Source organism: Larus michahellis, chromosome 2 (genome assembly GCF_964199755.1).
Source record: "Larus michahellis chromosome 2, bLarMic1.1, whole genome shotgun sequence".
Classification (NCBI taxonomy): domain Eukaryota; kingdom Metazoa; phylum Chordata; class Aves; order Charadriiformes; family Laridae; genus Larus; species Larus michahellis.
The window spans coordinates 28,946,666-29,009,785 of NC_133897.1; the positions used below are offsets into that span (position 1 = coordinate 28,946,666).

At 41.9% G+C, this 63,120-nt stretch overlaps 2 protein-coding genes across 5 annotated transcripts; one reads left to right on the top strand and one right to left on the bottom strand.

The window, feature by feature from the left end:
- Positions 1–4,462: 4,462 nt before the first annotated feature.
- On the bottom strand, positions 4,463–23,962 carry ASNS (asparagine synthetase (glutamine-hydrolyzing)). Of its 2 annotated transcripts, none has more exons than XM_074574732.1 (12): positions 23,800–23,962; positions 20,607–20,889; positions 17,555–17,792; positions 15,887–16,072; positions 15,468–15,569; positions 13,173–13,300; positions 12,264–12,390; positions 10,774–10,880; positions 10,333–10,433; positions 7,754–7,835; positions 7,339–7,494; positions 4,463–5,964 (listed from the first exon to the last, which is right to left on the bottom strand). In XM_074574732.1, exons 2-12 carry the CDS (start codon positions 20,853–20,855, stop codon positions 5,755–5,757), a joined length of 1,686 nt encoding a protein of 561 aa, XP_074430833.1. In that variant the 5' UTR covers positions 20,856–20,889; positions 23,800–23,962; the 3' UTR covers positions 4,463–5,754. The 2 variants fall into 2 exon arrangements, with proteins under 2 accessions (XP_074430833.1, XP_074430832.1); XM_074574731.1 differs by having other exon boundaries at positions 20,607–20,874; positions 23,800–23,858.
- A 10,527-nt stretch (positions 23,963–34,489) lies between these two features.
- C1GALT1 (core 1 synthase, glycoprotein-N-acetylgalactosamine 3-beta-galactosyltransferase 1) lies at positions 34,490–51,765 on the top strand. Of its 3 annotated transcripts, none has more exons than XM_074574735.1 (4): positions 34,490–35,227; positions 42,148–42,387; positions 44,114–44,781; positions 47,232–51,765. In XM_074574735.1, exons 2-4 carry the CDS (start codon positions 42,165–42,167, stop codon positions 47,439–47,441), a joined length of 1,101 nt encoding a protein of 366 aa, XP_074430836.1. In that variant the 5' UTR covers positions 34,490–35,227; positions 42,148–42,164; the 3' UTR covers positions 47,442–51,765. The 3 variants fall into 3 exon arrangements, with proteins under 3 accessions (XP_074430836.1, XP_074430837.1, XP_074430835.1); XM_074574736.1 differs by lacking the exon at positions 34,490–35,227 and adding an exon at positions 35,865–36,007; XM_074574734.1 differs by lacking the exon at positions 34,490–35,227 and adding an exon at positions 35,873–36,471.
- Positions 51,766–63,120: the final 11,355 nt, after the last annotated feature.

Genomic DNA, 63,120 nt, shown 5'->3' on the forward strand with positions numbered 1-63,120 from the left:
AATTTGGTGACACCCACATGCAACCAGGCATCAAACATCATTCAGTAGGGACACAGATATTGAGCAGCACCTTCTGACAGACAGCAAAGCACGGGCTCACTCAATTTACATGGTCAGCCACAAAGTCACACTCAAGAGAGATGGGAAGCCCATCGCATTGTCCCTAAACTCCATGTTTAACCCCTAGATCCCTGTGGTTTTTTTCCTGCCAGGGAGAAGAAAGTCCACCTTCCCACCTAAAACTCCAAGATGAGATTATTTCATCAGTAGTTGGGAGATCTTCCATAAAAACTGGCCAGCACAAAAGCAGCCAAGTAGGAAGCCTTGCTAGAGAGTGGCAGATACAACCCTCCAGGACTGCATGTGAAGGAGAGCGCAAAGGAGACCACACGCCACCAAGAATGAAAACTGTCTGAACTCTCCTGGTCATTCCTCAATTTACCTTCACATCATCCTTCTGAGAGTGGGAAATAGCTGCACTGGAAAGGGCAGAGAGGCTTAAGTGCTTTCCTCTTGCTCATTAAGGAAGCTTTCATTAGAGCGAGGGGTTGACCCCAAGTTTTCTGTCCTCTTAGAAAATTGAAGATGGCTCAAGAGCTGTGCTGAGAGTGGCATTTCACTGTGCCTCACAAAATGATGTGTTATTTCAGAAAACAGAGCTGGTGTTACAGTACACGTACGCATATTCCCATTCCTAATGACCTTTCAGTTGTTAAAGCATCTTTTCCATGAATAAGTTACCCACTGCAAAGAGCAGGCTGTCACGCCAGGTGTCACGCACACCATGCTGGAGCGGGGTGGCTGCAATGGGCAAGGGGGTGTATGACATGATGACAGACACAGCAGAGAAGCATGTGAGTCTAGACAGGGAGTTTGAGGATATACATGGATGTCCCATACCTTATCCTTGACCTCAGTACAATTCCTAACCCTGGCATCATTGCCACTTTTTCTGTGGAAAAGGAGGCAGGACAGATTTTCCAGGGTGGGGAACCACAGACAGCAGAAGCTCCCGGTTGCTAAGAAAATAAAAATCCCAGCAAGTGAGTGATTAACAGAGATATAACAGCCTGTCATCCAGGAGAGCGTGGCAGGGGTGTCACAACAGATGTCTCACCTTAACCTAGGAGGCCGTCTCTTGTGTTTTGAAAGTAATGGATGACACCCACCATATGGACCTCTCAGCTACGCAACATGAGTGCTGCCAAGGGACAGCAATCCTCTGACGGGCACCTCCGCTGTCTCCTATGCTGGCTTCTGCATGAAAAATTTGTACTGACTTAGCATCCATAAAACTGGAAATTCCCAGACACTGCTCCACGTAGACTCACCCTTCAATGCAGACATGTTGGCTAGAGGCAGTGAAAATTTTTTAAATTTGGTGAATTTTAAGGCAGCAAATTTTTATAATTCACAACAGACATCATAGCTTTTGTGAGACCTCTGCATTTGCAGCTTGGATTCCCGTAGCGCCAACTCAGCCCGGGCAAAGCCTGCGCCATGTGGGTATGAACAGGACCAGCCCCAGGCACCAGCAAACTCACCAATATCCTACGTGAGCAGAAGATGGCACTTCAGAACATATTCTTGAAAGGCAACATAACGAACTCTGATGTCCGCAGATGGCAACCTGTTTATCCACGGCACATCTTCCCCATGCTTCCTTACCAACCCCATTTCAGCTGGAGGAAACAATCAGACCCTCCTGCCCTGCCCTCCCAGGCTGCCAAAGGAGTTCCAATTAGTGTCAATTGGGATAATAGCTCTATTTGCATTTTTAAGCTATTATTAGCAAGTTGTCAGTCAGCCAGTAATTTGTATCAGTTTGGAATAATGAGTATTTAAATATTTAAAAAGAGAACGTTCCTTTCTACCACCCCCTTCCTTTTTGTGCTAAAATAATAATGGTTTTAATCAAAAGTAATTTGTATTCATATACATTTTGCCCCAGGTGTTAAGAGCAGTCTTCAAGAGCAGTGGTGAGAGATGTTAAGTAATACAGTTTATTAATATAGACAACTACTTCCATCCTCAATAGCAGTAGAAACGGAGGCTGCTTTTGCAACCAGATCATTCTGAGTCTCCTCTTGGCCTCTGCAAGATGATTATGGTGTAAGAATTGAAGTAGGTTCCCATAATTTTATGTACCTGAGATTAAAATTCTCTAAAGAACTATTTTGGACTCAATTACTCTATCTTGTCCTTAGTGAAAATTCCTCAAATAAGCACCCTGTACTACAAAAAAAACCCAAAACCCACAAAAAAAACCCAAAACCCAAAAGAAAACACACACACACAAAAAAACCTCCAACCCAACCCCAAAAAAAGGCAGAAGACCTCTCTCCAGAGTGAGCCTGGAGCAGGTGAAAGGTTGTGTTTGTCAAATCAGACAATTATACCACCAGTGGTCGCTGGGGGATGTTGTTTCCTGACGGGGCTCAAGTCTAGATGCCCAGGTACATGCAGTCTGCAGCTGTTCTTCACCACAGGGAGCTCATAAAACAACTGGATGGGCCCTTTACATAAATAAGAAATCTTTCCAAATTTAGATGATGTACTGCATTTTATAATGCGTGTATATATATATATATATGTGTTGGGGTTTCTTTAAATCATTCTTTTGTGAAAAAAGGCAGAGGTATGGCCCCAAGTCTTTCTGATGTGCATCTGTAAAACCTCCTATTAGGACTCATGGTGTTCTCCGGTATGACTATCTGAAATCCTGTGATCCATGTTAATCATGACAAAAATAGGAAAAAAACCCCAATCCCTAACAACTTCAGTGGACTTAACAATCCTCATTCCCCAGCAGGGTGTTATCTTCCATCTTCCCTAGAACTGGCATTTTATATCTGTTCTAATTTCTAATTTTTAATATCATAACTGGTTTTTAATTACTTTCAAATTGAATACTGAATGCCTTCAATACTAATGCATTTAGCTCGTGGCTGCCTGCTCACCTGCAGCACCAGTATGAGAAGCTCTGCACAGTATCTTGTGAGCAAGATCAATTTAACAACATTTTTATCTTCTGCTTGGTTTTATCCATATTCTAATTTAGTACTTATTAAACTCCTTTCCACGAAGCTCACACACAAATCCCACCGACAAGCGTGTCTGAAGAAACAGGCTAAAAGCACAAGGAGAGCAGATGGAGAGCAGTCTTCCCAGGCGATGAAGAGCTCATCTCCGTGGACACCCTAACACCGGCTGCCATCTGCTGGTGAGAAAAATAAAATTAAAAAAATCAGCCCTCAAACTTCTTGATCCAAATTCAAACTTTGACATACTCTTCCTTCCCCGCTGAAGGAAACGTGTCTGCCTGCTGCCTTCCTCAGACACAGCCCCGACCCGCTCGCATGGGAGAAATGGGAGTGTTGGGTGGACTCTACCGTGGGCACCATCGACATCTTCTGTTGTAGCTCATAGCTTGAAAGATCCAAACCTAAGCATACAGCGCAGGAAAAACCTGCCACCCAGCTAGCCTTCTCTTACTGGAAGAATTTCCAGGCAACTAAAAGATGGAAAGTGGCACTACAGAGAGGGGTGGATGAAATACCACGAACAGATCTTGGGGAAGCAGCACGCACAAACCCTGATCAGGTATCACCTCCCCCAGCTGCTGCCCCGACCGACTTGCAAGATACCACGGCAGCATAAGCCACCTCTGCTTCATCCTCCTCAGTCCCTTCTCTCCTTCCTCAAGCTTTGTAAATAAAAAATAAAAATTACTAATTTTTATTTAAGTTAATTAAATTAAAATCATTAAATTTAAGTAAAAACAAATAAAAATTTTGTGCGTTACCTGCACCCAGAGGCAGGCTCATTCGAAACTTTCTAACAACTTTCCTAATCACAGCCTTTGTATCGACTACAATGTCTATGTTTATGCTTATTTCTCCTTCCTTAAAAGAGGGAAAGATCGCAGTGAAAATATCAATAATTTAATCAATCCAAAGCAAAAAAAAATCAAATCACTTAAAAAAAACCACCCCACACTATTTTATTCACTTTGCGAGAACCCTACAGGTTCTCCTCCAGCCCTCAGCAGTCTAAAAATGTGTTGAGCCTATTTTTACTTCAGGCAAATGCCATTTTCTTATCATCTCAGCCTTAGGAAGTTTACAGTGAGTAGTAAATCTTATCTTTACATCTCAGTACCTAGTCAGTATACTCTATACTCCTCTCCCAAGTCAAAACATGCTTTGCTGCTTCAAGGAAATCCAAAGGGACAAGCACATGGCTCTTAAGTAAAGGAGGCTATAGGAACGTATACCTCACTCATCATATATTCATAAATGACTAGTATGTGCAAGTATGTCAAAATATGGCCACTACTGGCCATAGCTAGACAGTCCATGGGCTCCGTGACACCACCAAGAAGTTCAGTAAGGTTTCTGGAATGGAGATTCAAACGCAGAGTGGCGCAGGGGAGAGTAATAAATAGACAATCAGTCATTTTATGAAGATTTTAAACCAGAATTGCTTATATTTTCTCTTTTAAATAACAATCGGCTTTGGTTTCCTAGCCAGGAGGGACAATCAGCTAGACTTCTGTTGTCATAAAGAGCACGACGCTAATCAAGTCAATCTGCAGCACACATGTATGTTTTGACCACCCTTATATTTCAGTTACCTTAAAAAAAAGCAGCCCCCATGCCTAAGTAGTTAATAAAAAGTTGTCCTAGGTAAAAAATCATGTGTTTCTCAGTAGGGTACTAGAAGTTCTTGAGGCTTCTGAAGAAGCTTTTTCCCCCCTTTTTCCAAGCAAGGTGTCTGATCCCATTGTCTTCAGTGATGCTTTGTCCAACTAAAATCTATGGTTAACAGGGTTGGTTCACCACACAGTTGGCCACATGCAGTTGAGCAGCAACACGGTCTGCCTTTTCATCATACAGGTGGAAAAACTTTCACAACAAGTGAAAAATTTCTTAGAATACTTAGTCATGCAACTTCCATCAGACTGATACAAATCACCCGGTGAACACTCTATTTCCAAGAATAATAAATACATTTAAAAACTGAAGCCCTTGAGTTAGAAACAAAGATACAACTCAGCTTCTCTCATCTGTTCTGCTCTTTAAGAGTCACAATATCTTTAGACTGCTTGTATATTTACAAGATTCAAAACAGCAAACTGGTGGCTTTACAGGAACAAGTAAGATTCCCATTCATTTAATTAAGTAACACTCAGCACCACCACTATTATAAACTGTAATAAGCATCTCTGCATAGCTATGAATATCTAAATACCTTTTGTAAATCAGACCAAGGTTCTCAGGAATGCTTAGAAAGACATTCAGAACAGAATAAAATAGACAGACTATCCAAATCCCACAGCCAGGAACACACATCACTAAATAGCTACCGTCAAACTCCCCTCTGCTCAGAGGGCCTGCAGCAGTTTGCATTGCTTAGCCTTAATTCAAGTCCTCAAAACAGAGCTCACATTAAAATATATTAAATGACTGCAAGGCAAACGAATACAATCGAGGTCACATAAGGAACAGAGCTGCCAAATAAGGTAGTTCCCTGTCCATAAAGTATTTTCCCATTAATTACAAAGTTTTGGTACAGCAGGGTGAATTTTTAGTAGTATACTAACCACAGAAAGCTCTTGTTTCCAATAGCATTGTCAAAATGCATCTTAAAGACCATCTAAGCCTTAGGCTTGCATAATTTGTTTAGTTTTTTTAAAGCAGAGTGCATGCAAATTGCTTGCAGCACTTCTATTTGGGGGATTAATTCCACAGCCTATTCTTGGGTAGCCGACTTGTAATGTTTCAATGTGCGAGCAGAAGGATCAGTGGCTTTAACCCATCTTGGCATCCAGTAGTGGGGCAGCCAGTTGCTTCGCCCTGGGTAGTGCTTTTCAAAGATCTGGCGGTAGTAATAACTTTCTTTTGTTTTAGGAGGATTGAAAGGATATTTCTCCGCTGCCTTTTCCAGCAGAAGGTCATCAACCTATAGACATAAGCAAAACTCAAGTTAAGCTGCAAATACATTTAACTTTTACAAGTCAATTTGCTGCGTGTTATAGACATACAAGGATCCACCAACCACTGAAGAGGCCCAAAGGTTTTTAAAAAAAAAAAAAAAAAGAAAAAAAAAAAGAAAAGAAGTCCATTCTAGAGGCAGAGGTTTGTGACAGGTGAATTTTCCTCATAGGGTCCCTTGATCTTTATGAATACATAACTGTATTTCCAGTGCTGTCAATATTTCTCTCTGTGTTATGTGAAGCCCATTTCTCTTTGGGTTACAACCACCTTTGTTAGTAAAGCTCACAAAAACTTCTTTCCTATCCTTCTCTTTGCTGTGCATCAACTAGAACAATGTAAAGCAGTCTTTTTGCCATGTAAGTGGCTTCCTAGTTTTTATTTTCAGCTCACAGAGAGCTGTTGACTCTGCTTGTATAGCCAAGCTCTTAGCAGCACAGACCTGGGATGCACTGGCAGACACCTGCAGTTGCTAATTTGCCTAAGAAAGGGAGGATGAATAGTTGCACCAGTTGAGGCAATTTATAAAGCAGCCAGTTTCCACTGCCAACATGCTGTCTACCTCCTCACCACCATGAAATAAATTTGCCCCTACTACACTAATCCAGGCTCAGTATAGTCAGCACGACACTGTTGCCTGGCTCAACTACTTTCCTGCCTGTGGATATGGAGAAAGAAAATGGGAAACCAGCAGTTGGTGGTAGGACAAGCACTGATCCACAGGCCTGACCACACATATTTCTGTATAAAAGAGCTCTGGTGTAAATTGGGTATTATTCCTTCCTCTTGATTGTTAAACCACCCGTGTACACCAGAGATGATTATCCTTTCTCCAAATCCAAAATGCTGTAAGTCTTCATTGGTTAGCAATGCAAGCAGAGGCTTTAAAAAGCAAAAGGGCTTAGCTAGGCATGGCTGGGAAAAAGGAATGACATAAACAAGAAAGGACATTATAAAGTCACTGTGCTGTTACCCAGCTGCAGAGTAAATTCATGCAAGTGCCTTCAGCTGAAGCATCTGCTTTGCGTGTAACCCAGAAATTGTGTTTGCCAACATACAATCTAATTTGCAATCCAGATACTTAAATGATGCTCATTTCCTTACACAGCCGTTTCTGTCAGGGCCTAGCATTTCTTTCTGTTTAGGATTTCAAATGCCTTTGACCAACTCAGAGAGCTAGAACACCGTTGATTAAAGTTTATCTTGCTACTCCACCATGAAGCTCAAGTTACTGTCATACCCAAATTTATTCTCCCAACTAAGCATGTGAGCTGCCTCCCCTTGGCAGCCATATCCAACACACCTGAATGTGAAAGACAAAAAAAAAAAAGTGGTATTGTACCTGTTGATCAATATAGTCCTGAAGAATAGAAAACCAGGATTTCTTTACTGATGCTATACCATCACTGAAAGCTTCTTTGGGTCTCCAGAGGATTTCTTTGGGAAGCAAGTTGGAATCTTCAAAGGACTGTCTTAAAAGGTATTTTTCAATTCCATTCTGTTTGGAGAACAGCAAACAATGTCGTGAGTCTCAGGAACTGCAGTACGAAGGTCTGGCTTTAAAAACTTGTAAGAAATGTGTTCCTTTCAGAAGGTCTGCTGGAAAAAGGGTTCCCAGTAGCCCAACTACCCAGTGCAATATTTAAAAGCATGCTTGACTTTGGGTAGAGGACTTAAACATTGAATTCAGTAATTTGGTCATGCTTAGAACATGTATTCGTAAGCTTACACTTGAGTCCAACTCTAGTTTTACATACCTTTGGGATTCGCAGTTCTGCTGGTAGAGATAAATAATAGGAAGTAAACCGATGATCCAAAAATGGGACTCTCAGTTCAAGACTAAACAGAGGAAATAAATATAAAAAAAATACTGCATCAACTGGACAATACCATCTACTTATGAATTCCATGACAGTGAAGCTTTCCCTGTCTTTCACATAAACACAAGCTTTTCTGCTTTTACTTAGAAGAAATTTCAGTTGCATACTCATGATTATCTGCATTTAATTCATCAATTTGGAAAGTTTAAGTATATGGTCTGCACAGATTAAATAAAGATCTCGATGATTTATGATGCCATCTGCTGGACAGCTTCTAGTACAATGAATTTAAAGACTACAGTCAGGCAGGATTTGCAACAACTGTTGTTCCATGTAAGCAAAAACACATTGAAAAAAAAAATCCTGTTGCCCCCAGGGAACTACCAACTTGCTCACTGGGATTTGCATCAGCATTTGTAAAGACGTCACAGAAATAAGTAGGGATTTTTCCACATTTCTTTGTGTTTTCAAGGAACAATGAGAAGGAGCCCGCATGGACACCATTAAGCTATTGGCTACCAATCCTGCAGCATTCACACAAGTTCTCTCCTATACCAGTGGCAGATATACACGTACCAAGCTGTCCTCCGTACATTCTCCTATGCATACCATGGCTTCTAAGGACACCGAAGGCAACATATAAAATTACAGTAACTGTGTATTTGGTAGGAAGAACCCCTCTCAGTGTGCTTCCTCAAGAGACATTATGCTGCCCAGCTTCAAGTCAAATGGGGATGTTATACTGCATTCTAGTAATTTCATTGTCTCTGTAACTTCCCCTCTGATAAAAAAGCTTCAACTATTTCAAGTAATACCCACCTTACCAAAAAAACCCTACAAACCAGTATCATCATTCAGCAATCAAGTACTGACGCTCAGTTTCCACATATACTGACAAGATTTGCATAAGATTTGCATTGTAAGTCTTTCCCTACCTTTTTTTTTTTTCCTAACCAACAAAGGTACTTTCATGATTTCCTCTTTACTCTTTATTCCTTTCACTTTTCTCCATAAATCTGAACACCTTAAATTCAGTTTTAATTTGTTAATATAAGGGTTCTTTCTTCCTAGAAGTGCTGTGAAGCTGACCCCAGCTTCTCTTCAGGAAATGGCAACTTTTCATAGAAGAGAAGCCAGAGTGTGATATTGAACAGCTTTGAACACGTCGCCAAACTTTTCAGCACAAAACAAGTTATGAGGCAAATGGCAGGTCTCCTCCACCGTTTCCATCTTTTATGTAGGAAAGAGAAACTTAAGAAGGTCATAAAAATCTTGGCAAGTCATTTTGTGGCAGGATCAATACACAGCACAAGTTTCCCAATAGGTAAGTTGTTTGCTTTGCCAAAGGTACCATCTTTTTCTCTACAGCCAGCTTCTCAACAATATTCTCCTTTTAATGAATTAATTTTAATTAATGTATTTCTTTAGTAAAATAACATTATTTTCTGTAGCATACCATCTGGTGATTCTTTGAGGTATTAGTCACACAGACTGTATCCTAACATCTCTTTATTACGGTCAGCAACCCAACTCAATGCACATACTTTTTCAGTATGTTTTTTTAATTCTTCATATGCATGCCAATTATTAGATTCGAGAATTCCTCTTTGTCAAACCTCAAAAAAACCCAAAGTCAATTACAACTTTGCCTTCCCTCTTGAACTCTGCATATTTACATTTCTAATTCACTGCTTCTATAAAGACAAGTAGAATCCCAGACAAAAGAGATTCCCTGCAGCAGTTAGCAACGCAGCAGACCCTACAGTCACAGAACCCTGGATTAAATTTTGCAGCGTGGTTTGCTGTTGCTCAAATTCCTTCAGGCTACAACTTCAACTTCATCTTGACGTACAAATCCCCAGCAGTCTTTTCCTTCAGAATCAAGAGCTACTCTAAGCAGATGCAATAAATCAGGAGGTACTGTAAGCAAACGCAATTAAGAGTCACAGTTTCATTCCTCCTCTATCTTACTGTTCAGAAACAGCACCTAAATCCACTGTCTTTGCTCATCCACTAAAACTTTCTTTGGTAAAACATTGTCCATAGCAATCACAATAGCAAGTTTGTCTAGTAGTGTTTGCAACATAAGTGTGATAGACGAATACTCTGAAGACCAGATTTGCCTGCCCTTTCGACTGCTAGCCGCCATGCCGCACCTCCCACACATTCAGAGCACAGGGACCCAAGCGGCTGTGCATACCTGGAACATTAGCAATGCCTCTTCTGCCAAAGCGGGTGGTGTCTCGAGTGATATTAAGATACAGAGCTCAAACAGAGCATGGGATGCATCCCATTCGCTACTATTACACTGAAGACCAATGACGATCTTAGAGTAGTTTGGACCCAGACAGTAGGAATAAAATTACCCTGCCTCACAATATTCTGAATCACTTAGTAATTCAAACAGCAACAAGTCAACCATTAATTGTTGGAATTTCCTCAACAGCAGCAGAACTTTTAAGATCTCAGACTTTTAAATCACTTGAGTCCTCAGCATCCAAGAAACAACGTTTTACCCGTGTGCTGCAGTAGTCCTGTCTGCACGAAGTACATCAAACAGGTAAAGCTCCTTCAGAAGCCTCTCGCTCTCTTCTGCAGCTTCTTCGGGGGATGGCGCCTGTAACCAGACACATGCATGTAGCACACAGACATAATACAGCTGCACAGAGAGAACCATTATTTGCTGTCCTGTGTTTGAGTTGTAGTGATCACTGAGTCATCTCAGAACTAGCAAAGACATACAAGAAATAACAAACTCAGTAATTTCTGAAGTTTAAAAATGTTATTTTTTTAGGTGATTAAATTAAATCCCTTGCATTTTACACCACCTCAGGAGAAAGTCTCAACAAATAACAGCTGTGACAACTCTCAAACATTACACCTTGAAATCTCAGAGATTTTCTGTTGAAGGGGCGAACAAGCAGCCCAAAGGCTTTCTGTATAAGGAATATATTTACCTTATGAAAATATATATATCCTTGTGTCAGCTCATCTGATCCTTCTCCTGAAAAAATGACCACGCTGTCTGTTTTCTTTCGTATATACTTGGAGACAAGATACATACCTTGAAAAAAAAAAACAACTATAAAGTTATTAAAATACAACTACATGTATGATGCTACATACAGCTCGTAATGGTTTAAATTTAGCATTTTAGAAGTTTCTCTCCTACACTACTTTCTTCTAGCAAACAGCTTATTGTAGCAAACAACTGCAATATGCTAAAATAACGTCTCATTGTTATTCAAAGCTATCAACAGCCACACAAACTAAGGGCTGCAAATATATCTAAACTCTGTACTTACACTTAGCCCTCGAAATATCAGAAAGATGCATGTGTCTGTGATCCTGGGAATGCCGGAGAATTCCCGTGGGAACACATACAAGAGTTGTTCTGACTCAGTTCAAAATTAAGCACATGATTAATTCCAGCACAGTCCTGAACAAACCTTCTAGCTTTGGAGAACAAAACTACCAGCAAAAGTTTCTGCTCAACTTTCTGCCACTGTGGGTTGAACCAGATGAAGCCCTTTTTTCAAAAAGAATTATTAATTAATGAGAATTATACCTTCCCTTCATTACATCTTTCCAAACAATACGCTTCTATAACAAAGTATTAGAGATCTAATGAAAAGGACCTAGTTCATTATTTCACATACCAAGCAGCAATCGCAAAGAAAGGTGCCAGAAGAAAACCTGACTTTATTTTGTAAAGAAACACTTTCAATATTTCCCACTGCAAAGTCCTAGCTTCACATACCAAATTCCACTCAGGGAACTGTGTTTTCAAAGCGATGTGGCCTATTTGGCTTACTTTTTTACAACGCTTTAGGCTGACACAAGATTAACTGGGTAAAACGTCATAGCTGGCATTACACAGAAGGTCACATTGGATTAGGGTTTTTCATTCTTATCAGGTTGGCAACCCTTTGTAAGAAGCTGACGGTGACTTCCTTCGCTTCTCAGAATCAAACATACACTATAAGAAGCCACCTGTCCTGAGGGCACATGTATTACTAGAGGGTGACAAGAAATACTTTTGTATTAAAATTACGCAAGGAATAGGGTAATTGCAATTGTTTTGCTATCGTAACATTCAGTCCTCGGATAATCTGTAAATTTTATCCCTTCATCCAGCGCTCATACTTATCAGAGCAGAAAACCTAGACCTGTAGATCTAACATTTCTTCTTCATACACCTTTTGCTTTTCATCCCAAAGCTTCAGGAACAGCTCTTGACAATTGTTTTCTACAGTCGGTGACTTTGAAACTAATAACTGGTTTTGCCTCAGTGTGGTATCACAGACCAGACTGGCGAGCAGAACTTGGGAGTCACAGTTCCCAGGTTCTGTGACAGCTAAAGGATCTAGCAGATAACTACATGGTTTCACATAAAATTTTATTCAGGCTATATAGAGCAAAAATTGCTATTAAAAAAAAATCTTACCAATTGAAGCTCTTACTGTTGTTATATCATAGGTTTCCAAGGAGAAGATAACCTCCTCTATTGCCTGAATTCCCTCTTCAGAATTAAATATTACTTCATGATGTTCACTGCCTATATGTGCTGCCACCTGTTTGTAAAAAGTCACAATAATATATTGCTTTTCAATTAAAACATTTTATAAACATACATTGTATTTAAAACAGACACATTGAGTGAAAGCACTAGCTCCCTTCTGCCACAGTGAGAATTATGTGACATTAGGCCAAGAAAAGATAATACTGTAGCAGCCCCTCTGACTTGCAGTGGTACATTCACCGGAGAGAACATAGTCTCCCTAATTACAGTGTTCAATCATGATTACAATGGACCATCCAGCTGCTTGCCCAAAGCATAACAAAATCTGTGGAGGCTCTAAATACTCCAGATATTTGCCCTGAAGAGAAAAAGCAGCTCAAAAGCCACAACAGCCTGGATACCTCAAGGGTACGCCAGATGCCTAACAGTTTGTACAAGGCTCTTAATTCAGTAAACTGATGATTAACTTACAATATTTAACATACATACAAACACCATAACAGAGGAACCATAGCATGGAGATCAGATCTACCCTGAAACCCAGAGGCAAAATTGAGACACCACTGTCCTTTTGTTAACAATGCAATGGCAGTCTGTCATGAAAGTCTTCCAAATGCAAGTGAAAATAGGTAAGGCTCAATTACTTCTTTGGTAAGATTGAACTAAGCAGCAAATGTTGTACTAAATGATTTACTGCAAACTGATTTACTTCATAGCAATACATGAATATTCAGTATCACTATTAATACCACACCGCTAATTAATTAGCACCATTAATATACACTGTTTAGCATTCAGCAGCTCAGAACAAACCGAAAGCAACACTTACTATACCTTTCTGGCAGCCAGCAAGTCGGGACTGTTTTCCATTCCAATTGCAAAGGTTTGTAATGGATAACTGAGATTGATTTCTTTCATCAATTTCAGAAGAACAGCTGCAACCAAGCTGGAATCTAAGCCCCCTACCAACAAGACAAACCATTTTGTTAGGTGTTTGACTGCTTTTTTATTTCCCCTTAGGGGCGCTGAATCTAGAGAGCAGAATCTCATGAGTGGGCTTCACTGTTAAGCCATGTGAATCCAAGGTACTTCTTGTTAAGCAGAGGTAAACTGCACTCGTACAAGAGAATCAGACAACTTTACTGGAATAGCTTCAGTTACAGTTGGTAGTACTTTTGGTGTCAGAAGCACCAGTGGAAATCCTTCTTTAAGATACACAGAAAGTATTCTGAAAACATTGAACCACTACAGAATATGCCCCTTCTCAACTCTGCTATAATGGGATTTATTCTCCATTTCAAAACTGCTCTCTATCCTCTCCTTACCCGCACATTTGATACACTACCGACAGAGCTGTGTAAATTTTTTTGGTTTGACGTTTGAATAAAAAAAGAATTAAGTAAAAGAACATTTAGTGTAAGGATTCCACTATTCCCCTATAATTTTTCAAAAGCGTGTTTCACACATTTTGAGTGGAATTAATTTTTTAAATATCACTTAAAAGTGAAAGGGTTCACTAGTGACATTCCTTTTTCTCCCTCCTCTTTCTCAGAGGACAGTGGAAGGATTTGAACAGTTTGGAAAACAAATAAAAAATAAAACCAAAAGATGCACAAGGTGCCCAGATGTACTCTAAGGCTCCACCTTCTTATTCTCATGAGGTAGTTCTGCTAACCCTTGACTAATTCCACTTGCCGCTCCCCTTTGAAGCACTGAGCAAAACACAGCACCTGTTCTCCCACACCTGCCTGCAGTTTTGACAACCATGAGGCAAAATCCTCTTCTTTTTGTTTTCTACAGTCTGTATGTGGTTTTTCAGCTGAGTGCATTAGCATCCATTCCCACCCTGGATTCCCTTTGTGGGCATGCTACCTTGTAAAAAAAAAAAAAAAAAAAAAAAAAAAAAAAAATCTCCTTCTGTAGAAATCACATGCAGAGTCTGAGAAAAGCAGAGCACAGAAATCAAACTGAGTGCTTAGGATACGGAAATCAGGGAAATCAAAACCTGAGTTTCCACTGTGAAGTTGCAGAACTCCCACCATGATTGGAAAAGCACTTCTCCAACAGCGATGCTCCAAGCATACTCAAAATTGTGAAGCACTGAGATAGTCTGGTATTATACCAGCACGGGCACTTAGCTTTACCGGTAATAAATTCTGCATGTGCATCTGAGGAGCTGCTGACTGCCTTCTAATTTGATATCTGAAATTTGGGTTTTGAACAGGCCTTTTACTGGAGCTGGGATCTTCCAGCTCTGCATATCTTCCTGTTTCATTTACCTCCCTCCTACTTTTTATGCCACAGTAAGGAAATGGTCCAACAGTATCTCCTAGTCAGTTCTCTCTCATTCAAATGCACATTTAATAGGGTTCATGATAAATGAATGTAATTACAGCACACGCATGAACAGCACATCAGAACTCTAACCACAAGCACAAAGTGCGACAAAACCACAATAAATAAAATGTCAGTCCTGTGACTACAAAGCCTTACTTCTGTAAAACACCTCTGTAACAGTGATCTGCTAACCACCAGATCACACCACCGATCAGCCAATTCAGTGCACAACTCCCTGTACCACAAGCTATTACCTCACCTGAAAAAAGAGACAGTGTAGCAAATAATTTTGGTCCAGATGCTTCCCTGTAATTTGGTAAATCAAGGGCAGACTAGGATGGAGGCTAAAGCAAAGAAGGTGACAAGTAAGAACTTAATTTCCTCCTGCAAGCTGAACATGTCAAAGTCTTTTTCCATGTTCACTCAGTGCACAGTGAATGTAATAATCACATTTTCTTTTTAGACACCAACCTAAGCATAAATCTTACATGTTTAAGAGTATACTGGGTGATTTTTCAATAAGAGTACTGTACTTCTTAGTCAAAAACGATCAGTGTCTCAACAAGCCAACATACCATCCCAGAGTAAACTTTAAAAGCCTAAGACTTTCAAGATACTTATAAACTTGAAAACTTTATCGCAAACTAGAAAGTTCTCTGTAACTGAAAAGCAAATGAAGATTCAGATCACTTCAGGTACATCACAGCAGAACAGCTAGCATACTTTCCTCTAACTGGTAGATTATGGACAAAAGACAGCGAAGACACAAGAATTGTGATTCTTGCTACTTACCTGACAAAAGACAACCAATCCTTCTGTGAGCCATCAAACGTTTTCTAACAGCATTTTCAAACAGAATACGGATGTTGCTTTTCACTGTTTCAAGATCAAAGCCTATCCAGGAATGAAGAGGGGAAAAAAAAAAACAAACAAAAAATCCAAGAAGCGTTACTTAGACTTTGCTGGACTATGCGATTAGGAAAACAAAGATACTTGTCTGAATTTCCTTTGATACGGAGGGCATGCAAGTTCAAATACCTTTGTACAAGACTGCCTACAAGAACAATTTTCAAGTTCCTACGTTATAAAGGTTCTTCAACTTCTTTTTCTAATGGCACTTTTTTAAACCAATCAATGCAAATTTTATATTCAAATAATATAATTTTTTGCACTTTTTAATTGAATAAGTAGCAAATGCTTCACTGTACTACCTGAAGGCAGAGTTTCCACTGTATCACACGCAGCATGGAGTGGTTCATCTTTATAGCTATGAAATTTTACTAGTTCCACTGATGCAACCTTTCCGGAGGGCTTTAAATCCAACACTTCATAATGACCCGGGAGAAACGGTTCCACTTTAGAACATAAGGATGTTGAATGCTTTAAGTTGATAAGTCCTATGGATAAAATGGGAAAAAAAGGTCAGAGTTTTTAACCTAGGATAGTTAAGTATACCTCACTCAACAGCCTCTGTACTAAAACTATATACAAATATTTTCTCCAGATCCTAAGTCTGGTATTAAAAAAATATCATTTTGAGTCCGAGTCTGCCCTGGCTGGAGCACGATTCTGCTTCTGGCACGTTGCACATATAGATCTGAGCCATTTCAAGCTGAGGCAGATAACAGAGAAAGGAAGCCAGCAAGTTTTACTAATTGGTAAGTAGCAATTTATTCCTGTGAGCATTAAGACCATCACTTTTCTAACTGACATGATGTCCAGGTGTAACACACTTATAAGAATTCAAGTGACAGTTAATAGCTGACTGTATGTAAAATTAAGTGTAGTCAAGCTAACAAGGGGTTTGTAATAAAACTACATCACTGAAGTGATTGCTTAATTGAAATTAATGTAGTGATTTCACAACTCCGTTTCAAACGGATCTACACCACTGCCAATGAACGCCAAGAATCAGACTTGTAGCCAAACCTCATTTCCATTCCTCTTGTGAAAGAGGACGTTTTGCACCCGCTGGTCACCTGGGTGCCCATCGAGGAACTCCACAAAAGAGATACTGAATTGCTGGTAGAGCGGGACCAGTAATTCACTGTGATGGTTACAGGACACAGTCCCTACAATACTCACTTCCCTTAGTGAATTCCCTTCACTTCCACTAGTGCTAGTACTTAGTACTACTATTAGAGGAGTCAAATTACATTGCAGTCTGATAATAAAATTGATATACAGTAAATGGGAGAGACACAAGTAATGGTGAAAGTCAATTTTAGCCAAAGTGTATTTTAGGCAACAAACTCTCTTTTGGCACTGTTTGGATTTTTTTCTCCAAGTGTCAAGACTAGAGATAATTACTTAAAAAAAAAAAAACAAAAACAAAAAAAACCACAAACCAAACAGGGTAGTGAATGTGTCACCTCAAAGGACAAAAAACATCATCAAATAAAATAAGTGTCACTAGAAAATTACCCAATACTGCAGGAAATTTCAGGAGGGTTTTAAAACTCTTGGCTTTTACACTTTAGCAGTTCTTGTGGCATTATTTCCCCGTTCACCATAGAACACCAGGAAAAAATTCTAATATAATTTATCATAGCATAAATCTAGCCTAACTTTATAGTCTATGTTTAACTTTGGGGTAATGTAAAACATCTTGGGCTCAATACTGCTATGAGTCCAGAACACAACGAATTAAAAAATTAAATAAGGAGGTTATTTTAGTGCTATTAAGGACAATTAAACATCTTTACTGTCTGTGGCTTTTGTTTTAATGATGTGTAGTTCTTATACTACTAAATACAGTTCATTTATTACTGAACTTACAGTTAACTTTCTCTTCACACTTAGAGGAAAAGCCTGAAAAAGAAGTTTTGTGTCTGAAAACAATACAAGATTAATTAGGCACTGAACACAACTGGTTTTACCTTTTGCCTCAGAACAGACACCCAGAAATCCATCATCAGTCAGCACCTTAAACAGTGGTCTGACTCCATAGGTATCTCTCGCCAGAAACACTTTTCTGTTTGCAGTGTCCAGAAGGATGAAAGCAAATACACCATCTAGCATGGATGCTGTCTGTTCGATTCCTCCTCTGTTGTAAAGATGAAGGATAACTTCACCATCCACTAACGTTTGATATTCAAATCCAAACTGCTTCTGCAACTAAGAAAAAATAAGAACATGAATAAGCATTTGCAAACATTGACTGCTTATTAATTGAAAAAAAACGATGCCATTCATGTAATTGTTTAATAAGAAAACTAAGGGGTTTTTTGCAAAATCACGGTTCAAAAGTTATATAAACACTTCCGTCAAAGAAGGAAATTATACTTTTGTGTTCAAAATATTATCCGGGATCATCTCTCAGACAATGTAGAGTGACTCTGCAGTTTTAAGCAATTCACATTCTGGCAAGTTTTCAGGGATACATTTCTATCTTAGGATGTGAAACTGCAAACCCATGACCCTGGTCCTCAGAAGCATGAGCCTCCCCATCTCCTACAGACAAATGGCAGAAGCAGGCAACCACTGCTTCTAAAAAACCAACTCAAAACAGGACCAGAAACAGAGACATCATTAATTGTAGTCTCAAATCACTCCGTACAACTTTCTTATCACATAATAATGACATTTAAATAACACACACACACCCCTGCCCCAAAACACACAGACACTGGCAACATCACTGCAGAGTAAAGTACTTCATAAATAAACTTTGGTTTACTTAAGCAGTCACTGCAATTCCACTTTTTTTAAGCACAGAGAATTTCCTCCTGCCTAATCTTCCTCCATTCCTCAAACTAACCTTTTCACTCTGCCTATCCAGATGGAGTGGGGGAGGAAGAAATTAGCTGTCAGACTTAAGTCAGATCAAATATTCTTCATGTTCTTGTGGTGCTACTCTTAAAAGTTCTTTCAATATCTACCACACAGGGGGAAAGAGGGTGTTTCAATAAAACACTAAAAAAGCCAAGAAACCCCACAAACCCAATGCTTTGGTATTTTAACAAGTAATTTGGTTTTAATTGTTATTTATGGGGCAAAGTCTTGCATAAAATTGAGTCAATATTAAAATAACTAAGTCACTGCCCTAAACAAGACGTCTGTTTCACCAATGACCCTTTCCTAGGTAGGTTTCAGCCACAAGCCTGAAAGAAAAATCTCTTTTTTAAGAGAGAGGGTACAAAATGTAGTGAGAACTGAACAAAGTCTTGCTGATGGCAATGCAAGTTTTGCATAATTAAATTTCCCTTAGGGTTGTGTGTGTAGCATAACCGAGAGTAATTCTTACTGCTTTCAATAGCAGAAAAAACAATGCAAAATAGAAAGTATTACAGACCGTTGGTACAATACATTTCACATGGATTGCAGGAAAAAGCGTATCTCACATTTCAAACAGACACTTAAAGGCTGGAAAAAAAAAACTTCCCAATGACGCTACTGATATGATTGACATCACCAACAGCAGCCTAATTATGACTTCAAAAATGGGATATTAGAAGTACTAAGACATTTCAGACTATTCATATGTTTCTGATATTACCATGCTCAGTTTATGATTCATTTTAAGCATTCGCTTTCAGCATGATTCAGAAACAGTGAGAATTGTAAGCTGCTTTATATGCCAAATCTGGATGAAGGAATCACTTCCCCTTACAAGCAACACAGGTGGCATGGACATCATTGGGGTGCATTAAAAAGAGCATGGCCAGCAGGTCGAGGGAGGTCATCCTCCCTCTCTGCTCTGCCCTAGTGAGGCCACATCGGCAGTACTGTGTCCAGCTCTGGGACGCTCAGAAAGACAAGGAACTACTGGAGAGAGTCCAGCAGAGAGCTACAAAGATGGTCAAGGGACTGGAGCACCTATCATACAAGGAAGAGCTGAGAGACCCGAGTCTGTTTAACCTGGAGAAGACTGCGAGGGGATCTCATCAATGCTTATAAATATCTAAAGGGTGGGTGTCAAGAGGATGGGGCCAGACTCTTTTCAGTGGTGCCCAGTGGCAGGACAAGAGGCAACAGGCACAAACTGGAACACAGGAAATTACGTCTGAACCTAAGGAAAAAATTCTTTACTTTGAGGGTGCCAGAGCACTGGAACAGGCTGCCCAGAAAGGTTGTAGAGTCTCCTTCTCTGCAGATATTCAAAACCCGCCTGGATGCATTCCTGTCCAACGGGCTCTAGGTGAACCTGCTTTGGCAGGGTGGTTGGACTAGATCATCTCCAAAGGTCCCTTACAACCCCTGCCATTCTGTGATCTCAGCACAGGGACTGAGGCACACAGACGATGTTCAACAGCAGCATCACACCCATCAGGGACATTCAGATGCTTTAGGAAGGAAGTACAGAGTTGCTGCTTGTTCTGTACCCAAGAGACTTGCCTAGGTGGCTCTCAAAAACCCCACAAAGTATCTGCCTTAATCTGCAGACACCTAAGCACTTTAGTCCTTGCTAGTGCTTGTTGCTTCTACATAAATATATAAGCATGGATGCTATACATTAATATATTGCAAGTGACATATTCCATCTAGATTGACACACAGAAATGAAAATGCAATACTTTACAGTCTGCAGAACAACCCAAAATTACTGAAGAGCAGGACAGTCTAAAAGCAGCTGCATTATGAAGGGAGAGGAGGGAAATAAAGAGGCTCGGAATTCCCCTCCCCAAGAGAAAAATGAAGAATGCATCTTTATTTTAAATTGATCAAACCTGAAGATACAAATGTTCCCCTTCCTGTCAATTAAAAAGTGATTTTTCAGTATTAAAGACTAAGTATGCTACAAAGATCCACAGCCTGTCCAGACAATTTACTTTCTTTTAAATACTAGTCATTTGATAACTTTCTAATTTTTTTTCTGATATTCTAATCCACCATGTTTTGAAAAATTATGAACATTTGCCGGTTTCAAAATGAAAAACAAAAAAAAAAAAAAAAAAAAGGAAAATACCGTATGATCCATACAACACTTACCTGTTTGAAATTGTAGATTTCTCCATTGTAACACAGCCACAGATACGGGAATTTCTTCACCCGGATAGGCTGCATGCCATATAACTGATCAACAACTGCAAGGCGGTGGAAACCAAAACAACAGTTGATGAATCCATTGACGTTCTCAAAACGAAACGCATCAGGACCTCTGTGTGCTATCTTCATGGCACTTAGACACTGGACAGAAAGGCATTCATCACTCCCAAACAGGGCCCAGATACCACACATGGTGAGGCTGTTGATCTACCTGAAAGCGGAGAACCTGTTCAATAAAAACGTGAATGTTGTAAGCAAGAGCAGACACCTAGAAAACACAGATAACAAATGCAGACTATTAATTGCTTAGCTATCAAGAGGACTGATCAAGAGAATAGCAGACTTTACTAACATGAGGTAAAACCCAGAATATGACAAGCAAACTTTGGCCAGCAAGAAATTAGGCTTAAGTTTACCTTTAGATACATCAAAGTTGTCTATGATTTCTTTATAGAGCACAAACAAAACAAATCGTTACCGAGCATTGGGTATGATCTGTTGAAGTAACATCATAGAAACTGCCCTCAGAGCGCAACAGCTCTCCATCCCCAGGTGTAAGAAATCAGGAAAAGAAGGCAAGAGACCAGCATGGCTGAGTCGAGACCTGCTGGTCAAACTAGAGCCCAAGAAGGAAATGCACAAGCAGTGGAAGTAGGGACAGGTAATCCTGGGAAGAGTACAGGGACGCTGCCCGGTTATGTAGGGACAGGAAAGCCAAGGCACAGCTGGAACTGAACTTGGAAGGGGGCACAAAGAATAATAAGAAGGGCTTCTACAGGTACGTCAGCCAGAAAAGGAAGGTCAAAGAAAGCATACCCCCACTGATGAGCAAGACTAGCAAACCGGTAACAACAGACGAGGAGAAGGCTGAGGTACTCAACAACTTTTTTACCTCAGTCTTCACTGGTAAGTGAAGGCAAGTCCTGCCTGACCAACCTCGTGGCTTTCTATGATGAAGTAACTACATCAGTGGACAAGGGAAGAGCTATGGATGTCATCTGTCTGGAATTCTGTAAAGCCTTTGACATGGTCCCCCGCAACATCCTTCTCTTTAAATTAGAGAGGTATGGATTTGATGGGTGGATTGTTCAGTGGATGAGGAATTGGCTGGATGGTCACATCCAGAGGGCAATGGCTCAATGTCCAGATGGAGATCGGTGATAACTGGTGTCCCTCAGGGGTCTGTATTTGGAGCAATACTGTTCGATATCTTCATCAATGACACAGACAATGAGATCGAATGCACCCTCTGCAAATTTGCAGACAACAGCAAGCTGAGTGGGGCAGTTGACACACCTGAGGGATGGGATGCCACCGAGAAGGACCTGGACAAGCTCAAGAAGTGGGCCCACGTGAACCTCATGAGGTTCAACAAGGCCAAGTGCAGGGTCCTGCACCTGGGTCGGAGCAACATGGACCTGTTGGCGCAGATCCAGAGGAGGGCCACAAGAATGATCAGAGGGCTGGAGCACCTCTGCTATGAGGACAGGCTGAGAGAGTTGGGGTTATTCAGCCTGGAGAAGGGAGGGCTCCTGGGAGACCTTATTGAAGTCTTTCAGCACTTAAAGGGGGCTTATGGGAAAGATGGGGACAAACTTTTTAGCAGGGTCTGTTGCGACAGGGCAAGGGGTAATGGCTTTAAACTAAGAGAGGGTAGATTTAGACTAAACACAAGGAAGAAATTTTTTATAATGGGGGTGGTGAAACACTGGAACAGGTTGCCCAAAGAGGTGGTAGATGCCCCATCCCTGGAAACATTCAAGGTCAGGCTGGACGGGGCTGTGAGCAACCTGATGGAGTTGAAGAAGTCCCTGCTTATTGCAGGTGGGCTGGACTATCTGACCTTTAAAAGTCCCTTCCAACCCAAACTATTCTAGATCATCTCAGCAGAAACGTTAACAGTCCTTTTGGTTTGCAGCCTTTCAGTGTATAAAGGGGCCCTAAACCAAAGATGGAGAGAGGCTTTTTACCAAGGCCTGTAGTGACAGGACAAGGGGCGAGGGTTTCAAACTGAAAGAAGGTAAGTTTAGACTGGACTTCCCCGGCACCATGGGTGGCCCAGATCACAGAATCACAGAAGAGCAGGGGTTGTATGGGACCTCTACAGATCATCTAGTTCAACCCCCCCCCACCAAAGCAGGTTCACCTAGAGCAGGATGCACAGGATCATGTCCAGGTAGGTTTTGAATATTTGCAGAGACGGAGACTCCACAGCCTCTCAGGGCAGCCTGTTCCAGTGCTCTGGCACCCTCAAAGTAACAAAGTTTTTCCTCATGTTGAGATGGAATTTCCTGTGTTTTAGCTTGTGTCTGTTGCCCCTTGTCCTGTCACCAGGCACCACTGAGTAGAGTTTGACCCCATCTTCTTGACAGCCGCCCTTTAGATATTTATAAGCATTGATAAGATCCCCTCTCAGTCTTCTCCAGGCTAAACAGACCTAGGTCTCTCAGCCTTTCCCCATGAGAGGGGCTACATTCCCTTAATCACCTTTGTAGCCCTTGTAGCTCTCTGAGCCCTAACGCTAACGGTGGGCTGAAGCTGGGGACCTACAGGTCAAGCGATGGTGCTGGGGACCTCGGCTTCAGCCCCAAGCCATCACTGGGGTCAGGGTTCTGAGAGCCACAAAGCCCACAGCGCCTGGGACACAGGGGCTGGAAGAGGCAGGCCAAGGGCAGCACGGCCCCGTACCGACATCGCTCCCTCCACAGCTTTCCCATCTGTACCAGCGATGGCGCTGGGCAGCTCAGCCTCAGCACATGGAGACGGGCTTCCGCTCGCTTCCGCTCCCTCCCGCCAGGGCGGCTGCCCCACGCTACTCCGGGGCTCGTCTAACAGGCGACCGCAGCCACCCCGCGACACGTTCCCTCCGCGCCGGCCGCCCGCCGGGCTCCCCTCCACACGGCCGCCCCTTCCCCCGGCGGCTGCAGCATGCCCCGGGCCCGCCGCGCCCCCGCTTACAAGCCGGGGCACCGCACGCCGGCAGGAGCGGCAGCAGGCCGGGTCCTGCGGGCGGCTCGCCTCAGAGGCCACCCGGCGCGGCTGGGCCAGGCCCACCATCCCGGTGGTACCCTCCCGGCCGGCCCTGCTCCGGCGCAGCCCCGCGGCCCAGAAGCTGCCGCCCGCCCGCGTGCCTTACCCCGTCCTGGCCGCCGGCTCAGGGAGAGATGCCGTCCTCGCCGCGGCCGGTGATGAAGAAGGCGGCTCCCGCCGGTGCTGGCTCCACCCCCGCCGCCGGCTGCTGTTGAAACCCGCCGCGAAGTTTCATCATGCGCCTCCCTGTTCTGCTGTCTGGTACCAGCGGGGGTCGGTCGGGGCGTTGGTCCCGGGTCGCAGCCAGTTCCCACACGCCGGGCCGGTGAGGCCTGGTCCGCCCTGCGGCCTTTCCCTGCGGCCCCGGCTCGGGGAGCCCCGCGGCAAGGCTGGAGCCAGATGGCAGGCCGAGAAGTGCAGGGTCTGCCGCCTCCCCTGGGGCGCTGGGAGGAACAGCCTGTGCCATGGGGCGTTGCTGGGGTCGTTGGGCTTGGGAGGGCAACCTGCAGCCATCAGCAGCCCTGTCCCTGCGAGCCCGCCTGGCATTGTACCTGGTGTTTGTAAAGAGCTCAGACACCTGCACTGTGGTTGCCTTAAAGCTGTTCTGTTTGGTTTGGGAGAGGGCGCTTGCACAGCTTACACTTTTGGAAGTGTGCATTGAGGAATTAGGATTTTGCTGTGCAAAACTCAGTTTTGAATAGATGCTACGGGTGAAAAAGGGATTTTGATGCCTACCTGAACTTCACCATTGGACAGGTTTGCCTTCAAGCATGCTAAAGTAAATGAAATTAAACTGTGAAGACTTAGATGTGAAGGGCTAAATATAAAGCTTAATTCTCCACTCATACTTCAAGAGAGCCATTAGTAGTAATTTGCATGCAGTGCGCTTTCATAGGCAGCTTTAGTGGCCTTAGTGTAAAACTGCAGTGCTGAGCATAAAGTTCTTCAGGTTATGCAGACTGTCAGCAGTAAGTGTGATCTGTGTGTAGAAAGAAGCCACTAAAAGGATATTCTTAGGCTTTAGAAAGAAAAATGCGTTGAAGTGTCCAATGCAGGAGGAGTAGATGCCAGTGCTGATGAGGAACAGAGGGAGGAGGTTTCTGTTGAGCACAGCCTCCCCTGAGCACAGGCATGGCCTTGGCGGAGGCCAGGCTTTGTTTGGGCAGCTGCAGGTACCATGTGTATGGTGCTCGGAACTGCCCACGGGCTGGAAAGGTAGAGGGAAAGTGTGGAGTCTGTGCACAGAGGAGTAGTGGTTGTGCTGGGGAACACCTTACATCTTGGGGCTTGGGTTGTTTTGTTTTGTTTTTTTTTTCCAGAGATCTAAATGCCACAAACTCTGCATTTTGAAAAGCTACAAGAAATAACAGACAAATGTTGTATTAACCAGGGTGGTTGCGTTTGTTTCGTTTTTTTTGTCAGAGGCTTTTCTAAACAGCTTTTCTTTACATCCTTACTTCTTTTCTCCTCACAGAGAAAAGATTTTTGGACAAGTCCGCTTAGGCTTAAGTTGTTGTCTGGACACTTTCATTTTATGAGCAATTCCTGGTTCATAACTAGATCTCATACAGTGCTTTACGATAGTAAGTGACAAACCATTTGGTAAAATAAGAATCTTTTTATGGAGAAACTGAAGCGGGGAGGGTGAGAAGCAACTTGCAGAAAGTGGCCTGGTACAGCTGGGCGAGCACAGACAGGGAAGGGCAAAACCTCGTAAGTCCTCATTAATTTCTGCATCCTTAGGGCACATTGGGTAACAGCCACGTATTTATCCTCCCTTGTACTACCACTTTTAAAAACTGGGGATAACTGCTGCATTTTACTATGGCTTGCATGTTTAATCCCCTATTTAAACAGAGTCAATGGTGTTATATATGGGATAAATGGCAGAAATACCTCACACAATCTGTTTTTAAACGTTGGCAAAGTTACTGTTTGGTAGTTAACAATAGCACAGGTAATAACTGATATGTTCCTGTACTTTTCTAGCCTTTTCTCTAGTATTGCCAAGTGGCCTGTTACAATCCCTTCGCATTAAGTGTCATTCTTCGATATCCAATCTTTTCTTTCAGCATATCTGCAGACAGCACTAGATGTAATTACACTCCAGTCTCACAGCTCTGTTCTCAGCCACATCTTCCCTCTTGGTTTTCTCCTTCCTGCAGGCATTACCACATGTAATATTTTCTCTAAAGCATTTTCTTTTCCCCTGTACTTCTTTAAAGATCATTTTTCACTCCATTTGTGTTGAGAGTAATTGAAGTTGATGCTAGCTGGGTGGAGAGAACAGGTTTGAATGTAAATATCAGCTGCCATGAGTAGCTAAGAGACTTTCTACTTTATTGTATCATCTGTTCAGTATCTGAGAGTAACCATCTGGCCACAGGCTAAAACCATTTAAGAATGGCTGAACAACACTGTAAGAAAGTTCATGATTAATTACTTAAGAAGTACTTGGATGAGTTTTGTTTCTCGTCAGCTGAAATGAAAGGCTAAGAGGTTTCTTTGAAGGCAGCAGGTAAATGAGTAAATGAAAGGTCAAAGTGAAGAGGGAAATAGTACAATGCAGAACAAACCGTTGCAGCTGCACGACTGTTACACTGAGCTGGTCACTGTCAGCTCAGCTCTCATTTGAGCATTGCTCATAACTGAAGTCTGTGCTTCTCCTTTTTTTTCCCCACAAAAGAGGAATACCTTTGCTGCGTCCATTGGATGTGGTGCCACCAGCATGCCTGGAAGACTGGAAATGTGTGAGTTCTGTGAAATCTGTTTGGAGAGGAGGTAGAAGTAAGGGACAAGTGGAGAAGTCAGAGGCTGTGATTGAGAGACTTACAGTGAAGGTGTTTTGCTTTCGCAGCAATGACTACCAAGTTAGCAACCTATAGTACCTGGGGGGTTTACAGGGAGTCAGGACCCTCCTGAAGGTATTCCTCATGATTTCTGGATTTTTGCATGAGAGGACACGATTCAGCTGTTTTTGTGATGGTGGCTCTCCCAGCTCTCTGTTCCCGTCCTTTGCTCTCACTGGCGCTGTGCAAGAAAACAAGATCTGAAGTAGAAAACAATGGCCAGACTCAAATATTAGAGAAAGGTTTTCCTTTTTCTGTCTCCATCAAACGCACGTACTCTACAGTTTCTCAGCCAGGAACTGAAGACCCTTTGTTGATGGTGAAAGTTGCCACAAGTGGATTCATGGTCCAGGTCGTTATGATGGGCAGGACATTAAAACATCAGAAATTCTATTGATGTGCCTCGGCTCAGCCTTGCACCAGCCCTTTGCACAGCAATTGCTAGTGAGTAGCAGAACACAGGCATTCTGCACCCCGCCAGACCATCTACGTAGTCACGGACCATTAAAGACGCTTCATCACCAACAATTTGAGGGATAATAAGGGTAATGCTGAAACACTCTGTTTTTGAAAAATTAGATATTTGGGCTGTGGGAAGGAGAGGGATGTGTCTTGTCTACACTCTCATGACTCCCTTTGCATCCAGTACCCATTTTTAGCTTGAGCCAGCTACTTTCCATCTGGCCTTGACAACATGCTGAATTGCAACAGCAATACTTACTTTTTTTTTTTTCCCTCTCCAGTCCTCACTTGTGTCGTAATGGAGTTCTGGGAATAGGCGGCTTCAAGTTTCCAGATGCCTCAAACTGTAATTTTCTCAGCTCTCAGTGACTGAATGTTCATGATGTAAGCTGGGCACAGGTCAACAAGAATCCTGTATTTTTCAGCTTGAATTTTTTCCTTGATGTATTTGCTGCACAAAACTTTGCCACACATCCTCACAGGCCCAACTGAATGGGATATGCTATTATTGATTTGTTTGTGTTTGTCAGCATCTGCAAATTACTTTAGTGTTGAATTCTGTATACTATCCTTTATGTGCTTACATCTTCTGTTCCTGAGTGTGCACTAATAATAATCTAATGCTGTTCTTGGGGCAGGGAGTTAGCATACAGCTTCATTTCTGCCAGGAAAGCGTGACTTTAAACAGACGTTGCTCCATGATCCAGCATCGTAGCAATAACAGAAAATCAATTGGCAAATGTTCTTTCTGGCAGCAGCCTAGTGTATTTTCTAGGACAGGGGCTAAGCTTGAAAGCAGAAGGTTATTTCTCCTAATGGAGCCACACAGAAACATCCTTGTACCATGGTGGCATTGTCAGCCCGTTATACACCGGGAGAAGAGATCAGTGGTAGGCAGGACTCGGGGGAAGGTGGAGATCAGTTCCTCCTCCCCAGTCGCATGGGTTGACAATAAATAACGTGTCTCATACCCTGGCTGTCCTTACAAATATAAAGGCGTGTTGGATACATGTACATTTACCAGGCAACATCTGCAGTGCCAGGTGTTCTGGTAGCACGTCTGACATCTGAAACGTATGGTTATATGTCAGGGATATGCAGAGAGCAAACGCCTCTTCCTATTTTGGTTTTCCTTCCCCAGGAGAATAGTAAGACAATGTGCTCTTAAAGTTTGAGTGCTTGCACTTGAGATCTCAGGCAGAACTATACTTTAATCCCCATATCTGAGTGGGGAAACAAAAGTGAGAAGAGAAACTGTCAAATTCAGAAGCTGTTTAGAGATCTGTAGCTTGAAGTGAGGTAGGCTCACATTTGTATCTCTTAGTCTGCCTTTTACCCACTGGGACTGCACCACATGCCAGCGAGCTTTGAGATTGCAGCTTTTAAAGAACTTATGGACCTAACAGAGCTGTTTGTTCCTATAATTTTGAATATGTTTATTTTTCTTTTTTTTTTCCCCTCTCAGTTCTTTTCCTTTGGAAGGCATTTAAAGGACATACAGACTACTAGTCTCTCCTCCAGACAAAATCCTCTCTCTCATGGTATAAAAAGAAGTTGTCTCTCCCACTGGGAGTTCCTGTTGCTATAGTCTCTCTTATTTAATCCTTTTTCTTTTCTTTCTGCTTAATTATGTTAAGCTTCAAAACAAATAAGACTTGCTCTGCCCTCAGAGTTAGAGGTCACAGCACTGCAGTGTTAAAAAGAAAATCTTTTCTAGAGCCCAGGCATTCAGAACTTCAGTAAAGTACTAGGAAGGCATGTCTAGTGCCGCAGCGAGGGAGAACACAAAGTAAGGTGATTTGTTATTGCCTGCACAAAAGACTGCTGCATCCTTTTTTTTTTTTTTTAACATCCCAGCCCTTCCATTATTCCCCGTGTTTCTTAGCACAGACGAGAAAGGGTTGCTGAAAGAGCTGCTGGCCACACAGCGCACATGGCAGGCATGGCATATGGCATACCAATGGCTCTATTGTCACTAGGCCCAAGGCCATGGAGGAATGAAACATTGCTGACTTTAACTGAATAGTGGTCTTGGCTAATGAGAAGGAATCCAGTGTAATTTATTCCTTCGTCCTGGGGAGAGGGGGTGGGAAACAAACCACAAAACCAATGAACTATTACATATGCTTTTTTTTAACCACTTGCAGAATAAGAAAGAAAATTTAGTTGTCTGATATTGATTCTGTAACATAAAGCGGAATAATTCTCTAGAGTTTTTAGAGCCATAATGGTAGAACTAATTTAAATTCTGGTTCTTTTTCATATAGTAAGAAAGATTAGGTGTCAGCTGAATTAGCATTTAAACTAACCGTTGTAGTCAATATAGCAGGATTAACTGCAAATTACAATCTTCACTTCACTTTTTCATTGTAATTCGCCCATTGTGAGATTTTACCCAGTTCAGTAGGTGTTTTGTGTAATACAAACAAGATCCTTTTCATCTAGAATACAGCTAAATTCTGCTATAAGAGGCATGGTCAGCTGGTATAAAGCTGTAACAGCTAAGGCCGTGCTTGAACATATATAACAGAAACTTAAAATACATTGGAATGTATTTTTCATCTGGAATAACTGGCCATAATTCTAGTAAAGTTATTTTGACACACACCAGTTGTGCTGCTTTAGTCTTTTAAAGCACTGTATTTAATTTTGTGATTTCTGTCTGGAAGACATCAAAAGTGTCCAGTTAATTGTGCTTAAATGCACGTATATGCTCTCCTAAATACAATTAAGAACAAGAGGAAGAAGAATAACAATTATGGAATGCTGCATGAGGATCTTTTTTTTTTTTAAAAAAAGTTAGATGGTCTTTGGTTTATAAAGGACTGAGAAACTACTCTAAAACATATGACTGCATCTGCTCTTTCCCATCACTAGGTCGAGCTATTACCTCAAAATGAGAAACCGTCACCCTGTTGGCATTGTTGTTACCAGAAATAGAGGTGTAGAACAAATAGAAAAGAGGTCTGCAATGAAATAACTAGTCTGGCAAATGCAACACTTTGCAGTGTGGAAAATAAACAACCGCACTATCACATACACTAAGCCAATTATTTTCTTTAAAAGAAAAAAATTAATAGTGAAAGTATTTTTTTCACGTTTTCTCACAGAAGTACACACTAAAATGCAGCTCACTTCACAGTATGTATTGACTTCTTTCTAATTCTGTTAAATCAAGTAGTATTGAACCCTTCAAATGATCACCTTGTTTCATTATCATAGCCTACTTACTCTGCTTTTTTCCTAGGAATTAAGTCTGAATTCTGTACAGAGGTAAACCGTTGTTGTTACTGCTATCATATAAACAGTAAAATGGAATGTCTCTCCTCCCTGTCCTTCCCTAGCTAGAAACTCCAACAACCGACTTCGTAAAAATACCTTTGTGTCTTTACGTATAAAGAGAAGAAAGAGAATTCTAATTAGAAAAAGAGGAGGAAACCAAAACCAGAAGAAAACCTAAAGAGAAGAAAAACAATTCTAAAGGAACTCAAAATGCAGTATAAATTCAAAAGGATTAAAAGAATTAAACAATTAATGATTGCAAAGTAGAAGTTAGTTCTGCATTCTAATTCTTACTGAACAATACCTCATCTCCTATCACGGATCCAAGATAACCGTAGAATGGTCTAGGTTGGAAGGGACCTTTAAGATCATTGAGTCCAACCATCAACCTAACACTGCCAAAGCCATCACTAAACCATGTCCCGAAGCACCACATCTACCCATCTTTTAAATACCTCCAGGGATGGTGATTCAGCCATTTCCCTGGGCATATTTAACAGCGTAATTTCCAATATGAATTCCAACATTTTTATTAAGCTTTTTGGGGTTTTTTTGTGGTGTTTTTTTTTAGCGGACAACAATCCCCTGAACCTCTTCGCTTTTGCCAGGAACAGGTACAAGATAGGCAAACAAAAAGAATTTATCCACAAGTGTTGGCTACACCTCAAGCTGTTCTGAAACGCACCTATTTTATTCGAGATTTTATTATTTGAGAATTATTTTGCTGTTACTGTAGGATTTGACAGAGAGAATATTTGCACTTGCCCTGTCTGACTTCTAAGGTGCATGGGTATGTAAAACAAACGGAAATATACTTATCTATACCGAAAAATATCAGTAACGTGAATAAGAGAGATGCATTTTTCTTAAGTGCTTAAGTAGGTTTTGCAAGGCCATTTCTAGAAATAAATCAGGGCCAGAAAGTACATTCAAGTAAGGGAGGCTAATTATTAACACACTCATCAGTGTGATTTATGTCCACGCCAAGTAGCATTCCTTGAGAAAATCTCTGGGCATGGTTTACAGAGTAACGCTTGCCAAGAGCTAATTCTGAAGAGCAGTATGGAGGAGGCTGAGGTTTGACTCCATCTGCAGTGCAGCCCTCCAAGGGAATCCCAGCAGACTTCCTAACCTGTCGGTGCGCCTGCATGCCTTCCCACCACATCCCACAGCGCTGAAAACAAATGTCGTCATCTCAGCTTCATGATAGGAAAAATCTCATTCTGGTGAGCTGCAACACAGCCCTCAACTTACTTTGAACTGAAAAAATCGTTAAATAATTACGTCAAAGAATGGTCCCTGCTGCATTTCATCCATAGAAATATGGATGTAGTCCAGAGCACTCTGAAGCAGGCTTTGGGGCAGGTCTGTAAGCAGGATACATTGTGGGAAGTGTTTCCAATCAAAATACATTTAATATTCTTTAATTTCGGTAATGAACAAAACTCCTTTACTTTAATTGTTTTAAGCTATTCTTTAAAATATTACAGTTTTAGCAAGATTCAGTGATTAGTTTATTCTTCTGCCACTCAAAAATATCAGTCAAGTTTTTGGCACACACTGAATACTCATCTGCAAGTTGACAATGGCTTGTTTTAAGTCAATTCTTTGTTGCAAAGAGATCTGGTTAATAGGAATAACAGTGCAGAGACTGTACATTGTTTAAATGCAGACAGTATGTCTAACTTCACAGATCAGTAATGTGTAGTATTACATAGCAATTACACTATTGTTTGTGCAAGAAATACAGGGAGTCAAGTTCCGTATCGTAACAGGATGTCAGACTTCCAGCCAACTGCTGTTCTTACAGGTAAAAGGAAGGTGGGGTGATACGCTTCAGCACAGAGAACCCTCTTCTTTATTCTAGTATAATCCACTTCACTTCGCACAGTAATCAAACAGATTACAGTAAATAAGGTAAATTAGTTTTACAGCCCCGTGTATGGTTCTGACTGTTCCAGGACACCACAGCACCAAATTAGTGTGTCCTCTCCCAAGTCAAGTGGGCAAAGGTGTGGTGGCAAATTGAAACTCCATTCACTTTCCTAAAGGCCTTTGTTCTGCACTTGGAATTGGGCTCGGCATGGATAATACTCCTACTTGATCTGGTCCAGTGTGCCTGCAGCTTCAATTTGTGGGTTCACAAGCCGACACAGAACGGGTAGTAGGTTCTTTACGGAAGAATGGGCTCACTGAATCTGAACAGTCAAGTTAGTGGGATTTTTGAATAAATAATAGTAAGCAAATAAGGCATTACATTTAATCTGGTTGTCTGTTTGAGCAAATAGGAGTGAACAGAGAACACAAAAGTAGCTTTCAGTCAAAATATATGGAAATTATCCATTAATATATATTTTCGTGATCTTCCTGATGATCCATAAAAGTAATGGCATAAACAGAGTCAAGATAAAACAATTTATAATTGAACAAAGTGTTAAGAAAACAAAATACTTGCAAGTGGAAGTATGTAGAATTTTATCTGGTAAAGCTGGTTCCTTGTCAGCCATTAGCATATAGACAGCTGCTCACAGAAGGAAAACACAGTTTCACCACAGATATTAGATATCCAATTAAATATTCAAATGTTATGTGTGTAGTCAATGACTTGCCAAATCGCACAGCCTCACGACAGCTGTGGCATTTTACCTTCCACCTTAGCTTTGTGTCAGCCTTCTTATTTAGAAACCTGTACTCTCAGACTCCTGCGCGTGGAAATGAAAAGAGTTGAGAGCAGTAGCTGATCTGAGAGGGCTTTTACGGTAGGTACGTACTTTGGGGTGCTCTCCAGAGGGCTTAGGGGTGAAGATGTCCAGCCACAAAGCTCTCAAAGACCTCCTAGTCATGAGTAAAGGGATTAAGGGCCTGCTACCCTGCTTTTGCCCTGCAATTTTTGGAAGCATGCAGGAAACAGTCTTTATGCTGAATACAGCTAGCCCTCCTAGGAAGGGAAAGATCTCATTCTTTTCTACATGAAGACCAACGTGATTTATTTCCTCTTAAATTACTAAAAATTTAATTTTCCTCTCATTTGTTCCCAGCCACACATGCCAGGTGATATGAATCTCATTGCCATATTACCATGATACCAGCGTGTCCCCCATCACTGCTGGGCTTTGTCAGTAGCAGAGGGGAGTCTCCCATAGAAGTAGCACATTATATCGAAAGGGACAATGGACAAGCAGATCTGCAGGCTCTGCAAGCGAGAGAGAGCACCAAGCCTGCTCCCCCTTTCTGACCCAGAGCAAGAGAGTGGCTTTTCCATCTACATGGCCACCCAGAGGGAGTTTGTTATGCAAAGCAGCGCTGCGCAGCAGAAAGTGTGGAAGTGTGTTTGCTACCACTGCACACGTAGGGCAGCCCCTGGGTGGGGCACCTTCCCTTACTCTGAACTGACAGAGGTTGCTCATCTATCCCTGAGTAAAAAAAAAAAAAACCAACCAAACAAAAAAAAACCAAACCTGCTTGTATGCATGGTAGGTAAATGTCTCCATACAGTGTTAAACAGTCTTTAAAATGTGGCCAAACCAGTCACATTTGTTAAAGCAAACTCTGTGTACACTAATGTTAATAGGCAAGCCGTGACTGAGTTTTGTTAAATTACAGTACATTCCACCTTCTCTTTTTGAAATTTTATTTTCAAACTTGCCTAACAAAGAGTGAAACGGCTCAATAAACATGTCTGTATGAAAAATCATAGCACTTCATGCATATATATACATGGGCCACAGTCCTTGACAGTAGAACTCCCACGATGCTTCTGCGTTCACCAAAAGCAAAGTAAAATCTTATATTCAACTCAATGATACTACATTATCTGTAATGAGACATTTTGAAAACTTCACTTAATCTATTTCAGAAATTTAAGACATGCCCTGGACATGGGTGGACAGAACTCCTATCAAAATTTGGGAGGACAGGAAATGAGAAGACAGACACCTCTATTTTTTTTCAGCAGCCTTTGCAATTTCCATTGTCTTTTTTATTATTTATAGTTGACTTTCTCAATGCCAAACACTCAGACTTCCCCCTACAAGTGTGCTCACTTCACATCTGCCCTTTCTTCTATAATGAAACTAGCTCCAGGAGATACCATTCACCAAGTTGCTTGTAATTTTTATTGTAAGGGGGCAGCAAACCATGGGATGGGGCAGGAATGAGAAACTATGACCTGCAGCCATGTGGGACATGGGAGCTTCTTCAACCTGTACCAAAGCTTGTATCCCCTGAATAACCAATCGTCCAGAGAAAAAGAACTAAAAATAGAGGGCACAAGGTCACACTCGGAGGGATTAATTGTTTTGGAGAGGGGGGGAGACAGAGAACAAACACAATCTATAGCCATGAAGAAGCAAATCTATGGTTTGGACTGAACCCATGGGCAGGCTGAAGGAAGGACTAAGAATCATGGGGAGGGAGAAGATATGGTGAGACATCAAGAGCAATGTGTGCAGGGACCCCCATTTACAGAAATACATTAACAGTTCTTGTTGGCACATACCTGCACCCCGGTTCTTTTACAAAAAAAAACAAAAAAAAAAAACAAGAAGAAAGAGAAAAAAAGAAGCCTCTACCTATGAACTGCAGAGCTCCATTAACTACCCGCTGTTTGCAAAATGCTATCCTTTGGTTACATTGTAACATAAAACACCTTTTAAATATATAAACCCTCTTCATATTTAATAGATTTTTCCCGAGGAAAGATATCGAGAGGGAAACGTCACGGATGTTAAAAAGGTAGGCAGCATTAGCAGAGGGAGATAAGGAATGATTTCAGAGGGTGCAGTTACCTAGCAACGTCCCTTGCAGTTGCCTAATGGTATTTTGGAAGTGCAGCGGCTCCAGACCGGCTGAGGTGAAGGGAACGCGGGGCTCGGAAGCAGCGGAGCTCGGCAGCCCGGCCCGAACACACGGCACAGGCGACAGCGGGCAGACAAGAGCCAGGTAACGCCATCACGGGGTGGGGGGGACAGCCCTGCCCGGGGTACTTCTTTTCCCAGACGTGCCTGCAGAGGCACCACCGCCAGAACACCTCGCCGCTTACAAACCTCACGGTGCTCCAGGGGCAGCGGCGCTCTCCCGCCTCCCCCTTCCCCTCGCATGCTGACCCCTTCGCGCCCTGTGCCGTTTTTCCACCCACACACACCTCAAGGCCCTGACTAAGCCGCCACCAAGTGCGCCAGGCGAACTGCACCCCCCCCTCCCCGCCCTCACGCCGCAGCTCCGGCCCGAGGCTTCACCCACCGCCGCCCTCCCCACACGGCACGGACGGGCTCTCCCCGCGGCCTGGCCCCACGACGCGGCCGCACTCCCGGCGGACAGGGGGAAGGAAGGACGGATTCCCGGTTGGGGGGGCGGGGGGAACCCGCAGTCCTGCGCGCCCTCCACCGGCGACAGCCGCGCTCGAGACCGTGAGGGGATGCGCGCGCTGCCACGCGGCGGGGGCCGCTCGACCGGCAAGGGTTAAAATGCGCCTGCCGGGGCCGGCTACGCCCCCCGGCGCTCGCCGCCCAATGAGCATGCGGCGGGGGCGGGGAGGAGGCGGGACTAGGCTGCGCTCCTCCCCGCCCCCGCCGCGCCGCTCTTGGGGGGTGCGTAGCGCGGGGCGGTGGGATGGTGCCGGTGGCGGCGGCGCGTGGCTGCCTCCTCCCCTACGCGCGGCGGCCAGCGGGTGTCTGTGGGCCGCGCGGCTGAGCGCGCGCCGGGCCCCCGCCGGCCCAGGAGGTGAGGGCGGGGAGCGGCGCTAAGGGAGCGGCGGCGGGGCCCGGGCTGGGCCGGGCCGGGCCGTCGGTGAGGGGAGGCCGGCGGGCAGGCAGACAGGCAGGCAGGCCCCTGAAGGGCATCGCCCCGTCTGGGGAGGCGACGTGAGGGAAGGTGCGGAAGGTGGCACCTTCCCTTGCGGTGACGGGGCGGGAGGAGGCGGCTGGGGCGGTGCGTGTCAGCCCGGCGGCGGCGAGAAAGGTGCCCGCGGGAGCCGCGGTTTGCGGGGACAGCAGGTGCCTGGCTGCCCGTCTGGGAGGCAGAGACTCCGAAGGAGGGGGGTCTCCTCGGGAGACGGCGAGTCCCTTAGAGCCCTAGCGGAGGGAGGAAGGTGCCTTCTGGAGGGGGGAGTCGCTCGCTGCTCCCCGGCCATCGCCGCCTGCGCCTCGTAACGGGGACTTCCTGGACTGACGTCGCAGTTCTCTTTAGTAAGTTGTTAGAGATCTAGAAAGCCGCGCGTTGGACGTGGTAACTTGTTGCTGAAAGAGGGTGTCGGCGCCTGGAATGAGGAAGGAGGTTACCAAGATGTTTCTTCCCTCTCGCATGGGTTGTGGGTTGTTATACATCTTGTTTCAGTGCTGTTACTGGACACCTGTGCCAAAGTACCTTGCTGCCGTTGTCTGTATTTTTGAATAGAACAACCAAGAGGTTTTGGTGGAAGAACTTCCCTTCGAAAGAAAAGCTTAGAAATTATTAGATTCTTTTCTTAAAAAAAAACTCAAACCAAAATATGTTTGGAAGTGAAAAATATAATCTGAGCTTAGTTGATAAGAAACTGCATCAGTTCACAGTAATCGTTGATACAAGCAATGGTGGCCTGTGTGTACAGGCAATGATACAGGCAGTGAATGTACAACTGTTTTGAATATAGTTTAATTTTAGAAGCATACGAATACATACATGTAAAGCTTCTAGAAATAATGGGACCTAGTGAGCAGAAGACCTTTCTTGGGCATCACGCAGCTAACTAAGTTTTGTACGTTTTGACTTTTAATTATTCTGATGTGTTGCTCGACTGTTAAGTACGTGGTGGTAGAGATCAATTTAATTGCTAATTATGGAGCTCTCAAAGGACTTTTACATTCTGTTTCATGCTGGGGCCTCAGAGCATGAATCCCTTACTCCTTAAGTAAGGGATACAAGGAAGAACCAGCTGTGTGTGTAGGCTAGCCATATTTCTCATAGCTAATTTAGGAAATCTTAAAGGGATTATGGAATGATACCAGCATTAAACATGTATAAAAATATCTGGAGTTCTGTCCTGCATTCTGTAAATTTCAAAAATTTCAAAATGCCACGTTTGAGGTTTTGGGTTGGTTTGTTGTTTGTTTTTTTTTTTTAATGTCTTTCCTCTTGAAATAAGTTCAAAAAGTTACATGGTCAGAGTTTGCTTAAAAGTATTCATTTTAAAGGTGCTTTTGTTTGTTTGTTTGTTTTTTAGGGTTGGGGCAAGGTCCAGTATCATATATTCCTATTGCATGGGGATTCCCTAAGTTTGCTTTGGATTAGGAAGATGACTTTAACGCTTGTGGGATCAGCTAGCAGAGCGAGAACAGTATTTTAGATTATGTGTTAAAAGGCTCATAACAAGGACCACACAGAGGCACTGCGGGGCGGGGGGACCCCATTAATTTCAATGAAGCTGCCCCCGCTTCTGTCACTGGAGAGTCATCAGCCCCATTGCCTGGGTGTGACAGGCATGAAGTCAACAGAAAGCTGTTCTCCAGAACAGTTTACAAGATTGAGGGGGGTAACTGCCTGCAGAATATGGGACATATTATGTGATGCAGGAGAAGAGCATCTTGTGATCATACAAAACCTGTTATGGGATGCTCAGGGGAGGGACCAAAGGGAGGGAACAAGGTGATTTGGGGAAGAGCAAGCATGGGAGAGTAGAAGGATAAGGGTATAAAGGGGCCTCGTCAGTTGTGAACAAATGGTATGTTTGGCCATGACCTGTGCCAGATTACCACAGTCTGTCCTCTTTTCTCATTAAGCTCCATTTCTAACTTTTCCTGGATGAGGGGACTCTGTGCTATATTCATGTGTGCATACTGAGGTCTTAAGTGCCAGCAACTGGAGTGGTACCATAAGTTATAGGGATCTTTGTGTCTGGTGTGCCAGCAACTGGAGAAGTTGGAGTGACTGAGGGTCTAAAATGCCAGCCATTGGAGTGGAGACCATGAGTCATAGAGGCTTGTACAGCTGTAGTGCCAGTAACTGGGGAGACTGGAGTGCATGTGTATTGCCTTGGCAAGTATGCCAGTGTGTGGTTGCTAGTGATATCATGCAGGGCTATCCAGCAAGTAGGACAAGAGGCTTCGGAGCCAGGTTTTGAGGCAGCTGTTAGTGTGGGACAGGTACTAGTGAGATCAGAGGGTCTTCAATTTGGCAATATGAGAGTCCAGGAGGTCCAAGCCAGCTACTGGAGGGACTGTAAGATCTGTGAGTCATTTTGGAGGCTCATTTGCCTGTGTGTCTCTGAGTGAGGCAACTGAAGACAAAAGGATCCAAGGGGCCGTTACTGAGTAGACTGAGTGTTTAAGGCCAGTACATTGGGTGGATGTGTATATTCTTCACTAATGGACTTTTGTCCTAGTCAGCTGGGGAGAGGCCAGACCATGTTTGTGTTTGCACGAACACTGTTTTTAGCTGTGTTGATCTGTGTGGTCAGCCATGTGTACACGCATGTTTGCCTGTGCAGCTGTGGGAATACATCCATGGCCTTGTCACTGTCTGGACCTGGGGATGTGGAATTGCAGCAGCCTTGTCTCCATTGGGCTGCCAGGTTCAGCAGCCCCTAACACAGGAAAATTACTTTTTCTGTGAGTTTAAAGATGCAGAAATCATTGACTCTCAAAATTTAAATTTGGAGCTGAATCTACAATCACTGTTAAAAAAAAATTGTTGGTGTGGTTGATGTGAATAGGGCTACCTACATGAATACTAAATAGATCTATTTGTTTAAGCTTCCATGATAAAGCAATGGAGCATGATTTAAATTTAAACCTAGGCTTTTGTTGTAGGTTTTTTTTTTTTTTAAGTAGTGTATGTTTTTTAACTCGAGAGAAGTAAAATAGAAATAGGAATAAAAACGGGGATGTTTTAGTGACCTGGTAGGTTTTGCACTTGCCTTTTCCCTCTCTGTATGTCATAGAATCATAGCATCACAGAATGGTTTGGGTTGGAAGGGACCTTTAAAGATGATCTAGTTCAACCCCCTGCCATAAGCAGGGACACCTTTCGCTAGATGGGGTTTCTCAAAGCCCCACCCAACCTGACCTTGAACACATAAATGTTTTGCTTGTCTTGCCCCTGAATAAATCCCTGTATAGAAAAGAATGTCAACAAAGAGTCTGAGTGGGGATGCTTGTCATAATAAGAACTGACCTTCCTTTTAGACATTTTCTGGCTCTAGTCTAATGCGTTCGGTTATTTTTGCTGGCAAGTTAAAAGACTCTACTTATGTCAAATAACAAGATAATATAAAAAATTAAGATTTCTGTCCTGTTTAGTGGTGGAGTTTATAAACATACGGATACACACGTATATAGTGGTTCAGTTTGTTGATAAAAAAATTGATAGAACCATCAGCAGATTATTTTCGATTGGAAACTGTAGCTAGAGCCATTTCATATCAAATATGAAGTGCAGCTTCAGCATCTATCCCTACCTGCTCCCAGAAATCCTCTTTGCTTGTGGAATACTGCCAAATCAACTTCTGATTTCCAAATGCGATGAATGCACTTTTTTATGTTTTAACATTTCCAATACACCTAGGTTTTTTTTCTAAAGAATCTGATTAAACGTAATGCCATAGTTTAATAAGCAGCAGTTATTTTAAAGTTATTTTCTTTTTTTCTTTCCAAGCAAGAGTAATTTTAACAGCTGTTAGAGCAGATAACTGAAATTGTATGGCAAAGAGACAACTGATATTGAAAAGTGGAACAATGGAGACTTTTTCTTCTAGAAAGTGCTGTAGCTATGCTGTGTACATGCATGGATTTTTATTTTTTCCCCTTTTAATATACTGAAGGAAGGCATTGTTTTATTCTGGCCCTCTCCCTTTGTGTATTGCAAATTTTGAGGGGACTTTGTGGTGATAGATAGGGAAAGTGAAAACAAAAATAATAATTTTAGTACAGTGGATACTTTTCAGTGTCATAAGCTGCTTGTGCATATAGGCTTTTCCTTAAATGTTTTGGGGTTTTCCTTTTTGTTTTGTTTTGGTTTTTTTGGAAGGCACCTCATCTAAGTTCTCATGTTTTCTTCCCAAGTTAGTAGCTTATGAGACAATAGAAATAAAGCTGGAAACCAAGTCATTTTTCCAAGGCCTGGGTCACAAATGATAATACAGTCATTTTTATACTCTAAGATGTGATATCTAAAGGCAATTGTTAGTCTCCACCAAGATGTAATATTGAATTGAGAGAATACAACATATGATTAGAAAATTGCATAATGTGCTTTTTCATATTGAAGAACTACAGCTCCTTATCAACCAACAGTTATGTGAATTTGATACAGCCTTTAAGTTTCTTGATTTTTATTTTGTGCTTCAAATTGTGTTTCCAGTTTTCCTTCCTTTTTGTAACAGCGTGGAAAGAACAGCAAATCACGTGTTAGAGCTGCTTCGCTCTCAAATGATGTAGATCTGCATGTGTGCAGTAAATCTGATGATTTCTGGAAGTGCCAGCCTAACAATATGCACACCTGCTTTCTCTCCTCTCTCCTTTCTGTTCAGGAGAGCGCTCTGACAAACAGAAAGCTGGTATTTGAAGTGCGTGTTGCTGCAAAGTGATTTATGCCACTCGCTTGGGGACAGGCTTTTTCCAATAGACTCTGCACCGTCAATGAGAGAAGTGGGTGCAGGCTAAATGAGTTGTTTTGGTGGCTGCAGCTCTTTTCTGATCAATGGTTTTCATCGATGCTCTGTACATTCCATAATTATTTTTTTTTGGCTCCCTAACTAACTAAATTGGGTTCTGCCCAGTGACTTTAGGAACGATCTTAATGGAGGGAACATCATCAACTTGTTTGTAAGGCTCTGGCTTGAATCCAGTATATATTTAACAGTCAATGTTTTTGTAGTTTAGTCATGAATTATTGGAAGATATCTCAACCCTTTGCAAAGATGAAAAGACCTCAAGCCCCAACAGCCTGAAATTAGTTTGCAAGTGTTCATGCTTCAAAAATTCATGCTTGTTTCAGATGTATAAAGCTCACATTATTCAGGTGTAGATGCTGGTTTTGTTTAATTTTATAAAAATGGTCAGCAAAGTCCTTTAGTTTTTGAGAAGCAGGGGTGTGGCTGAAGTGAAGGGCTTTTTGTATTACTGAAATACAGGGGTTTTGATGTGTAGAAGAGGCCTTGAGGCTAACGCATTTTCTTCTCCTCTTCCTCCACATGCCTTTTAAAATTGGATGCTTCTGTATAAAAATTCAGATGTTGTCTTACTCTTTCTTCTGAAAGTCTATCCTTAGTACTTCCTAAAAGTGGAAGGAAAACTGCCCTATTTTGAGAGTACATTCGCTTTTATAACTCTTCAAAATCTGCTCATGTTTGACATCTGTTGAAGAATTCCTGTAATATACTTACTCCTGGACCTTAAATACATCTTACGACCATAATGTATCTTGACCTGTAGTTTGTCTTTGATCATTATCTTTTAGCTTTGTAAAAGATTAGGTATTACGTTTTTAAAGCACAGATTTCTTGGGATGAAGAGAACAAAGTGAACATATATTACAATTTTATGATTAAGATATTGCACTTTAGATGTATACATTCTTGTATAAATATAATTCATGTTTTTTGTATGTATAGTCACTATTGTGATTTATGACTGTCCTTTATCATTTAAGCTAAAGAATATATGATAGGCCTTTTGCACTATATCCATCAATGGTTGTACAATTTTATATTAATATTTGCATTGCTGTTGTACTTACACTTCCATGCAAGCCCAGGGTAGCTGAATCTGAGCTAGAACTGAGATCTCTGCTTTCAGAGATTTAGTCCTTGCTTTCTTTCTGTAGTTGTAGATTTGATTTCTGCATTAAGCAGCTTTAATCTTAATGTATTTTTCATTTCTTTTTGACAGTGTATTACCTTCAGGAGATGGCCTCTTCTAAGTCTTTGATGAACCTTCTGACCTTCACTTTTGGATCAGCAATAGGATTTTTCGTATGCTATCTTCTGTTTAGCATTATACTAGAAGAACAGGTTAAGATCCAGCCTCATATCCTTCACAATGATCCACATGGTCAACACTCAGCAGATACCGATAACAATCAGCTGCAAGGACAAATGAATTTCAATGCAGACTCTGGACAGCATAAAGGTATTTTGTTACGCCTGACTAATTATATAATATGCTCCCTTTTCATGCATTACAAAATGTTGCTTTCTTCACTGCCAAGAATTTGTATGAATCCTTTTCTTTGACTTTCCCCATGTTCAGGTTACATCTAAATAACTTTTTTCTCCTCAGGTCTACTGAGTGGTAGTTTTCTTTGTTTAAAATTTTATTACAGTAGTGATTTTTTTTTTCCTTAGAGCCCAACTGTTTGTCCAACTTCTGTATCCAGACATGTTTGGAGCAGGAACTTCTCAAATTAAGTGTTGACATCAAATGGTGGTTTTGCTAAGCAGATATATTTGCTAGCACTGTAGATGTGGCTGAATTGCTTTTTAGCTTCAAGAAGCTAATTTTGGACCACTTCTAACTTCTGATCTAGCTTCTCAGGTAAAGCTAAAAAAATCAAAAGAAATGCACTTTTGGACACAATTAGTAAAACTTGGAATGGGGACGGGGCGAGGGGGCCGAGGGGGCCACTGTAGGCGTTGTTTGCCAAGCTGATCATGCAGCAGTCTAAAACACAGGTTGCTGTTTGCAGTCAAAACCAGAGAAATTCTGTTGCACTCTGAATTTTTATTTTTTTTTTTTCCAAAGAAGGTAGACCCTTCTAATATTTCAGGCATACTTTTACATTTGACACATCTCATTAAATGAGTTCATTCTAAATCCTAAAGACAGGTAGCGCCTGAGATGGGACAGTTTTGATGACAAAAATAGCACTATAATGCATTTCCTGAAGAAGATGTTAATAAGTAATTTGCTACTTTAGCATATATAAACCGCAAACTTTGTAAGACAAGTTTGTGAGTGTTTCACACGTAATTGCAGAACATCACGAAGAAATCTGATCTGTCGTTGCACGAAGTGTAAGCAGGAATATTTTAGGACCAGTTACGCAGATCTCACTCTCTAGGGAATTTTCTTTTACATTAATTAAAATCGCTCTCTATGTATTGAGTGACAATGTTTCTTTGAGGGAAATTAATGCTTTGGCAGCTGGGAAAACATTGTATTACACACCTCAGATAACTGTGTCTATTTATTCTGTTAAGATATGCTAAAACATTTTAGCATAACAATAATACTAGTTTCATAGTATTCTAACTTATTTCATGTGTTTTTTAGAAAGAAGATGTAACTTTATTTGGTGATAAATTCTTTCTTTTTGGCTTACCATCTGCTTTTTCCTTCAAAAATACGTTGCTGTTTTAGAAATATTTATTAGGTTTTGTTAGTTAACATGAATATTTATATATAACAGAGCTTATTAGCTTTTTCATCTTTCTGTGTTGTCGTCATTAAGTTGTGTTCATTGCGAATGTCAAAAATATTCAGCTTTTTAATTTTCGTTAGTCCTCCAACACCATAAAGAGGTTGCCTCCAAACAGTTTTTATGTACAAACCAAGTTTTTCTAAAGCCACACTTCCCTGAACAGATAACCATTTTGATACGGCTGTTATGCTGTCCTTCATCCTGTGGAGTTGAAGTAGCTTTAAGAATTTTGATTTCTTGGTTTTTGGGAGTCTTGTTTGTTTTCTTCCTAAGTCTAATATTACATTTCATTAACTGGTTTGTTTGGAGGCAAATGCCTCTTTTCTCTCTGCATGTCTTTTCTGATCTAGAAACAGAATGTCTGGGGGGAGATTGCTCTTACATTTGTTTTGCAATCAAGTCTAATATTTTTTTGGAACTTTCCTCTTTTTTTAGATGAGAATAAAAATATTGCAGAGGGGCTGCATCAGAAGGTGAAAATACTGTGTTGGGTCATGACTGGACCTCAAAATCTAGAAAAGAAAGCCAAGCATGTTAAGGCCACTTGGGCCCAACGTTGTAATAAAATACTTTTTATGAGCTCTGAGGAAAATAAAGACTTCCCAACTGTGGGCCTAGAAACCAAAGAAGGCAGGGATCAACTGTACTGGAAGACTATTAAAGCTTTTCAATATGTATATGACCATTATTTTGATGATGCTGATTGGTTTATGAAAGCAGATGATGATACATATGTTGTATTGGACAATTTGAGATGGCTTCTTTCAAAATACAGTCCTGAACAACCAATATACTTTGGAAGAAGGTTTAAGCCTTATGTGAAACAGGGCTACATGAGTGGAGGAGCAGGGTATGTTCTAAGCAAAGAAGCTCTGAAGAGGTTTGTTGCTGCATTTAAAACGAACAAATGCTCTCACAGTTCTTCTATTGAAGACCTAGCACTAGGAAAATGCATGGAGATCATTAATGTGGAAGCAGGAGATTCTAGGGATACAAGTGGTAGAGAAACCTTTCATCCCTTCGTTCCAGAACATCACTTAATCAGAGGATACCTACCAAAAACATTCTGGTACTGGAATTATAATTATTATCCTGCTGTGGAGGTAAGTCCTTGGGAACCTGGTACCCGTTTTATGAATTACAGCTTATAATGCATATGAACGTGTACGATGTGTGAATTGGCAGTTTCATAACAGCTCAACATATTTTAGAAAAGAAGATTTTGTTGTGATCCTGTGATACACCTGTGTGTAGATGTATTAACTAGTTATCAAATAGAAGTTGATGCTAAGAACTTAACATGCCAGAAATGAATCTTCAGTTATTACTGTTTTGCTATGTTCTGTGGACAGCAAAAAATGATGAAACCTTTTTGACACATTTGTCTATTGTCAGCACTACTACCTTCCTTGCAAAGTTACTGTTCTGTTTTGCCCCCTTATATCTCACACGCAGTGTCCCTTGCTTCTCCTCCAGCCACCCAATTCCCAGTGTGCAGTGAGAAGTGAGACCAGCGTGGTTCACTCCAAGCTGTATGTGCAACTGTACAGAGTGGGCTCAAACAGTATGGTTTAGTTACATTAAAGCCTGCTAAAAGGGAAGGTGGCACTGGTACACCTTTGTCTTCTACCCAACAGGAAACTTTGCATAAAAACTGTAAAAACTGAAGTAATTTTGAGACTTGCTTGTGATTTTGTAGTTGGTTAACATTGGCTAAGAGATTCCTAAGTTACTGGATGGGCTGCTGGGCAATGTACTGCCTGCTAGTCTTTTTCCCTTCAAATGGAGACGTGCTGCAATATACTTCTCTTATCACTGATAACTGTGTGCAGTGTGACCTAGCTTGAATGCTGGTAACTGCCCTGCCCTCACTTTTTTATTGAAGGTTGTTAAAATGTATGTGTAAATTAATTCCGTTGAAAAGATTACAGAAGAATGGGAGTTGCCTAGGAGTGAAACAAAAGCATGACCCAAACAAGGAAATATGCTTAGATCTCCTTATGTAGTTGTATTGGACTCTTGTCTACCTTCTGTAGAAGTGGAGGCAAGCATGAGAGCTGGCAAAGCTAATTTTTTAAAAATTATTTTCTGGTAGCAACAAAACTAGCATTTACAAGCTGAAACATTCTTACTGCAAGAACTTCAGCTTGTCCTTTGTGTTCCACATCTGAAATCTCCAGTTTAAAAACAAACAAACAAACAAAACCCTAAAAAAACCCCAGATGGGGTGGGGGGAGCAGGAGGCTACTTGAAATTAAAACAAACTGAAGGTATTCTGCATTGTATCCTTCAACGATCAAACAGCCACAGGTGATGTGGCTTCTTTTTTAGGATTATAATCTTACTTTTAAAGTTATTCTTTTTCAGCAAGCTTTGAGATCAGCGTAAGTTGCCAAAATCAAGGATAGAATGTGGGACCTCTTCCGCAGTAAAGCTGGGGAAAAAAAAAAGTTTAGTTCTTCAGTAGACTCTCTTCATTGTAAAGCATTCATTTATACTTGTATTCAGTGGCTAGAGAATTTCTGTAGCTTAAACCAGCTACGATACTGTATTTAGTTAGCGTCAGAATGCAGCAGCTTTAGATATGGCTGCAGTTCCTGGGTAGATGAGCTGTGGACAGTTGCATCCATAAATGACGCAGTGGTGGTGGGGATCCATAATGGAAATCGCATATTTGATCCTGTCGTATCATATTTGTGCTTGGATAGAGAATTCTGCATCTGGTATCAAAACTAAGCTATATTGGTCAAACTTAGTTAGTATTGAAAGAACAATTATGTAACAGTTGTTCTCTTCAGTGTTTTTAAATGTTGAATCTTAGTTCCGATTAGAGATGAAATATTAGCAATCAAATCTGATGAAACCACCCTCAAAACTGTCTTTCAGAAAAGTGCTCTGAGAGCTGAATTTGAGCTAGGAAAACCAAGTTGTAACAAATGTGTTAACAATGATCTTTTAGCTCTTAAAAATGCTTAATAATGTCAATGAAATTAATAAACTTTAAAAAAAAGTTCCAAAATTATTTGTTATTGTATGTAGGAAGTTAGATACTTCCCTACAAAGAATACAAAATCATACAATTTTGCCAAAATGTATAATGTATGAACACATACAGAGAGGCGTGGGTGCAAAGACGCATTTGGCTTATATAGTCTGTATGGATGCTGTCATGAATAACAAGCATGTATTGTTTCATATATAAATGCAATGCATTTAGACCCGCTTGCTGTTTCTTGGTTTTATTTAAACACCAACATAAAAAAAGAAGAATGGAAAAGCAAAAAACCTTTGACATTAATGAGCGCAGCTAGTTTTTTCACTGGCTTGATTGCAGAAATAAAAGACTTTGTCCAACGTTAGTTTGAAAAGATGCTTTGGTGGATGTGCCTGATACATTTTGCTTGCCAACATTCAGTTTTGAAGTATATGAATAACTGATGGTCGTGAGGTTCTTACCACGAAGTCAAGTATGTGTTTGAATTCTTCCTGGATCTTTAAGCCAGGGCACGCTTTGGAATTCCTGCTAATTATTTTGACTTGTTTTGTATTTTAGGGTCCTGGATGCTGCTCTGATCTAGCAGTTTCATTCCACTACGTTGATTCTGTGACTATGTATCATTTGGAATATTTGATTTATCATCTCCGTCCATATGGGTATTTGTATCGGTACAATCCTGATTCGGCAAAGAATCCAGAAGAACAGAGCAAAAATGAAGCACCAGAGGGTAACCAAAAGCTAAAGCAAAAAATTTCAGAGAATTAATTGGACTTTGAAGAAAATGAAGCCAGTGCAATGAATAAGAGTCTCCTCAAACTCCTGCATGAAGCTTGTGGACTAAAATTACTCATGGAGATTCTTATTTCAAAAATCACGTTGGCAGTACTGTCTGTGTACAACAGAGTCCGGTGCTGGCTCTGGCCGTTTGGGGCAGTGTAACCTTGCAGCCCTGCTCATGAAGATTTGGGGCTCTAAAGCTGTGAAATAGGAGGTTGTTCTGGTACACTAATATCTGGAAGAATTTGTATAAAAAACCATAGTGGACGGGTTCAAAGATAATCATACAGTATTTCTGTTCCTTTTTCTGTTCTCCTCTATTTCCTTCCACATGTTCTGTTAGCTCAGTTCCAATATTAGAAATTGGATGCTGCACTGTCAGATACTTCATGATGGCTTTCTCCGGTGTTCTCAATATCCTGAAGTTACTGTCTGTACCTTGCCCTTTAAGGAAGGGAGAGGCATGAAAATAGTTTCAAGTCTGCTTTGCCTTAACGACAGACTGGTTATTATGATTAGGCAGAGATCCACCCAAAAAATCCATCTGAATTGTTTCGGAAATGGAATTCACTGCTATGAATTATTTTAAAATTTTTAAAGTCTCTATTGTACAAAACAGTATGAAGTTGGATCACTACTGTTTTAGGGAGAAACCCAGAAATAGGTTTAAATTGCTGAGGTTATGCAAGCTGCTTATATATATATTTGCCTGTGGCTTCTTTTTTTTTTTTTTGGTATTAACTTATCCTATTGCTTGAATGGATATAAAAATTCATCTCAGAATTTCTCAGCATAAGATAAGGTAGATAGTTCTTGAAACAGAAGTCTCTCTCCCATCACACCTTCCATCCAAACCAGAAAGAATAATATCTTAGCAAAGTTACAATGGCATTATAATAACTTGGTTTCAGCCAGTATTAGAATTGGTTTGTTTCAATTTAATTTTCACCTCGCTATACTTTGAGATTGTGGAGTTACTTCTTTATTCATTGAATTTTTATAGATACAAAAAAGTCTTATTTTAAAACTGCAGCAAAGCCAATTTGACTGCTTTCCTACGTATCTAGTTTATTTGGCTAAAGTACTTAATTTCACTTTTCTGAACACACACACACACCCACACCCACCCCTTTTAAAATTTCTTCTGTATCTGCTTCTTGTTACCTTTTTTGGAAGAAAGTGTTACATGATCCTTATTTCACTCTTTTTGAAGCTGAAGTATATAGTTATTCAGGTAAGCCAGCCTGAATACAGGAGTCTTTCAAAGTGCATTAATTTCTGCACTACTCTATGAGTATCTCTGCCTCTTAACTGAAAACACTTTCTTGGTGTGGGACAAAATAGGTGTTTTAATTACTGAAAAATTTTCAGAGGCCAAGCCTGTGTTTTATGTAGTTACTGTAAAACTTTCTGGTTTTCTCTTTTTCAAATTGAGTGAGTAGCAGTATGGGGGGATGGGGTTTAGCTTGACATGTAGTGTGTCTTTATTCCACACTTGAACAAAAGTTTCTTCATCTTTTTATCACTTTTCACCTTCATCATATTGATGAATTTGGACATAACCTAATTACCTCCAGTCGTTGTTTTGGAAAGGGCACATACTGGTAGCAGACAGCCTTATTTACTACTGCTGTCCTTCAGGGTGTTCCTGGAAGAGGATGTTACCATAAAGTACTGGAATTTTTTTTCCAAAGATAGTTCATGTACAGATTGGGGTTCTATCTGTTGTCCAACAGTAAAGTCATGACTTCCTTTCTGACCATCGCTTTGCAGCATGATGCCAATTACTGAAACACCTCATGGAGCTGAAGTATTACATACATCTTCTCTGCCTGAATATAGGCTGGGTTCATACGTCAAGTATTAGTTAAACAAATAGTTCCTGCAGGGTTAAAGCTGTTGGTCTTTTATGGGCAAGACTGCCTCTGAAGTATTGAAACGGACACGAGCTTTATTTTGTGTTAATTGACTTAAGTAGAAAATTATAACTGTATTTGTTTAAAAAAGGAAAAAGTCTCCAGTTGTCTCTAGTCAGAGGGATGCTTGTCTAGAGGAGAATGGATGGTACCGTGCTGAGAGGTGCTTCCTTCTGCGAGCTAAACGTTTATCCCATGTGCAACGTAAATCAATAACATTGAGAAATCCATATGGTATTGATAACTCCAGTGGCATTGTTCAAACATGCAATTAAAATTTTTCTGGAATATTTAAGGAAGTTACGAAATGAAATCAAGATCCCAGCTTAATCTCTTTGTAACTTCAGCCCATGTAGAAGAACTACTGAACTACTATACTGTCCCTTTATTACTGCTTTCTTCCTCAGTTCATCCGTGGGGATTTAAAGATTTTCTACCACAATAGGCAGAATCTTTCATATTTTCTGCAAATTTATGTCCTATGTTTGCACTGTGCTGCCCTGTGAAGTAACATTATTTCCTCTTCATATTCCTTACTATCCTGACTGTCCAGTCTTTGGGGTTTGGATTTCACCATGCATAAGCCTCAGGTGGAGAAGAGGAAGCAGGCAGAGAGATGTTGGAGCTCCGCACAGGTTGGTCGCTGAGGTGGCAAGTCAAACCAGCCACCGCTGAGCTCATGGTGAAGCCTTTTCTCAGCAGGAGTTCTCGTTCTTGTCTGCTGCCCAGCTGTGGCTGGTGGGTTTAGCAGAGCGAGGCAGGAATGTCCCTTTCCGCAAAACATGGAGCACCTCAGAGAAAACGTAGAAATAAAGCACTGAGTGCCCTCTCTTGACGGAATAAGGCTGAGGACATACTGCCTTGTGATAAATAGATGGCCTGTCTGGAGAAATAAGAGTAGCCTTTCCTTCAAACATCCATTCGTGCTTTGTTTTGAAGTGTCCTTGTTCTTAGGCCTCTGAATCCATTTCTTTTGCCTTTCTAACAGCACTGCAGAGAAATTTTTTTTCCTTCCAGACAAGCTAGAAAAGCGTCGATTTTTACATTCTGTGATTATAACAGAGGACTGATGTTCTCTGTTGAATTGTATTGCCATAACAATGAGCTGATGCCTCTGAAATAATTGGCTTGTATCTCACTCCCTTCAAAAACTTCAGTAGACAAGGCTGGAATGTGAACAGTAGTGTAACTTTCATGTATGGTATTACACTACTATTATTAGACTTTCAGGTCTTTGTGCTTTGAGAAAGTATTTATCGAGTCTGAGTATTTCTGCAGCCCAGGGAGGCTACTGTGTTTCAGGTGGTAGACTTTTCTGAAGCACAAGCAACACAGGCTCTCTTAGGCTATACCCATTATTGCTCTGTGGTTTTGTTTTTTGTTTCTGAAAGAAGTTTCTTAATTTCATAAAACCTAAAAGCTTCTGTTGGCACTGTAGTGATTTAAGTGACCCATCTACGAATTTTGAACTAGTTTTCTTGAAAGTACTAGGCAGCCGTTGTTTGCACTTGGATGTTTTAACCTTGGGTTAAGTGTTTTTTAGTTCAGAAAGAATGAGAATGCCAGGAAGTTACCTTCTGATCACTGTTCCTAATCAGATGATAGTATTAATCTTTGCAGAAAAAGACCAATTTTAATCTTCTTTCATCCCAATTAAATTTTGCAGTCTATGTTGGTCTTATTGAAGAGGTTAAACGCTGGTGATGTTAGCACCATCTCTCATCTTGCAGAAGCTCTTTCCCCATTACCTCATTACCTTTTGCCTTTAAGGACACTTGCTTTGCTTTGCTTTCGTCAGGGTATATATTAAAAATCACTTTTTCTTCACATGTTGCCATTTGTTTTATTACGCTTCCAGAAGTGTAAATTTTAGTGACTAGCTGATAGACCTCTTATAAACAGTTTGCTATGTGAGCAGGGTGTTTTATCTTTGTACGACAGAAAAGTGCGGGTTATTTCTCTGATGTACCTGCTACTGATGTTGATGGTGCACGCACAGATGAAAATAGATCCCTCAATACAGGACCACTTGGAAAGGCAATTTTGTCCTTTTCTGTCAAGAGAAACTTCTGTGGAACTCCAAAAGTGTAATTTGCTTTGTTTTACCATATTGTATTTAAGATACTCCACAAATGTTATTAATGCTCTAAAAGAATTGAATATTGCTGCTGGACAGTGTGCTCCACTTAAAACCTGTGAATGTTTCACTTTGCAATTATAGGTAGTCATGTCCCTAATGGCAGGTATAAGTTGGTGACTTGTCTGGAATGATCACCATAAGGATTTGTTTCTTAAATACCTTCTTTAAAGTGCCTTTGACCAATTTTTAGCATCAAAATTAAGTTGAGAATTGAATAAATAAAATAACTTATCTCATACACAGTTCATGTCTGTCTTCATTTACCCCTCCTGTATGCTGGCAGCGTAGCATCGCAGCACAATTTAGTGTAATAAAAACATTATCACTTTTTTCTCGGGTGGGTACAGGAAAGTCAAAAGGCTTCTCACGCTTGCTGTGTTTTATGTTGTTACGTTTATGCTATTAACAAATATCAAGCTACCTTTAAAACAAAGATGGTCTTTTTTTTAAGTGTAAAATTAATCCTAAGTGCTAGTAAGCAGGCTCTTGTTTCTGCATTGTCCTGATGTTTCAGTGTCTCCACCTTATTACAGAGTCCTGAGTGAACTGGCTATAGCTGATATCTCAAAGACAAAGCAAACTGTTTAAAATTAACAACCTTTTTTTTTAAAAAATAAAGGATTTAGTCTTTCACTGAGCCTCTTACTTCTGCAAAAAACCCCAAACCTGTTGATATTTAACTGTTGTGCTTTCTAACCCAACTTTCTGCTATTCCGTGCTGAATAATATTGATCAGTAAAGAATATTCCACTTGCGCAGGTGGGAGGTGTCTTTACATAGGAGATGTTGGTTGTTGGCGATGGTAAGCACAGGCAGGGCACGGCTGTGTTTTATTACTTTAAGTGCCATTACAGACCCTGCTGGTACTATTAACCTGGATTAATTAACTGCTTCATTTCAAGGCGCAGGAAGCGTGTGACAACCCATTTAAGTGTGCTCAAAAGCTAGAAAAACTAAGGAACAAGGGCGAATTGAACAGACAATAAATGCTCCTTTCTGAAGTCTCAGGCGTAGGTTACGCTTTTATGTGATGCTACGGTAACTTTCAACTGTCAGGATCGAACTAGATCCAGCAAATTGCAGGGAGATGCGAGTACTGGCGCAGAACAAGAACTCCAGCTACCACTCTGGAGAAAAGCTGTTTTGTAAGTGTGAGTTTGCTTTGCTTGCCTCTTTTTCCGTATGTCACAGACTCTGCATATTCAATTACCAGAGTTGTAGACACAAGTGAAATATCATGAAATGAAGGTAACCTCTCGTAACCAGCTCCCTTACAGGAAGTTTCACTGGCTCAAGGGAATTTTCCTAGAGCTCTTCTCTGCGCACTGTTGTGAATTAAAAAAATATTAAGTAAATATTTTACACCCAGGGACTGTTAAGGTTGTTCTAAGCTGTGGGGAAGATAAGCCTGCGTAATGCTGATTCCAGCTCTTGCTGCAAAATATTTATCGGTCTTTCACAGAACCACAGAATGGTCGGGGTTGGAAGGGACCTCTGGAGATCATCTAGTCCAACCCCCTGCCAGAGCAGGGTCACCTAGAGCAGGTCACACAGGAACGCGTCCAGGCGGGTTTTGAATGTCTCCAGAGATGGAGACTCCACCACCTCTCTGGGAAGCCTCTTCCAGTGCTCTGCCACCCTCAAAGGAAAGAAGTTCCTTCTCATGTTTAGGTGGAACTCCCTATGCTCAAGTTTGTGCCTGTTACCTCTTGTCCCATTGCCGGACACCACTGAAAAGAGCCTGGCCCCATCCTCCTGACACCCGCCCTTTCCTCCTTTTTGACAATCTTTCACCTTAATGAGGCCCTTCTATGGGTCCCAGAAATTTGGTGGTGAGTGAGTGCCACTGGGGAGTGTGAAAGTGACACTGATGCACCTGGTGTCACGGACTCCTTAAAAAGCACTTACTCTGACAACTGTATGAGGAATAAGTGAGAAAATCAGAGCCCTGCAGTGAACATTTGCATTGTTCCACATATAAAGTAATTTAAGATAGACATGGGAAAACATCTGGATCATGGGATCTCTCTTCTAGTCGTTAGGCTAGTCTTTGGCATTTATAAAGGAAAAGTAGATACTTAATTCAGAAATGTAGCCTGAGCTCTGCATTTTTTCAGCTTTCTAACATATATTCCTGCAAGGCTGCTTAAAGTGCCAATAAAAATAAATTGTAGAGGTGCCCTCAACACTCCTTAGTCAACAAAACGTGGCAGAGAGACCACTTCTAAGTGCAGTTTTGTTAACACTGGAATTGGGATCTGATGTGGTTTGGAGCTGTGACCCACACGTTTTCATTTTCCCTCGTCTTTCCCGACTCCCTCAGCCCCTGTTCCATTGTGTGTCACACTCCTCCTTTGTGGTGAAACTGCAAGCCGTGAAATACAGTCCTTCCTTTCCTTTCTCCCCCCAAAAATGCCTCTCTATAAGCTTTGGTTTATTTAGGGAGGTTGAAGCCCCGGCTGCTGGAGCCTGCCCTGGGACTGACCAAAACCTCACCCCGCAGCGTCCCAGTTCCACTTGCGGCTTCTCTGATGTGTTAGACAGCGCTGGGAGATGAGAAAGTGTCAATTCATTTCCACATTCAAGGCGTTAACCTTCTTTGGAGGTGTGATTTGTCTTTTAAACAGATTCCCACCTCTTTCCGCCCCCTCCCCCCCCTTTCCTGTCAATAGTTTCACCTTCTGCTGCCTCACAAAGTGCTTTTTTGAGGAGGCCGCCACACCAGATGGATCGCTGTCGTTTTTCACGCTCCCAAGTGGCAGCTTCTCCCTGCAGGTCTGCACGTGGAACGGTGCCCTGCCTTCAGGGAAGTCACTAACTCACAATGTGTTTTAAACTCAGCCTAAACGAGTCGCTGCTAAAGCAAGAGCCGGAACCATGTTTTATCGCTTGATGCTTAAAATACTACTCAGTTTGGTCGGATGGACAGGTGGGCTGGCTCCAGTTGTGCTAAAGGAGTATGAAAAATGTTTTCCCTAGAGGAGAGGGGATTCTTTGCAGCAATGTTCTTCTAAAAGGAGTGGGAATTTTCCAACTCTCACTTTATTTTTTTACTTTCGCACAAAGAGGTGAACAGTCTTTTGCAAAGCCGAGTGGCAACAGAGTTTCAAATTTAGATCTGAATAGAAAGGGGGAGTTTCACAGGAATGTCTGTTAAATGTAAGTTGACGTGAGCAGCTTGCTCGTTTCCTTTCATTTGAACTCTAAAACTTTACTTGAGGAGGTGTATAAATTTGCAGGGCAGCTCCTCAGTTGGACAAAACCAGACTGTGGCGCGTGTGAACCCATCGCTTTGGCATTTTGATGTCAAAAAGGCTGGTTTGCTGCTTTGAATTTCTAACGTGGCTTCCAGGAAGTCCTTGCCCTCTTCTGATTTCTTTCCCCTCCTAGGACAAAATCCTAACCCTCTGCAAGGAAAGGAGCTTTGTCAGCAACGTCAGTCACCTGAAGAACGGGATGAGCCTCCTCCTGCTGCTGCTTCCCGGTTCCACCCTGAGTTCCCAGTGTTCCCCAGCAGCTCTGGATCCTGCAGGGTCGCAGGTAGTCAAGGTCTTGACCTTTCCTCCTCTGTCTAAGAACCGACCAAAAAGACTTAGAAATTAATGTGCGTTAGTACGCCGCACCTTTGAAACCTTGGATGATGATTTTTTGGTTTTCCTTTCACTGTCCCACATCAGTTCCTAACTGGGAATCACCCGGGGGTTTGCTGTTAAGTGCTGTCTTCCTGCTCCCTGTCCCTGGAGATGCAGAACATCATGTTTAAGACAAACCTTAACTTAGGCCCAAATCCTGACTACTTGGTAAAAATCAAAACAAATACATATGTCTCCATAATTATTTTTTTTTTAATTAATATTGTCTTCAGTCTCCTAGTTCTATTATATTTGGGCGTAGGACAGCGTTGTTAAACGTCTGTTCTCAGGCTGGTCTATCTCAAGTGGAGGATGTGGCTGTAAACCGGAGCCCGTATCCTTCCTGGATTTGTAGCCCAGCTGAGCACTCTGCAGGGATTAATCACAAATCGTTATGAAAACCACCCCTGAGGGTCTGAAATCTTCCCCAGCACAGAAGAGTTCCTCACCAGGGCCAGCAGATTGAGTATTTACCATTGAAAACAGCAGGTTTCACATATTCTGCTGTAGACTCTGTGGATATCACAGCTGAAGTAAGATCAACGTTTCAAGGGCAGGTAGGGTAATCATGTCTAGGACCAATTTTCAAACACGGTTTAGAAAAGCAAACTCTCCTGTTCAGAAGCTGGCAGCGAACAATGAAACCTTTGTTCCTATTTGTCAGTGTTGCCTGTTTTTTAGCAGAGACGAGGTGGTGTCTGTTTACCCAGATTAGAACTTCATTTGTCAGTCTCATCAACAGCATCCTGCTTTTAAAGTATTTCCGTGTCAGCCTGGGCTTCGTCAGCTCTATCTTTGTCAGCTTCCAAAGCTGCGTTTCACGCATCTTGTTCAGACTCATTCAAGTAAATATTTCTCAAAAGGCATTGGCCACGTTTTCATTTTAGGTAAGCTTCGTGATCTCTAAATGCAGAAGGGAATGTTCACAAATCCACACCGATCCCAGTGGGAGAAGTCTCACGCATCAGCTGGATCTTCGTCCTTTAAAACCATCATTGCAGAAGTAGCATTTGGGTCTTACTAGTCACTGTACAACTGCTAATGCTTTCTCCAGGAGAACGAGTTAGGTTCACAGACCCTTTATTATTTTGTATAATCCTACTGTGAGCGCAGAGAAGTCCCACTATAAATGCAGTTACGCCAGTCCATGCTTTGCCCAGCACTTCTCGTTGAAGCAGCTCTCAGCAGTATCGAGTGAAAGACGTGGGGGGGCTCTCTGGTCGCATCTGGTCTTTGTCATACTGATCAGTCCTCCAGCAAAGAGCTTCAGGATTGCTGAATGTTTGTTTGGTTGTTTTTTTGGTTTTTTTTTTGTGGAGTACAAGTTGTGGATTTCACATATATTTTCAGGAAAGCTTTTTAAAAGATCCGTATGTACTGGTGGCGAGCTCCCACCCTGAACACGCAGCCCTCAAGAAGCGGAGGGAGCAGGAGTTACTCTTACACGTAGCATCTAGGAATTTTACTCCTGACATCACTGTAAAACGAGGAAACTGTTACAAATGTTTAACAGCATGAAAAAACATGAAAGCACGGTTGGAAAAAGGACATATTTGCCATGTCCCGTTAGCCAAATGTATTTGTGGGCTGGATGTCTGGCCCCGGGAGAGAGTGAGAAAGCTATTGCGGCATATAAACGAATCACAAGTGTTAGCTGGCCCCGTCGTGCCCATCTCATCCTCCATGCATCCTCACTTTCTCCTTTTCCTTCCGGAGGAACGGCGGTATTGTGGAAGTTCTGCTTTTCATTATGAATAGCCCTACGCCAAACCACCTCTTCTATGTCCCATGTTATAGAAGGGTAGTTAAGACTATTCTGTTTTGTCTCGGCGCTAACGTGTACTATTTCCATCACGTGGGGAAGGGACTGTTCTGCTGTATCGTATAAGTGTGTATCGTATAAGCGTGTATCGTATAAGCGTGTATCGTATAAGTGACTAACTGTGGGTTGAGTTTGCTCTCCTTCCGATGTATCCTGGTTAATGCATGTGGGGTTTTATGGGTGCAAAGGTTCCCTTCTCTCTCTGTTCCTGTGCAATAGTCGTGCCTATCGCTTGCCAAACTCGGAGATCACGTTTCCTTGATACGCAGAGCTGGAAGTTTAACTCTGGTATTGGCACAGTTCCTTCCTCTGTTACAAAAGCTTCTAATCTCTGATAGCCGGCAGGTAGCCGCTATTAAAAATGCCATAAAAAAAAAGATTATAGGCAATGTGAGAACAGGATCCAAAATGGTTTTTCCCACGTGGAAGTAATAAAGGGGAGCCTGTGCTGCCTGCAGCACCTGCGCCTAACTTAAGCCTGGTGCTCAAGAATTACTTCTTGTAATTCTTAAAAAGCAAATACATAAAGAACAGGAAACAAATGCAACAAGGCAGGAAACACTTTCCCTTGATGTTCGGGTCAGCGTTACGCTGATATTCAGCGTTTCACTGCTGTTCCACAAATGCATCTGTTCCGTGTTAGAGGAGGAAGCAAGCTGGTGAAAGAAAGCAGAGTTAACAGAAACGCAGCCAGCATCCAAAAGCCTCCCACCAACACCCACAGCAGGAAATGTCCACGCGACGGCTTGCCACCCTGTGGTAACCAGCAGGCAAGTAGAGCGCCCGAGAACGGGTGGAGCCCTGAGATGTTCACATCAGTAGCACGTACGTCGGGACTTAGCACGAGAGTATCATAAGCAGATATGAAAAACACAGATTGGAGCGATCTCTCACTAGAGGTTGAACCTTGGGCATTTCACCTAAAAGCTCATCCTTCTAATGAGCTCGGCTCAGCTCATGCTGCCAGCGTGTCCTGCGTGTGACCCATGAGCGTACACCTGAGAGGGAGAATGATCCTCATGCGGTGGTTGGAATGAGTTTTATATCACAAAAACCTTCTAGATCCGACATTAATGCTGCCCTCTCCCATTGCGGCTGTTTGATTCATAGACGCTGCTCTTCCAAAAGCTGGAAGGGGCTCTCGTTACAGAACAGAATGGTACGGAAAACAGTGCAAGATACATAAAAGTAAAAATATTTCCCTGTGCAAAGTATACCAATGAAAAAAAAAATGGGGTGGGGTGGGTGGGATTTAATGAAATGATGCTCCCAGAATGAAGCCTTGTTCTCAGGGCTGTAGGGTGAGAAAGCTTTACAGAGACTGGGAGTGTTGGGGCGCTGCTAGTTTGAGCTGCCAGGAGGGGTAGGGAGGTAGCTCAGCTTGTATCCCGGCTTGTACCCAGGAGAGGTCATGATCACAGAATCACAGAATCGCCTAGGTGGGAAGGGACCTTTCAGATCATCGAGTCCAACCATTGACTGACAAAAACCACCACTAAACCATGTCCCGAAGCACCACATCTACCCGTCTTTTAAATACCTCCAGCGATGGTGCCTCAGCCACCTCCCTGGGCATATTTAACAGCATAATTTCCAATATTAATTACAACATTTTTATTAAGCTTTTTGTTTCGTTTGTTGTTTTTTTTCGTGGTGGTTTTTTTTTTTTTTTTAGCTGACAACAGTCTCCTGAACCTCTTCGCTTTTGCCAGGTACAGGTACAAGATAGGCAAACAAAAGAATTTATCCACAAGTGTTGGCTACACCTCAAGCTGTTCTGAAATGCATCTATTTTATGTGAGATTTTATTATTTGAGAATTTATTATTTTACTATTATTGTAGGATTTGACAGAGAAAATATTTGCACTTGCCCTGTCTGACTTCTAAGGTGCATGGGTATGTAAAACAAACGGAAATATACTTATCTATACCGAAAAATATCAGTAATGCGAATAAGAGAGATGCAGTTTTCTTAAGTACTTAAGTAGATTTTGCAAGGCCATTTCTATAAATAAATCAGGGCCAGAAAGGGGCGATTCCACCACTTCCCTGGGCAGCCTGTCCCAATGCTTGATAACTGTTTTGGTGTAGAAATTTCTCCTAATATGCAGTCTAAACCTCCCCTGGCGCAACTTGAGGACGTTTCCTCTTGTCCTATCACCTGTTACCTGGGAGAAGAGACCGACCCCCACATCACTACACCCTCCTTTCAGGTAGTCGTAGAGAGCGATAAGGTCTCCCCTCAGCCTCCTTTTCTCCAGGCTAAACCACCCCAGCTCCCTCAGCCGCTCCTCGTGAGACTTGTTCTCCAGACCCCTCACCAGCTCCATTGCCCTTCTCTGGACCTGCTCCAGCACCTCAATGTCTTTCCTGTAGAAGGGCCCAAAACTGGACACTCCTGTCTCAGACCTCCTGCACCTCCCTGCTCACCAGCTCATGAGCTCTGGAGCCCTTGACCTCAGCTCATGGGGGTGAGTAATCCATCTCAAAGGCTGCTCCTGTGTAACAGCTTCATTTCCAGCAGGACACATTCTGCGCCTGGCTTTGCACTGGAGATACAGCTTGGGGCCAGGGACCCTCATTTACGACCGCTGGTTACGTGGAGCCCTGACTTCCCTGGGTGCTTGGGTTTCCAGAAAGTGCTCCTAGGCTTGATATTTATTGATATAAATTTGCTAGATTCAGCAGTATTGCAATGGTTCCAGATGAAGCGGGAGTGCTGCAAGGGGATCCATGATGTGATTATGGCGCACGTTGCTCTTTGGCTTTCACACTGCAGTATAGCGCAGGAGGGCCCTTTTCATAGCTGTGTTCCTGCTTCAGTGTAAATACCTTATCAGCCTTGTCCCTGCAATGGTTTGCTCAACATCCTGTTTACACAATGTCCAGTTTAAACATCGGCCCTAAGACAACTTATAAATGTGCCAGAGACTGAGGAGCACGAGGTAGCTGCGGTGGCCAGTAGAAAATGTAATTTTGTGAGACGAATTAAGGGGTGACTTAAAAGTCCTCAACCAGCTACTGCTGCTCACCCCAGTTTTGCAAGTTGTTACTTCAGTAGGATTTGTAACACTTGTTGACGTCTTGCGATGTTTGTTTTATAAAGGCATTTTGTTGTTTTCCTCCTGGTGGCACTGCAGGATAAAGCTGTGGTCGCTGGGGCCCTGTGCTGCAGCTGCATCGTTTAAGACGCTGGGATTTCTTTTTGCTGACATGACAAATTCTGTAATGCTTGACTTGGGGACCAGAACAACCACCTTACTCCACGTTAACCTCAATTACTGATGTGGACTTTAACTTATTTAAGGGGACTTTTCTTGAGTGATTTTTCTCCTCTCAAAAAGGAAAGTTTCAAGCAGTTTATGGATTGTAAACTAACCCAGTGCATCACTGAGCGTGCCAAAAAAAAGGTCCAAAAAGCCTGACATATGACTATTAAATTCTCAAGGCTCCTGCTCAGAGAATGGTTTGCACTCGCGCAAGTTCACCTGAACGCTCTAGAACATCCAGCAAGCACTGTGACTTTTGGTTGATGAGGTTGTACGGTTCCTCTGGAACAAAAATTGAAGCTTTCAACTCGCAAGTGCGAAATTCCCTTCAGGCAGAGCGCAGTTCTGCCTCCAGCACCGTCCTCCTCAGTGCGCCTTCCACTTATTACAGCGACTGGTGTATTTTGGCAGCCTGTGCCCCCAGTAACTGATGATCTGCACAGTTACGCGGCGTGCAGCCTGATGGGAGACCCAGTCGCAGTTCTCTGAAGGTCATTGCAAGGAAAATACTAATTTTCAAAACTGGATTTTACATGTGGATCTCATTATGCTTGAATTAGTTGGAAAATACAGCCTTTCTGGTCGGCAGAAATATATTTTACCTATTAATTTACAATGTAGTTAAAACTGATAGCAGCTACCCTTTGAGAAAACACGATGCACTAGGGAGTTGCCCTGAATGAAATCAGAAGTAACTGAAACCGCCAATTATATCACGACGGTAATTGAGAAGAATTGCTAGCTATTTGCTTTCCATGGAAAAATCGCTACTGACTGTCCCTACCTCCCTCCCCTGTCCCGCTCTCCGCACCCCTGTCTGTGTGCCCAGACCACAAAATCCCCCAAATCCTTCTCGGAATACGATGCTTTCCGTGCGCTGGCTGACCATCTCTCCCCCAGCCCTGCTACTGAAAGGGACGTACCCAGGGACATCCTGGGCCTGGGGGGGCTTTTTGGAGTTGTCGCTCTTTTATTTACTGCTCTGGTAGGGTTTTTTTTTAAGTGTTGGGAAAGCTTTAAGCTGCTGCGAGAGGAGCGCCAGCCCAAACACTTCCAGCAGCTCCTGGGACAAGCTGAGTTTGCAACAATTTTAAAGCTAATCCAAAACTCTTCTGGGGTGTTTACTCACATGTTGAGCCTCGTGGTTACCAGATTTATTCTTGTCAATGCTCTTCTCTACCATTACTTTTACAATAACAAATGGTTTTCTTTGTGTCCTGGGGTTAACCAAGCCAGATGTTGGAGAGATCCCTTTTGCCGTGCCAATAAAATGCAAAAATCTCCCTTCTCCCTCTGTGTCCACAGGCAGGGAGGTTCCAGCTGCTGAAAGCAGAGACTGTGAGACAAGGAGAGCTCACGTGTTCTTCCTTTTGTCGTAGAAATTGCTCTAAAATAGCTCTTATGTACTGTTAGAAAGCCAAAACAGAAAGTCTTTATGGATCACATTTTAGAGCCTTGCCCATTTGGCCGAATTTCGACATATTCCTGGTTAGGCAAAAAAACCCAAGTTTAACTAGAATTTGACTCAAAATACGGGTTTAATTTATCCCTGATTCTATCCCTACTAAAAGATGTGATAATACCCCCAGAATTAAAGACACTTTTGTTTAAGGCCATCTCAAGTGAAAATGTACTAACTAAATATAATTTATATTTCTTTGTCTAGCTACCAAGTAGGACAGCTGAGATGTCTGCTTACATTTGCGGGTGCGATTTCAAAACTTTGATCTGCTGCAGATTCTGCTTCAGCAGCAGCTGGAAGAGCTCTGCAGCTGGGAAGGTAAAAAATAAGTCTGAGGAGACTGAAATGATTATAAAGGATGACTGATAAGAAGCCACAGGAGAAGCAGGTAATGGGGATGTCAAAGATCTCAGTGCTGGACCTACAGTACCTCACGTGTCAGGAGACCTTAGAAAAGTCGCTCTACTTGCAGGTAGAACTGGGGTGTCCCAGGCCAGGAAGACTTTGTTTTGTTTTGAATAAAAGATCTTTTTAAAAAAAATTCATCGAGTTACCCATGAGAACTATGTGCAGTGAGCTGTGAGCCTCGGCAAGCTTTGAGAAGGGTGCGCCGTACGTACGATTGCACCAAAAGAGCTAAGCAAGAAAAGTGCATGAATGATGCGATAAACCTATACTGTCCATAAAATTTTTCTTTAAACAAGGTGGATGCTGGTCTCAGACATGCTATCGGTAGTGTCTTTTTTATCTTTTTTTTTTTCTCCCCCTCAAGGAATGTCTTTGACATGATAAGGAAACGTGCTAATCAGTTTTCCGAGGATGTTCGAAACTGCAGTGCAGGAAATGTTGCGTATCTTCAGACAATTTAGGGTAACAGAGGAAATTTGAAGGTGTGGAAGAAACGGAGGAGCACAGACAGCAGGACGGTCAATGACCAGGCAGCGTTATTAACCACGCTGAATGGGCCCTAGGGACAGGCGGCGACTGAACTGGGTTAAGGCAAAAGATGAATTCAACTCGATAGCTGTTAGCAAGAGACTGGTAGAGCTTCTCAAAGTGAAAAGCTGCTTCTGTTCTATGCTGAGCAGATGGGGTACTATTTTCTTGTTAATTTTCTTTTCCGAGTCCCTTTCTGAATTGTTAGAAGCAAGGATGTCAGAAAAAGAATTCACCTTATAACAATCACTTCTGTAAAAAAGAAAAGCCTCTGTCATTGTCCGTCATTTTCAGCTTTTATGCTTCATCGCATTTGGCCTGGTCTAGCAGAAGACTTAAGGATTTAATGATTAAACTATTCTTGCTTTTAAAATTTGCCTGTAATGTAGATAAAGGGTGGGTTTGTTTGCCAGTGGAAACGGTAAAGCTTTCAGTTAGTGATGATGTTTGTAGGATTTTATACCACTCGAGAACAAAGCAGTGGGCACT

Coding starts and splice junctions, on each gene's coding strand:
- C1GALT1 (XM_074574734.1), top strand. Junction 42,388..44,113: donor AGACTCTGGACAGCATAAAG/GTATTTTGTTAC, acceptor CTCTTTTTTTAG/ATGAGAATAAAAATATTGCA. Junction 44,782..47,231: donor ATTATTATCCTGCTGTGGAG/GTAAGTCCTTGG, acceptor TTTGTATTTTAG/GGTCCTGGATGCTGCTCTGA.
- ASNS (XM_074574732.1), bottom strand. CDS start 20,855: ATGTGTGGTATCTGGGCCCTGTTTGGGAGTGATGAATGCCTTTCTGTC. Junction 16,073..17,554: donor TGTCTGTTCTGAGGCAAAAG/GTAAAACCAGTT, acceptor TTTTATCCATAG/GACTTATCAACTTAAAGCAT. Junction 7,495..7,753: donor CAGAACTGCGAATCCCAAAG/GTATGTAAAACT, acceptor TTCTCCAAACAG/AATGGAATTGAAAAATACCT.